General features: G+C 41.3%; 4 protein-coding genes and 1 pseudogene across 4 annotated transcripts in view; all 5 read left to right on the plus strand.

Annotated features, from left to right (window-relative positions):
- Positions 1-1,550: 1,550 nt before the first annotated feature.
- LOC125444227 (vomeronasal type-2 receptor 26-like) lies at positions 1,551-10,891 on the plus strand. Its single transcript, XM_048516660.1, has 5 exons — positions 1,551-1,898; positions 5,165-6,013; positions 6,833-7,060; positions 8,469-8,595; positions 9,969-10,891. Exons 1-5 carry the CDS (start codon positions 1,551-1,553, stop codon positions 10,889-10,891), a joined length of 2,475 nt encoding a protein of 824 aa, XP_048372617.1.
- A 4,947-nt stretch (positions 10,892-15,838) lies between these two features.
- On the plus strand, positions 15,839-26,419 carry LOC125444228 (vomeronasal type-2 receptor 26-like). Its single transcript, XM_048516661.1, has 6 exons — positions 15,839-16,041; positions 18,182-18,457; positions 21,320-21,794; positions 23,837-24,064; positions 24,659-24,785; positions 25,521-26,419. The coding sequence occupies exons 1-6, from the start codon at positions 15,839-15,841 to the stop codon at positions 26,417-26,419; spliced, it is 2,208 nt and encodes a 735-aa protein (XP_048372618.1).
- Positions 26,420-31,203: 4,784 nt separating this feature from the next.
- On the plus strand, positions 31,204-41,631 carry LOC125444229 (annotated as a pseudogene).
- A 7,501-nt stretch (positions 41,632-49,132) lies between these two features.
- Positions 49,133-59,826, plus strand: LOC125444230 (vomeronasal type-2 receptor 26-like). The gene is made up of 6 exons (XM_048516662.1): positions 49,133-49,335; positions 52,584-52,875; positions 54,301-54,906; positions 56,526-56,753; positions 57,216-57,342; positions 58,928-59,826. The coding sequence occupies exons 1-6, from the start codon at positions 49,133-49,135 to the stop codon at positions 59,824-59,826; spliced, it is 2,355 nt and encodes a 784-aa protein (XP_048372619.1).
- A 4,028-nt stretch (positions 59,827-63,854) lies between these two features.
- Positions 63,855-70,515, plus strand: part of LOC125444231 (vomeronasal type-2 receptor 26-like) — a 9,183-nt gene continuing 2,522 nt past the window's right edge. Inside the window, exons 1-4 of the mRNA XM_048516664.1 lie at positions 63,855-64,057; positions 65,253-65,544; positions 67,009-67,848; positions 69,178-69,405. Coding sequence (XP_048372621.1) covers positions 63,855-64,057; positions 65,253-65,544; positions 67,009-67,848; positions 69,178-69,405 — 1,563 coding nt within the window. The remainder of the gene's footprint in view (positions 64,058-65,252; positions 65,545-67,008; positions 67,849-69,177; positions 69,406-70,515) is intronic.

Genomic DNA, 70,515 nt, shown 5'->3' on the forward strand with positions numbered 1-70,515 from the left:
TTATTTAGCAGTATGGTTATATTGGATATAAATAATTCTATTTAGTTGCCATTTGTATATGCATGCACCACTCCTCCTCTTAACATTGTGCCACACCATAATCATTTTGCCATTCCATTTTGCCATACCATAATCAAGGGACATGAAATAAGCTGTACTAAACAAAATAGACTTGTAGCCCCAAAACATGGTGAAATACAGAGCAGGTTTAAACAGTTTCACAAATAAAGTGGCCAGCTAGAATCATCTTAAACATAGCCTAGCAGCAATACCAGTCCTGAATCTGAAATAATAGAATGATCTGGAAGGCACTGTTTTTTTAATTATAAGAATGGTTCCAGAAAGGTAAGATGTGAATAATATCCTCCCAGTAGTAGATAGCTACAATGCACCATGTTGGTTCTTGAACTTTGTTCTTTTTGAGGACTGTTCTGGTCCTTTCTTTGATCTTTATGAACCACCCTGTTTTCTGAATTCAGGGATGATTGCTTCTCAAGGCCTACAGTTGTTTTGATCCACCATTCTCAGAAGCTAGGAAACTGACCACTGCAGGAACTAGAAAAAAAGCCAGTGCCCATACACAGCTGCTATAACATGGCTTCCTGCCTGCAGAGCACTACAATACAATACAATACAATACAATAGACCTTTATTGGCATAAAATACAAAAGCGTGAGTATAGACCATCACTAAATTTAAAAGAGTTGTACATGGTGTCTATGAGTAGTTTTACATTCTAAAATCACACTTCATTTATAAAAATAACGTAGATTAAAAAAATTTGTCCATTCCATTGTACACGGGATTGTGAACAGGTATAGCAAAACTACACTTAAAAGACAGGATTAAGATATTCGTTATTCATAGCCTATTTACTAAAAAGGTATAGCCTTCCCCAAGATCTATAAATTGTATATACTAATTAATACTATAAATTACTATAATACTATAAATTACTAATACTATCAATTACTAATACCTGCAGAGCACTAGTGATACAGGAGCATAGGAATGCTACAAAAAGCCAATGTGGTATAGTGAGTAAAAGCAGGTCATCTCTAATGAACAGGTGTTTCCCCCCACTTCTACACCTGAAGTCTGCTGGGTGACCTTGGACTAGTCACACTCTCAGAACTCTCTAAGCTCCATCTATCCCACAAAGGTGGATTCCACACGGCATACGTGTAGCATGTCACAGTCACGATAAAGGAACCCGTTTTCTTTCTTTCCATTCAAATGTGTGCCCTTCAGCTGTTCAGGCAGTGATTGGAGCCCATGGAAGCAATCCGGGTTTCTTTCGCATCTTCACCCTGAGACACTTCTCTTCTTTTTTCCCCCCCTGCAATTCATGCGTAGCTGTGAAGGGGATAGGAGGCAGGATATAATTGAAAGAGATAAAGGGGTTTTAACAATGTTACTCATTCTTACTTCAAATATGAACCATATTCAAGTATAACATATGCTGACGAGCCTCGAACAATAATGGTTACACAAAAGGTTTCTTGAATTTTCATAATGTAATAGCAATAAAAAAAATATATGCCTTAGTGATGTACATTTTACCCCCAAAAAATGATGTGATGGAAACTATAAATCTTCACTACAGGCCGATTCCTCAGAACTATCAGCACATCCTGGCTTTGGCATTTGCTGTCAAGGAGATCAACGAAAATCCACAGATCTTGCCAAATCTCACTCTGGGGTTTCACATCTATGACAGCTATCTGAATCCAAGACTGACATATCGTGCAGCTCTGCAACATATTTCCCCAAGGGACAGATTTGTCCCCAACTACGCATGTGATCTTCAGGATAATGTGCAAGCAGTTCTTGAAGACATTAATTCAGATAATTCACAATTTGTCCACAATCTTTTGAGCATCTACAAGATCCCACAGGTATGGAGTCAGTGTGGGATACATAGGTTTGCCGATTATTTACCTGCACTATTGTTAACCAGATGCTGATTTCTTTTTACATGATCATGATCTGATTTAACCTGTTTTGTTTGACAAAAGAAGATGGTAAAACAACCTCTTCACACATTCTTTCCTGCCTTTAGTATCCATTGTTAGTATTCATTGCTGAAGTAGTTCTGGGTGTATGTTCTGGATAGAATTCTATTTTTAAAAACATATCTTTAATTCATGATCAAAATTACTTTACAGGCAGTATGCAGTTCATTTGACAGTATACACATTTCGGGAGTGAGCAAACTCTCTGGATGGTTCACGCCTACGGTTTGAATCATGTAACATTGCTGAGCAACCATTCCATGTTCATTAATGTCAGTTTGGGGAGAAAACACAGTCTTGGAACCTTATATCACAGAAAGAGCATCACGTTCCACGATGCACTTCCATATCATTAAACAAAGCCATCTACCACAACTTTTTGAATGAGGGAATATTTCCTTTGGGCGAACTCTTTGAATGAGGAATAGCTCTTGAACTCGCCTCCTGCCTGGAGTGGGCTTTATAAGTAAGGCGTTGCTGGCATCGCATGTTATGTATACACACCTCTGTAAAGCCAGCGGCATGCTTTTCCTAGTCTTTGCTGGCTGGGACACAAAGTGTCTGATAAGATGTCCCTTTTGTTTTCATTTCTCCTCTTCATGAATCACTGGAGGTACCACATTGCCAAAGTTTTGGCAATGACTTCTGCCCCATCACTTTTTTTGTCTTGTTGTCGGGTTGATGGTCTTAATCAGCGTGCTTCATTAAGGCCCTTTCCGCACACGCAAAATAATGCGTTTTCAAATCACTTTCACAACTGTTTGCAAGTGGATTTTGCTATTCCGCACAGCTTCAAAAAGCACTGAAAGCAGTTTGAAAGTGCATTATTCTGCATGTGCGGAATGAGCCTAAGTGAAGAAACCATGGATACTGGCATGATTCCAGTTCCTCCTTGCCCCTCATGCCCACCTTAATGAAGCAGAGCTGACCTACTACAGCTGTGGTTAATCAGGAGAGCTGCATTTCACCTTAGAATTGCATTCTAGATTTTTTTAAAAGCCCAGTAAGCCTTTCCCTCCTCTTGGTAGAGGTGGTGCCATGATGATGATGATGCAGCCAGATGTGCCCAGATTGCTTTTCCAGAGAAATCCTTTCTAGCATCTAGGGGGATTTTGCAATCTTGTTTTTTTTTGCAATATTGTTCAGGAGCTAGCCATATTTGAACAAAGGATGGCAACAGATTGGAATCAGAAAGATCCAACCTTCTTAAAAACATGCTGGACACTGCCCATTCTATGATGCAAGGGCCTGTGGAGCTTATATTGCTTTATGCTGATAGTGCAGCTTTGTTGCCCCCCTCGCAAGTGGATTTAAAATGCTTACTGAATTGAGTACTGCATGACGAATAGATTGGAAATGTACTATGAGAAATCAAAAGTCCTTATCTTTTCAAAAGCCTGGAAAAAATTGGGGAATAAACCACAATAGAATAGAACAGATCCAACCTTTTAAGTAGCTAGACCTAAATTTCCAATATTGCACATCTTGGACCTCTCACAGTAAGTCAGGAATAAATACAGCCAAAACTAGTGCCTTGGCCATTACATTTGTTACTTCTCTTTAAATACCTGGAAACTACATATCTAGCGCACTGCATTAAAAAGGGTTCTCAGTGCTAAAGATTGCTCAAGGAAGTAGTTCTGGATGTATGGATAGAGGATTTGGGGTAGAATTCCTATTTTTTAAGCATATCTTGGTAATTCATGATCCAAAATTACTTTTACGGAGCAGTATATACAGTTCCATTTTGACAGAATACACACACATTTCCTTGGAGTGAGCAAACTCTCTGGATGTGGTTCATTCCTACGGTTTGAATCATGTAACATTGCTGAGCAACCATTCCATGTTCATTAATGTCAGTTTGGGGAGAAAGCACAGTCTTGGAACCTTATATCACAGAAAGAGCATCACGTCCCATGATGCACTTCCATATCATTAAACAAAGCCATCTACCACAACTTTAATGAGCAATATTTCGAATTTTAATGAGGAATAGTTTGAACTCCTCTTGCCTGGAGTGGCTTATATGTTGCTGGCACGATGTATGTATGCACCTGAGCCTTTGGGGGAGGGCGGTATATAAATATGATAAATAAATAAATAGATGCCCAATTGCTTTATGGAATTCTGCTATGGATTGGTGCTTTCACCCATTCCCTGGAACAAAATCAATCCAAACTCCTGCAGAAAATTTTGCTGGATGCCAAGATGTGTAACATATGCAACCCAGTCATAATTAGCTGCGCAGAAAGGGCCTCTGTGGCAATCTAAGGCATGGCTTACAACTTTTAGATGCTGGCTGAGAATACACTATAATTCCAACTTCCTTAACATCATTTATCAAATGCTGTCAGAATGCAATGTTTCAAATTGGCTTCATGCTACTAAGAAAAAAATAAATAAATCCCTTGGCATATCTAAGGGATAAAAGTATATCTCTTGTCATATCCACAGAACAAAAATTATCACTTTTTATTCTCTCAGCATCCGAGGGCATCCAAAAAAATGTAGACTTTTTGAGATCAAAGCACAACATTTTAATAGTACAGACAATGAGACTGTATAATAGTACAGACCTTTGAGACTGGGGATTCTATTTAATACAGGTCACACCCACCACATATCTTTACCATCCAAAATCCAAACAAACATAGAGCTTTTTCTTTGGCCAGATTTCTTTTGGCCAGATTTCTTTGGCCAGTGTTATGCCATCTGAAAGTCTCTATGGAAGATATTAAAATGTAGCATATTCAGATAGGCATTGCCCTTGTAAGGTGGTCTTTATTTAAACTACCCATCATGCTCTACTTTATTGTCCCTTTTATTTGGATATCCGAACCAGGTATCAAAGCCCTATTTTAGTAAATAGGACAGAACTTTCTGATTCTTCAATGTTATTCCTTTTCTTGAATAATTCCAAACTTGAAATGAGCAAGAAAGTAGCAAAGTTTTTGCAAGGTGCTATTAAGCTGCACCAAGATCAGATAAATTGTTTACTTATTCTATCTGTAATTTGTAATTGTGACTCACTCTTAACTTTGTTTATCGTTTGATCACGATTGTTTTGTATGTTTTATAAACCAATAACAGTTTTCTGTTGATACCAGAACACATATAAGCACCTCTTTACAAAAAAAAATCTTTAGATCTTGTATGGCCATGCTCCTGTGATGATGGATTACAGACAGCTCCCATTGTTGTATAATATGGTCCCGAATGAAACCCAGCAGTTCCTGGGGATTCTTCAATTGCTTCTGCATTTCAACTGGAAGTGGATTGGATTCTTTACTATGATTGGTGTGAATTTAGAGTGGTTTATGCAGAGGATGTTTCCAATCTATTCCCAGCATGGCATCTGCTTTGCCTTCATGTATACAAAGCCCAACATAGAAGGCAATGATTATATGAAAGGCTATCTGAAAAGCTTTTCAAAACTGTATGAAAAAATGATGGGAAGTAGTGCCAACGTAATTATCTTCAAAGGAGAAGATCGCAGTATGATAGTTTTGAGAGGTTTGATAAAATTAGCACAAACTGAATGCATGATGCCAAAACCAAAAGGTAAAGTCTGGATTGTAACAGCTCACATGGAATTAAAAACCTATGGCACGATAAAGAACTGGGATGTGCAAATCTTCCATGGCATGATATCTGTTGCAATTCACTCCAATGAACTTCAGGGATTCCAAGAATTTTTTAAGAGCAGAAAGCCATCCAGCACGGAGGGAGATGCGTTTCTCAAGGACTTCTGGTCATACACATTTCATTGTGCCTTCCCAAATTCAGTTCTGGGCAATGTGCATCAGGCTAATTGCACAGGAGATGAGACCCTGAAGGACCTTCCTGCATTTGAAATGAGCATGACTGGTCACAGCTATAGCATCTACAATTCAGTCTATGCTGTTGCTTATGCTTTACATGCTATGCATTCTTCAAAAATTCAAACAAAGATGCAAGGAGAGAGAGAGAAATTGAAAAACCAGCAACCCTGGCAGGTAGCTCATCCCTTTTGTAATCTGGAAATCAACATTGTCACAGGTTGAGAGTATTTTCAACATAAGTATTACCTCATTCACACCTGAATAAACCTTATGCAGGAGATGTGCAATTCATTCCTATGCCACTGGCAAGTGACGTAGGTGCCATTTCTGTGATAGTTATAACTCTGTGAATATGACAGACAATCTAGATGTTACAGCAGATACTGTTCACTATAAGGGTCCAATATTTGTGGTTTTTTCTGCATTAGAAAAGATGCAGGAGAAACTATAAGAACCCACCAGACCATGGCCTCACGATCCAGAAAACCTACCACAACCAGTCTCGCCCCTATCATTTTATTTCATTGTCACCTCTTCTTGATTATAACATTTGTGGGTGCAAAATCATTAAATTCTGGGCAGAATGGTTTTGTTAAGCATTCTTTAATTTTATTTGTCTTAAATAATAATGGAATATGTAAATATTTTTTATTTTTCTTAAATATTTCTTTCTGTTCTCTTGCCACCATGTGAATGAAGAAATCACTTGAAATTCGCTGTTCATGGCCATATTAAAAGGAGATAAGATCTATAATTAACGACTTAATTTTCCTCAATGCTGTCTGACAAAATGTTCCTTCTCTTATAAAAAATTCAAGCCTGTTCACTATGAAGGTGTAAATTTGTGTATTCAGATTGAAAAATAATGAAAGGCATAGCCCATTAAAAAGTCCAGTGAACCAATCAGACTTGTTAGTGAAGTTAGACATAGGAAGTGATGGTAGTCGTTTTTTTTTTTTAAGCGGCAGGCTTCTGTTTCATTTCTCAATGTAGCTCCAACACTTTCTGAGACATGTCTCATTCAACAACAGCGCTGGAGACCAGATTTCCTTTGATCACAATGGAGAATTGATAGCAGGACTTGATATTATCAACTGGGTAACATTTCCAAACCAATCTTTTGTTAGAGTAAAAACTGGAAAGATCCCTCCCCAGCCTCTTTCAAAGAAAGGACTTCAGATAGACGACAAATCCGTGGTTTGGCAAACCCATTTTAACCAGGTAGGACTGGAAAGCTGCTTTTTTTAAAGGAAATAGGTAACTGTGGGATGGAGCTGCTTGTGTTCAGGGAGGATCTATCATCAATGTTCAGAAACTAGCAACAGCTCATTGTATGCTGTGAGCTCTCTTTATCTGTTTGTGTGTGTGGGTGCTTGGTAAAGCTGAACAGAAGGTGTGTGTGTGTGGGGGGGCTTTCTGCACGGGCCATTTACAGCGCCCTGGGGATGGCAAAAACGCCATCCCCAGGGAGCTGTTCGCACAGGCGGCGCTGCGAAAACGCAGCAGCGCTGATGTGGCTCCCCTCCCCCTCCCCCAGGGCGGCATCAGGCCGCCTCTCAAAACCTCCCTCCTTGAGGTTTTTGGAAAACAGCGCATTCCCAGCAGCGCGGTACGAACGGCACCACCGGGAATGCGCTGTTTTCTCTGTCTCTCTCCCACTCACCTCATCGCCTTCGTCGCCCTGCTGGCCTCCTAAGACCCTCCCTCACTGTCCTCTGACCCCTGGAGGTCGGAGGGCAGCGTGGGTGGGTCTTAGGAGGCCAGCAGGGCGATGAAGGTGACAAGGTGAGTGGGAGAGGGACAGGGAAGAGGCGGCTCCGTGCGGAGCTGCCTCTCTTGCGCCGGCCTCACCAAATTCCTGCCGGTGCAGGGGCGCCCAAATGGCCCGTGCGGAAAGGGCCGGGGAGAACCTGAAAAACTTTGTTAGTATTTTTTATGTTTTTTTCCACCTGCCAGAAAAAAGCAGCAATAAAAAGCCACTGAAAAGGCAGATTTTGAAAAATTCTGGTTTCTGTCAGCATTTTTGAGGGCTCATTCGATTGACCATCTTTTTTTAAAGAAAGCAACAACTCTTTCCTCATTTCCTCCCATTCTCCATCCCTAACTTAACTGCAGCCTAGTTGAGCCCCACATTGAGTTGCATGTGCTACCTCCAAACTCTATGCAGTGTTTGGAGACAGTATTTGCATCTGAATGTTGGGCTCCATTGGGTTGTTTGCAGTGTTGAACTGCATGCTCAGGCTCCCGATCCATATGGATTTCAGACTTAGCCCCCACAGTTGATCACTGCCCTGAGCCTGGATGGTACAGGGTTCAACTATGTGCCTCTGAATTCTACATGGGTTTTGAAGGCAACAGACAGCCTGAGTTCAGCTATCTGCTGCCTGCCTCCTCCCAGACCCATGTTAAGATCGGACACAGCCAGATTGTTTAGGTTCAGGTTTAATAACCAGAAAAATTCTGAAGAAACCCCACCCCCCCAAAAAAACCCAATATAGAACATCACTTTTATCTGAGGTTTTGAAAATATCCCAGGTCTGTTATACCCAAACTTTAAAAATGTAGAGAACAAAAAATGGAGCACACCCCCATTTTAAGTCAAGATAAATACTCTGTTCTTTTGGTTTAGGTACAACCTAAGTCCTTATGCAGTGACATTTGTGATCCTGGATATAAGATGACAACAAGGGAAGGGGAGCCATTCTGCTGTTATGATTGCAGCCCATGTCCAAAAGGAACAATCTCTGTTCATCAAGGTAAGAGATGTACAGTACAGAGTTATCAAATGGGTTGACTGTCCCAGGCTGATTCCACATGGGCCAAAAACAGCAGTGAGAAAACGGTGTGAAAACAGTATAAACCCTTTTACACCGTTTTAAACCCTTTTACACCATTTTCACACCATTTTCACACTGCTGTTTTTGGCCCATGCGGAATCAGGCCTACAGGAACGTTCCTGTAAGACAAAGCAATTTGTAAAACAGAGGCCCCTTCCGCACACACAAAATAATTCGTTTTCAAATTACTTTCACAATTGTTTGCAAGTGGATTTTGCTTCAAAGAGCACTGAAAGCAGTTTGAAAATGCATTATTCTGCATGTGCGGAATGAGCCAGAAAGTACTTTGATAGTTACAGTACTTACTGAGCTAGAAACATTTCTCCCCTGGACAAAACAAACGGATGGAAGCCTTTCTTTTGCCCACCCCAGCTCTGGTTTGGGAGTTCCATCAACTGTACCTGGATAAGTTTGGACCTGGATATGGGGGTGATACTTCTTAGGGGGGGATGTGAAGACCCTGTTAAGAGCTATTAGCATTTCAGCTCTTCCCCCTGTTCTTACCATGAGACTCTGGAGTGGGCCAGGAGTAGGTGCCAACATGAGACCCCTTGGGTTGTTTTCTTTGGCTTTAAACACAAAGTAACTTTCTCATCCTTTGCGCTGATCAGCATGTGGCCTTATCTTTGGCTTGGCCTTGGAGGTTCTGAACTCCTTGGAAACACTTTCTGAAATTTCATCCTGCTAGGATCCCAAGGTTGGGGATCAGAGGGATGTTTCTGCAAAAGATATTAACTACAAAATGCTGTAGTGGAACTCAGTTGCAGCTTGCCTGGATCCTGTTTATAATATCCTGTCAATAAACTGATTTCTAAACTCAAGAGTCTGGTTATTGAAGGGGCTGACAGATCCTGACAGTAGCCAGGATTAGATGGAAGGTTAGAAAGAAATTCCCATACTCGCTTCATACTTTAACATCATTTGAAGGGTTGAAGGTAGAATATTGACACACCCATGAGGCATCACTACCTTCTGGTGTAAATGGCAGGAATATGTCATGTGTGCTGACAGTCACAGAAAACTGAAATGAAAATATACATACAAAAAGTGTTTGTAGTCCATTTTAGAACCCATTTGACAAAGTGCATTTTTTAAATTCTTAACAATATGTCTTAGCATTTGAAATCGACCTGGAGTCTGCTTGATGTTCATCCAACCATTCAACATCAGTAATGCAAGAGGAAGTATTTTAGCCTGTTTGTATAATACATGAAGGGAGTTATGAAAGTTAGGTCAGAAGCAAATGAACAGTACAGACATTTTGCTTGACTTAAAACACCTTTTTCTTTCAGATATGGTTGATTGTTCCGAATGCTCAGCTGACCATTTTCCAAGCAAGAACCAGAATTATTGCATTCCCAAGAGAGTGAGCTTCTTGTCTTATCAAGAATCCCTGGGAGCTGGTTTTCTTTTTGTTGCTCTGATCCTTTCTTTCATTACAGTCCTGGTAGTTGGAATATTTATTAAGCACCACCACACCCCAATAGTGAAAGCCAACAACCGCAACCTGACATACGCTCTTCTGAGCTCACTTCTACTCTGCTTCCTCTGTGCCCTGCTATTCATTGGCAAACCTGAGAAGGTGGCATGTCTCCTCCGCCAAACAGCATTTGGCATCATTTTCTCCATTGCAGTTTCTTCTGTATTAGCAAAAACAATCACAGTGGTTGCCGCTTTCATGGCCACCGATCCTAGAAGCCGGATGAGGAAATGGGTGGGGAAAAGACTGTCCCTTTCTATTGTTCTTTCTTGCTCTTTGATTCAAGTAGGCATTTGTATCATTTGGCTAGTAATTTCTCCCCCTTTCCCAGATGTTGACATGCATTCAATGACAGAAGAAGTTGTATTAGAATGTAATGATGCCTCTCCTACTATGTTTTATTGTGTCTTGGGCTATATGGGCCTCCTGGCTAGCGTGAGCTTCCTGGTGGCTTTCTTTGCTCGGAAACTACCTGACAGTTTCAATGAAGCCAAGTTCATCACATTCAGCATGCTGATCTTTTGCACCGTTTGGTTGTCCTTTGTTCCAGCCTACCTGAGTATCAAAGGGAAATACGTGGTGGCTGTTGAGATCTTCTCTATCTTAGCCTCCAGTGCTGGCTTACTGGGTTGTATTTTTTTCCCCAAATGCTACATTATTGTAGTTAGGTCTAAGCTGAATAGCAGAGTACAGCTTAGAAGGAAAAAAATCAGTGAAGTAGTTGTAGTCACCTAAATGGATGATCTAAATTGTCATTTCATAATAATGAAATCATTTCACAGAAGTGTAAAATTGACAACTGTTACTGGCACAATTAAATAACTTTTCAAATCTTTTATTTTAATGAGACCAAGCAGAGAGGTCAGAATGTGTTTCTGCTACCGGTGGTTTAAAGGCATGGACAGGATAATTTATACACATAGTTCCTTCAGTATATTGTCGAAGGCTTTCACAGCCGGAATCACTTGGGTGCTGTGTGGTTTCCGGGCTGTATGGCCGTGTTCTAGCAGCATTCTCTCCTGATGTTTCGCCTGCATCTGTGGCTGGAATCTTCAGAGGATCCTCTGAAGATGCCAGCCACAGATGCAGGCGGAACGTCAGGAGAGAATGCTGCTAGAACACGGCCATACAGCCCGGAAACCACACAGCACCCAAGTTCCTTCAGTGTTCCTCAAACAACAGAAAGATAACATGGAAAAATGAGTGGAAAGGATATACCCCTACCAGAAACTGAAGTGTTAATCAAAAATATAAATTTTGTTGGTTTCAAATTGCTTTCACTAAAGTAAGGCACTTAAATCTTTCTTTCAAAAAAAGATGATTTCCATTTCTTTAATACTCAGTAGAAAAACTGCAACACATTTCTGCTTTTAACGGTTTAACTGTACAATCCAGAGATTTCTCTCTGGATACAGCACTGTTTTCTGCCAGTGGATTTACCCTTCTTGGGGCACTTAGCCCAGCAGAAGGGCAAATCTGCTGGCATCCAGCCATTGTGGAATATTAGGACACACGGCAGTGGCACCCAGCTCTATGCTGGTGCTTTTCTGCCACCCCGACCTTTATCAGCAGGGTGGAGACAGGGTGAGGGTGCTCCAGTGGAGGAGGGATCAGATATGCACCATAATTTTCGCAGCATATATCCGCTTTCCATTATGAGGAATTCTAAGGCTTCCCGGGCTTGAGGAAAGCCCTTTGGAAAGGGAAGGTTTGTGCTGGAGTGGTGCCATCCCCAGCTGCCAAGCTATCCTGGATTTGGGTGAAATGCACCGTTGTGGAAATCTTTAGACACATTTCCTTCACCTCCACCCCCCATGATTTTTGAGTTTATTCAAAATGAATTTCAAAAATGCTTGATCAGTGAGTTTAACAGAATAGGTTACTTTTCTGCATAGTCTCGTTGGTGAAATATTGTTGTAAGGGATCATGAATAATATTCTCTCTGAGCTGGGATTATTTCTATAAAGTGGATGAAAAAACATCATGATAGTCATTTTTTTTAAAAAAAATGTTCAAGTGGGGCTATACAATTCTTATGATTCCATTCATAACCTGCGGTCATTGTTATGCATTCTTTATGAAAATAAAATGTAATGGATCATTAATTATGAGGACTTTGAATGAAATGGCTGGTCTGTTCTTTGTATTGTAGGAATGACTGGCACTAAAAGATTAAAAGAAAATATTTTTTCCTGTCTCTTTTTCTCTGTCACATACACACACAAACACACGTGCAAACACTGGTCAAAAAAATAGGAAAGGAACAGTTCACAGTTCACTGGAACAGCAATGGTGAAAATATGTCTAACGTCCTCTTTCAAATAAATAAGATAATTTTTCCTGGTGCTAGTTTAGATTTGCTGGGTTTTCCAAGAAAAATAACCATCCTGAAGACCTGTTCTCTAGGGATGTGCAGCCAGAAATGTACTAATCCAGATTTGATCCTAAGATACCTATTCATAAAGCTACACATTTTGCAACAGTAAACATACTTTTAGTCTGGTGGTTGTACTTTCACCTTACTTGATTGCATCCACCAGAATATTTCTTCAAATGGAAATATTTCTATTGGCAGACCATGTTTACTCCCCTTTTCTAGAAGCACTTGGGGAACATTGCCTTGTCAATGGAGAGCCAGGTGGCCCAGGTGGCCCATGTTACCCAGGTTGCGTTCTTTCATCTTTGCCAGGCACGGCGGTTGGCTCCCTATCTCTCCCAGACCGACCTGGCCACTGTGATCCATGCGACAGTCACCTCGCGGTTAGATTACTGTAACTCGCTTTACGCGGGCCTTCCCTTGCGATTGATCCAGAAGTTGTAGCTGGTCCAGAATGCAGCGGCACGGCTTTTGACAGGTGGTGATTACTCAGACCATATCACCCCTGTGGTACGCCGTCTGCACTGGCTCCCAGTGGAGTTCCGGATCGTCTTCAAGGTGCTGGTAATAACCTTTAAGGCCTTACGTGGCATGGGGCCCTCATATCTACGGGACCGCATCACCCCTTATGTCCCACATAGGCCACTGCGCTCGGCAGTGGCAGAATTGCTGGTGACCCCTAGCCCCGCGACGATGCGGCTGGCCTCGACCCCAGGCCAGGGCCTTTACGGCTCTGGCCCCAGCCTGGTGGAATACCTTACCTCCATCAGTCCGGGCCCTGCGGGATCTTGGCGAGTTCCGCAGGGCCTGTAAGACAGTATTATTCCACCGGGCCTTTGGAGAGGCTGGCCGCTGCTCCCATTGCCCCCCCACTGAAACTCTGCCGAATTTCCATCTTTGTCATCTTGGTTGGGCCTGCTGTGACTCCATCTGGGCCCACCTGTTCCCTCCCTTTCTTCTTTCATCTTTTCCTTGCTTTTAGCCTTAGGAACGGGCACCTGTTTGAACTGTTTTATACTGTTTGAATGGCTTGGATTATTTAAATTATATGTAACTGCTGCCGGAGTTTTAATGTTTAAGTTATGTTGTTGAGTTGCTGTTAATAACAGCCATGTTGTTGAGCCGCCTCGAGCCCTCCGGGGAAGAGGTGGCCTATAAATCTAAAATATAAATAAAATAAATAAATAAAACATTTTGGGTTACAGCAGAAGGAGGGGGGCAAGAAGGATGAATTCTGCAGACCCATAGTCCTTCCATCTTGTGAACAATTTTACTGTATATATTTGTTTTCAGCCCATTCTGTTCCCTATGCGGCCCTGTGCTTAGAAACAGGCCAGCATCGGCTGGAAACTCTGGCCTGGTGCCGTACATTCAAGTTTTGGGCCAGGATTTGTTTTAATCGAGATGAACTGGACTATACATCCCAGGGACGCTCCATCCTCCACACAACCCAGTGGTGGGTTAAAATCGAAGCCAAACTTAATTAGTTGGGCATTTCCTTGGAGGGCGTGCTAATGCTAACAGAGCAGGAGGTCTATGGAGCTATCAAGAAGAGACTTTTTGACAGAGAGTTTCAACAGATGCTAGAGGAAGCTAATAAAACCTGTTCCCTGATCTCTCTGGGAATACCTATGGATAGACTAATTGCAGCCCAGTACCTTTATCTCCTGGTTGAGGCCCGGTGGCATAGAGCAATCACCTTAGCTAGGTGTAATGCCCTGCCTTCTTCCTTTAGCCTTGGACGCCACCTTGGAATCCCACATAAAGAAAGGAAATGCCCGTGTGGCATGGGTTCTGTGGAAACAGTATCTCATATGCTGTTGGATTGTCCTTTTTATGAGATAGGTAGGAAGAAGCACATAATCCCCTTCCTGCATGGAAGTGAAGGCATTACAGATAAACAGAAGGTTATATATCTTTTAAACAGCCACAACTACGAGCTGTTGGAAGCGGTGGCTAAATTTTTAAATGGTGTTATTTTAACTCGTCAGAAATTGTAAAGTTGTAAAGGCTGTTATTATCTTGCTAAGCTAATCTTAAACAATTTATATGCCATTAAAGGTATTCCAAATCGAATCGAATATTTGTTTTCAGCAAAAGAGAAGAAGAGAGTGAATGAGCAGATATGTTCCTAATTTGGATGTTGATTAACAAGCACAGTTAGACCATCTTCCCCCAAAACATGATTGGCCCAAATCGGGAGGATTTTTTTTTAAAGTGTACAGTGCTCCTTTGTATGCAAATCATTGTATTGTATCATTTACTTGGGATGCCATTTTCATTCTGAATGCACATGGTTCTTTGTTGAAATTCTCTCAGGCTCATTCCGCACACACAGAATAATGCACTTTCAAGCTGCTTTCAGGGCTCTTTGAAGCTGTGCGGAATGGCAAAAACAGTTGTGAAAGCAGCTTGAAAGTGCATTATTTTGCGTGTGCGGAATGAGCCTCAGACTCTATGGCTTGTTAGGCACTTTGGAGCCACAAGGAACCCAATTGCACCAGTAAATTGCTCCTCCACTACTGTGCTTACCCCTTGCATTGATGGAATGAGCACTCATGCTGGAACAGGGGGGTGCAAGCTATCTCCAAAGGGAATACTTCCCCCCCCTTAGATTGGGCTGTAAGTTTTCTATTTTTTACTATCATTGTTACCATCTGAAACAAACTTGTTTCTTCATTGAATCCTGGATTTTATTTCTTTTTTCTCAAAATTGTTCAGAGTAGCATATGTGGTCTTTCCTGATAGTGGTTGTGTGAATTTTGACTTGGTGAAGTTAGTATTTCATTGTGAAAAGTTCATTGGCATACAGATCTCTATGACTATCTTTGAAAATAATAGTGTTTGGACATTAAAAAATCACTTGTCCATTAGGAATTCCACTGACAGATAAGAAGTTGGGCTCCCTGTAATTACCAAAAGGACTGTAATTAACTCTATGACTTCCTGAATTTTCCTGCAGATAACAAGCAGCAGCCAGGAACAGAAGTGGTTAGAACTACACTGGCAGGAGGCATATCCTCCTGTTTGTTACAGAACTGGAGACAGCAAGTAGTCTGCTGGGGTGATTTATGCCACATTATATTGAAACTCTTGACTTCAGGTGAATTGGTGTTCACCTGTTCCCTATTCATGACAATGTAATCATAGGAAGTTATCCTCTTCTTGTAATCAAAGGTGGCACACATTGAACAATAGAAAGTGCTAGCACTACAGCACCATTATATGCGTGTTACTGCTATAGATGCAAACTGGGGAGCTGATTATCAGAGATAAAGTTTGAACTTAAGATGCTGATATTAGTAATGGTGGTGTTACTGATCTTTGGTCGTGTTGTGGGCAAGGGTCGTGTTATTCCGTGTGCTGCTGTGGATAGCTTACCCATTCTTCATAAGTATCTTCAGCCAGGAGACCTCAACATTGGTGCCCTTGTATCTCAGACAAGTTTTGCCACCAGTCCAAAAGACTTCAAGTGCCAACCTGCTGGGATACTATCTGAAGACTTTGTGTACGTAATTAACGATTTATTTTTTTTAAAAAAAGAATATGACAAGTTTATATTTTCTGACTGAATAATCAAACATGTTCCCCCCAAATTTTGCTGTTTCCATTTCCAGAGATTGTATCAGACCAAGATCTTAATCACTATGACATATAGAGACATCTCAAGGTGGGAGGGATGTCAAAGTCAACCCCAGGATTTTCTCTAATGGAAGAGGTTGCTCGGGATTGTAGGAAAACTGAGGATTTGGTCAATGTGATAGTGTGGTATCCAAGCATGTGGTGATCATGGTGCTATTTCATCAAGACACCTAACATGATGGAATCAATTAAAATACATACCTTCCTTGGCATGTACAGGTAACCCTATGCTGCTAAGAACATAAACATTTAACACTGCACTTAATAAGTCAAAATCATCAGTCACAAAGCTTGGTCCATCTATTAATGCTCCATTTCTTAATATTGTTATGTTGAAAGAGGTCAAGCTGGATATATATTTACTAAATAATTCTGTTTAGTCATCATTTGTGTATGCCATCAGCATCAACCTTGATTAGGTATATACAAAAACTCTAGTGGTTTATAAAAGATTTATCATTTACATACCCTGTTTCCCTGAATATAAGACATCCCCAGAAAATAAGACGTAGTAGAGGTTTTGCTGAAGTGCGAAATATAAGGCATCCCCCGAAAGTAAGACGTAGCAAAGTTTTTGTTTGGAAGCATGCCTGAAGAACAGAATACAGAAATATAAGACATCCCCTGAAAATAAGACATAGCACATCTTTGGGAGCAAAAATTAATATAAGACACTGTCTTATATTCGGGGAAACACAGTAGCAATGTTGTAGTCAAGAAAAAAACACAAAGAGAATAGTACCAAATATAGTGCATTAGGAATAAACTTCAATCACTTGCCAGAAAAGTTTAGCTACTTTTTCCAGCACCACAACATCTGAATTATTTAACAGGAGCCCCACAGTACAGCTGTCAGGGTCTCTTGCAGTTTTGCCTAAAACCAGGCAATGATGAGAATTTCTAATATTCACATATCTTGGACAGTCAAGTATAATATGCGTAAGAGTCTCCATTTGATTCTTGAAGTGTGGACTGTTGAACCTGTTCTTGGAAAGGGATACATAAATACCCTTAGTCACCACCGATGGTAAAGTGATGCATCTAGCCCTTGTAGTAATCCATCTTTGTTGGGGTTCAGTCAATAGCCCAAGATATTTACTTCTTCACCCATGTTCAGGTATTATTCCAAAAGGAAGGAGTGAGCAGATTCATTAGCTTGCCCCAATAAGAGATGGTATTCTTGATCTAAGAGTCTGCTTTTTAAGGTTTGAGATATCTCACTAAGTGACAACATACGTAGATCTTCAAGTGATAAACCCATAGTGTTTTTAGATTCTATCTGGAGGGCATTTGTATTTACATACATCACAACCAGTTGAATCCAGCCGTGAAAGCCTTCGACAATACATACATCACTATCTTTGTATTTTTTAATCTAACGTGGAATATATGGGTGCAGTGAGAAGGAGCACACTGGTATGGAGTGGCATCTTTCAAACCTTGTAGATGGTTTCTGGTACCTCAGGGCAGAGAGATGAAGCTTGGCACCTCTTTGCACTTAGTGATTGTTGCAGGCTGTGAGAAAGAAGGCTAAAAGAGGCACAAGCAAACTTGGGAGCCAGAGGGGAACTTCCCCCTTCTCCCAAATCTCCAATCCATAGCAGAGGCCATTCTCAAAAGTATAAGGTCTTTTGAATAAGTAGTGATATAGACCAATGACTTAATGATCTGAACTAGTAAACAAACCAAGGTGAACCCTTACATGCTTATCTTGTGTGAAAGGATATTTAAATCTGATACTGGAGATGGGAGGCACAATATAATTGAAGGAGATTATACATTTCTGAATCCTGGGGCAATAACAATGTTGTCAGTCATGGTTACTAGAAATATGAACCATCATTCAGGTATTACATGCACAGCTAAGCCTTGAATAATAATTGCCACACAAATGTCGGCTGGAGGTTTCACAATACAATAGTAATCAAAAAGTTTTATGGCTTAGTGATGTTAATTTTGCAAACAAAGAATATGTGCATGATGAAAACTTTAAATCTTTGTTGTAGGTTGATTCCTCAGAACTACCAGCATATTCTGGCTTTGGCATTTGCTGTCAAGGAGATCAACGAAAATCCACAGATCTTGCCAAATCTCACCCTGGGGTTTCACATTTATGACAGCTACCTGAATCCAAGATTGACACACCGTGCTGCTCTACAACATATTTCCCCAAGGAACAGATTTATCCCCAACTATAGGTGTGATATCCAGGACAATGTAGAAGCAATCCTTGAGGACATTAATACAGAAAATTCAGAACTTGTCCATGATCTTTTGAGGATGTACAGGATCCCACAGGTAGACAAATGGTCTGGGATAAATAATTTTGCCAGTTATTTACCTGCACCATTACAGATCAGATGCTGATTTATTGCTACATTATCATGGTCTGATTTAATCTGTTTTGTTTGACAACAGAATGTGGTATAAGCATTCCTTTACAGATTCTTCTCTTCCTTTCTACCCCTTCATGTTAGTATTCATCTCTGAAGTAGTTCTAGATGAATGTTCTGAAAAAAATTCTATTTTTTTAAAGTATCCCTTAAATTCATTATCAAAATTACTTTACATACTGTATGCAGTTCATACGACATTTCTGGAGTGGGTAAACATTTCTGGAGTGGGATGGATTATTTCTACTCTCATAGCATATCATGATTTGAATCATGTAACATTGCTGAATAACAGTTCAATTGTGCATTAATGTCAGCCTTTTTCTAATGATTAGAAAGTACATTTTGGGAACAAAACACAGTCCTTTATTGGCACATTACTACAGATATCTCTGAAATAGCATAACATCCAAGGATGAATTTTCCATATACCTTCGTGATCGTCTCACCCCATATGTCCCGGGTAGGCCTCTGCGGTCAGCAGAGGCAAATTTACTGGTGGCCCCTGGCCCCTCCATGATGCGGCTGGCCTCTACTCGGGCCAGGGCTTTTACGGCCCTGGCCCCTGCCTGGTGGAACACCCTTCCATCAGAGGTGCGGGCCCTGTGGGATCTTGGTGAATTCCGCAGGGCCTGTAAAACAGTTCTGTTCCACCGGGCTTTTGGTGAGGCCAGCCACCGATTCCCCCTCTAGGATGCCCTTGTGTTGCGTGCCATGATTGGTACGCCTGATACCATCTAATCAGTACTGTCCCCTCTTGGCCTTGGGATCGGGCGCCACATATATTATTGCTGCTGCTGTGTTTTATGGTTTTAGATTTGTAAATTGTTTTAAATTACCTAAGTTTTATGTGCAAAATGTCGTTTTTAGCCTGCTGTGTTTAATGTTATTATGTATTGTCGTTGCAGGCCTCCTGTACACCGCCCAGAGCCCTTCGGGGATGGGCGGTTTAAAATCCAATGAATGAATGAATGAATGAATGAATGAATGAATGAATGAATGAATGAATGAATGAATGAATGAATGAATATCATTAAATCAAGCCAGAATCGCAATGAGGAATAGTTTGAGTTCCTCTTGCCTTCAAACCCTGGAGGACAGGAAGTTGGAGCTATACATATTTTGGTGCTGTCTGTGTATGCATTCACATGCAGTATTTGCATGTTTTGTCTATATTCCTCTGGTTGATAGAGCAAGTAGGCAGCAAGAAGCTGTTAATGGACCTAGGCGCTGGAGGTGCTACTTTGCTTTCTCCCTGAAAAAGCCATTTGCTTCTCAATAGTATTGCTACAGGGTGGGGACATTTTTACTGACTTGTACATTCAGGTATGCTTTGCACAAAGGATCCCACCAGGTGGTCAGATTTATAGCATCAACTTTGACCTTCTACAAATGTGGCAAAGTTATCCTAAGTTTAATGGTTACATGGAAATAGATGTGAGTTTAGCTGGTTAGTTTGATGTTGAGAGAAATAGTTTTTCATTAACCTGCTTCAACAAAACCATCTCTATTTTTGCCAGTAATTTCACAAATAAGTTTATTTTACAAAGTAATATATTAAAGTAATATGAACTGGTTCTTAAATTGCTGTATATTAACACTGGTTTTGGCAAGCTCAGCCAATGACTAGATACACATCTTAATTTTTTAAATATCATATATCATCCAGTTCTGGTCGCCGCATCTCAAAAAGGATATTGAGGAGATAGAAAAAGTGCAGAGAAGGGCAACAAGGATGATTGAGGGACTGAAGCACCTTCCCTATGAGGAGAGGCTGCAGCGTTTGGGACTCTTTAGTTTGGAGAGGAGGCGGCTGAGGGGGGATATGATTGAAGTCTACAAAATTATGCATGGGGTAGAAAAATGCCACAGAGAGAAATGTTTCTCTCTTTCTCACAATACTAGAACCAGGGGGCATTCATTGAAAATGCTGGGGGGAAGAATTAGGACTAATAAAAGGAAACACTTCTTCACGCAACGTGTGATTGGTGTTTGGAATATGCTGCCACAGGAGGTGGTGATGGCCACTAACCTGGATAGCTTTAAAAGGGGCTTGGACAGATTTGTGGAGGAGAAGTTAATTTATGGCTACCAATCTTGATCCTCTTTGATCTGAGATTGCAAATGCCTTAACAGACCAGGTGATCGGGAGCAACAACCACAGAAGGCCATTGCGTTCACATCCTACATGTGAGCTCCCAAAGGCACCTGGTGGGCCACTGCGAGTAGCAGAGAGCTGGACTAGATGGACTTTGGTCTGATCCAGCTGGCTTGTTCTTATGTTCTTAGGTTCTCTTTAATTATGTTTTTATGGTCCTTATAAGAAACCATAAAATAAACCGCTGCATGAAAATACACCTCTTTCATTTTTAAAATCTATCTTTAGATCTTATATGGTCCTGCTCCAGTGATGATGGATAAAAACCAACTCCCATCCTTCTATACGATGGTCCCTAGTAAAATACAGCAGTTCCTGGGGATTCTCCAATTACTTCTCCATTTCAACTGGACATGGATTGGGTTTTTTACTTTGATTGGTGAGAATTTAGAATGGTTCGTACAGAGGATGTTTCCAGTCTTTTCCCAATATGGCATTTGTTTTGCCTTCATGTATTCACCACCCAACGTGAAAGGCAACAATTATATGACAAAATCTATTAAAGACTTTCTAGAAGTGTATGAAAAAATGATGAATAGCACTGCCAATGTAATAATCTTTGAAGGACAAGCTCGTGATATTTTATTTTTCAGATGTATTATAGTATTCATGCAAACTGTGTACATGATGCCAAAACCAAAAGGTAAAGTCTGGATTGTAACAGCTCACGCGGAACTAATAGCTTATGGCAAGGGAAAATGTGGGGATGTCCAAATCTTCCATGGCATGATATCAGTTGCCATTCACTCCAATGAACTTCAGGGATTCCAAGAATTTTTTATGAGCAGAAAGCCATCCAATGTGGAGGGAGATGTGTTTCTCAGGGACTTCTGGTCATCCACATTCAGTTGTGCATTCCCAAATTCAGTTCTGGGCACTGTGAATCAAGTTAACTGCACTGGAGATGAGACTCTGAAGGATCTTCCTGCATCTGAAATGAGTATGACTGGCCACAGCTACAGCATCTATAATGCGGTGTATGCTGTTGCATATGCTTTGCATGCTATGCAGTTTTCAAAAGACATCCAAGGAGAGAGAAGGAAGCTTCCAAATCAGCAGCCCTGGCAGGTACCTCATCTCTTTTGTAATCTGGAGATCAACATTGTCACAAACTAAGGCCCTTTCCGCACTGCGGAAAGGGCGCCCCTGCACCGGCAGGAATTCTGCCAGTGGAGGGGTGGGGGCCATTTGCACGGAAGCATGCGAGCGGCCCCCGCAGAGGCCGGCATGGGAGAGGCAGCTCCGCACAGAACCGTCTCTTCCCCGTCCCTCTCCCACTCACCTCGTCACCTTCGTCACCCTGCTGGACTCCTAAGACCCGCCCACGCTGCCCTCCGACCTCCAGGGGTCGGAGGACAGCGAGGGAGGGTCTCAGCAGTCCAGTAGAGTGACGCAGGATGACGAGGTGTGTGGGAGAGGGATGGGGAAAACAGCATGTTCCTGGCGGTGCCATTCGCACCGCACCCGTGGGAACGCGCTGTTTTCCAAAAACCTCCCTCCAGGAGGGAGGTTTTTGGAGGCGGCCTGACACCGCCCTGGGGGTGGAGGAGGGGAGCCAGGTCGGCGCTGCTGCATTTTAGCAGCGCCGCCTGTGCGAACAGCTCCCTGGGGCGTCGTATACGGCACGTGCGCAAAGGGGCTGAGAGTATTTCCAATGCAAATGTTCCCTCACCTACACTAAAGTTCCAGAAGGGTCCAATACTAACAGGTTTTCTATTTTGAAAAGGGTCACTAGGCATTTTGCTGTGATATTTCAGATGGTGTTAGGCTTTTTAGAATGTGGTTTTATTGTGATTTTAACATTATTGAATTTTGTATGGTTTTTATTGTAACCTGCTCAGAGACCATGATAACAAGCAGAGAATCAGTGCCAGTGTGTGTGTGGGGGGTGGGTGGGTGGGTGGGTGTGTGTGTGTGGGTGTGGGTGTGTGGGTGTGTGTACACATACATAAGCCTTTATTGGCATAAACAGAAAAAGTTACATAAATCAAGAACAATTGCATGGAGTGTGTGTGTATACATAAATTAATACAATGGGTACTGAGTGATGACCATGTATACAATCATCGGTTTGGCTGATTGAAACATCTGGTTGCAGTGAACAAATCAGCTACTATTATTTTGAAACGTATTGCTTTTTGTTTATTATGTTGTTTGAGGCTATTATATTTTTTTAACAAGAAGGGTTGCACAAAATTAAATTTTCTTTTAAAAATGTTCAAATGACCTCTAAATTCATTATCCATGTGTTTGTGGGAGAAAGAAAATATTCATTTCTATTCCAGGCTCAGCTCAGCTTATAATCATATTCAAATGAAAAGCACATGCAATGGACTCTCATTTACAAACAAGGGTGCAGTTCTATCTTGTGCTTTTGTATAATCAGTAGAACCAGTTGTTTCCTGCCATCCAATAGTTGCTGAAACAGAGCTACCATACAAGCCTTTGAAAACATTATAAGCAACGAAGCCATCTTGGCAGAACGTGTTGTATAAGGTGGTTTCAATCACATTGTACTGGATGAAACTACCATCCAGAACACATCAGTACTTTCAAATATCTTCTGATACTGCACTTTTCCCCATAAAAGCTTTGGAAAATTGCTGAGACCTCTTCCCCTTACTAAAATTATACTGATATACCCATTGTTCATTCTCTCTTCGAATCTTTGTCTATTATCAGTTATTTCTGTTTGCAAAATTTGTTGGTGAATCATCTTGCAAGTCTTTAAATTAAGTGCAGAATAACTGCATAAAATAGGTTTATTTATTGGATGCCATCAAAGTAATCCTTCATGTACTCTTGTCATCATGCATAACTTGGAATTCATTGCTCACGCCATATTCAAATGAGATGAGACATAGTTAATGTCTTAATTTCCTTTAATGCCTTCTGACAAATGTCCTAATCCAATCAAAATACAAGCCTGATCACCAAGAATATGTAAATCAGTGTACTCAGATTGAAAAATAATGGTATACACAGCCCTTTAAAAAGTTCACAGAACCAATCATACTCGCTGGTGTATGTAGACACAAGAAGTGGTGGCGGTAGTCAGAGTTATTTTTGTTTGTTTTAGTTGCAGACTTCTGTTTCATTTTTCATTGTAGCTCCATCATTTTCTTGGATGCATCTCATTTAACAACAGCGCTGGAGACCAGATTTCCTTTGACAGCAACAGAGAATTGATAGCAGGATTAGATATTATCAGCTGGTTAACATTTCCCAACCAATCTGTTGTTAGAATGAAAGTTGGTAAGATCCCTCCCAGGGAACTTTCAGGACTAAGACTTCAGATAGATGAAGAATCCATGGTTTGGCACCCCCAATTTAAACAGGTAGGACTAGAACATAGCCCTTGTAGGAAATATGCTATGATGAAATGAAGAAGTGTGAGTGTTCAGGAAGGTTCCCCCATTATTCTTTGGAAACCAACAGTAGTTGAGAGGTCTCTTTATCCTTAGGAATATCAAGCTAGGGGTGGGGAATCTGAAAAGAAAACAATCAATTTTTCTCACTATGTTTGGGAAGCAAGGGGGTCATCCTCCAAATAAAGCAGCAATACTGAGGAGCTCAAAAAAAGTGGATCCTGCAGTTTGGAGGCCATGTCAAGAGTTCAACTCTGAGCCACCTTCCTTCACATGTGTCCTGGAGGGAGCATGGGGGCCTAGGTTCACCACTCTTCTGCCTAAGGATTTCTAGAACCACACTGAGTTTGGAGGCAGGCAGATTTTTTAAAAAAATTCAGGCTCCATAACCAGAAAAATATTTAAAAAACCAACAATAGAAAAGTCAATATGAAATATCTTTTTTAAAAAAATAAATAAATCTGGGTCTATTTAACCAAAATCAGAAAAATTCAGAAAAAGGAAAATGTACACTCCAATTTCAAGCCATTGTTCCAAGATAAAGACTGTGTTTATTTGGTTTAGGTACAACCGCTGTCATTATGTAGTGAGAATTGCAATCCTGGGTATAGGATGACAAAGAGAGAAGGGGAGCCATTTTGCTGTTATGGTTGTATCCAATGTCCGGAAGGAACAATCTCTGATCATCATGGTAAGAGATGTACAGTATAGAGTCATCAGATGGGTTGGCTCTATTTTTATATGAATGTGACTGCAAGATGTAAAATATAGAAAGGGCTCATAATTAGGTGTTAAATAACAAAGAAACCGAAAGCTGGCAGAAAAAATCATTGGTCCATATCAATCCCAGCACACATTCCTGTTGCTTAATAACTTAACATTGTTTCAAGGTAGAATATCCATTGACCTTGGGAGGAAAAATTTAAAACCTGTTTGAGTCAGAAAGTGGTCGTTAAACTGTTTGACAATATTTCTTACAATGTGCAGTCAGCTTTGAATCAGATTGACATTCATCCACCATTAGATATTAGTTATGCAAGAGAAAATATTTTAGCATGCAAGGGAAGAGGAGTGAGGGAGGGGAGAGAGTGAGAGGTGGCATGCAAGGGGGGGAGGGAATGGGCCCGGCATATCAACATGGCCCACCCACCCTAGCGGAGGGAGAGGGAAGGGAGCGAGGGGGAGGGGTATCATGCAAAGGAAGAGGAGTGAGGGAGGTTGACAATAACAATAATAGAAAAGGTTGTTAGGTGATCAACAGGAGTGTGCAGTTGTTGATAAAGCTGTTGCCAAAAACGTTTCTACGTCGGCATTTTTGTTAAAAATTTTAATTGAGTTACATTCCTACTAATGTTAGTTCAACAGCAAATGAATAAAATGGGCAGTTTACGTAACTTAAAACACTGTCTCCTCCCTGTTTTTGAAGACATGCCGGACTGCTCCCGGTGCTCAGTTGATCATTTTCCGAACAAGAACCAGAATTATTGCATTCCCAAGAGGGTGAGCTTTTTGTCTTATCAAGAACCTTTGGGAGCTGGTTTCCTTTTGGTCTCTCTGTCCCTATCTTTGATCACAGTCTTTGTACTTGGAATATTTATAAAGCACCACAACACCCCCATAGTAAAAGCAAACAATCGGAGCCTGTCATACACTCTTCTCAACTCGCTTCTGTTCTGCTTCCTGTGTGCCTTGTTATTCATCGGCAAACCTGGGAAGATAATGTGTCTCCTTCGTCAAACTGCTTTTGGCATCATTTTCTCCACTGCAGTTGCTTCTGTATTAGCAAAAACGATCACGGTGATTCTGGCTTTCATGGCCATCAAACCTGGCAGCCGGATGAGGAAATGGGTGGGGAGAAGACTGTCCCTTTCCATTGTCCTTTTCTGTTCTGTTATTCAAGTAGGCATTTGTATCATTTGGCTACTAAATTCTCCCCCTTTCCCAGGTGTTGACATGCATTCAATGGTGGAAGAAGTTGTATTGGAATGTAATGATGCCTCTCCTACTATGTTTTATTGTGTCTTGGGCTATATGGGCCTCCTGGCTAGCGTGAGCTTCCAGGTGGCTTTCTTTGCTCGGAAACTACCTGACAGTTTCAATGAAGCCAAGTTGATCACTTTCAGCATGCTGATCTTTTGCACCGTTTGGTTATCTTTTGTTCCCGCCTACCTTAGTAGTAAAGGGAAATATGTAGTGGCTGTTGAGATCTTCTCTATCTTAGCTTCCAGTGCTGGCTTACTGGGCTGTATCTTTTTCCCCAAATGCTACATTATTGTAGTTAAATCTAAGCTGAATACAAGAGTACATCTTAGAAGGAAAAATTGAGAAGTTGTTGTAGCCACCTAAGTGCAGTTCAATGTAGCTAAATGTAAAGTGATGCACATAGGGGCTAAAAATCCAAACTTCACATACACGCTACAGGGGTCAGTGCTATCAGTCACAGACCAGGAAAGGGATTTGGGCGTCTTAGTTGATAGTTCCATGGGAATGTCAACTCAATGCATGGCAGCTGTGAAAAAGGCAAACTCTATGCTGGGGATAATTAGGAAAGGAGTTGATAATAAAACTGCAAGGATTGTCATGCCCTTATATAAAGCAGTGGTGCAACCGCACTTGGAGTACTGTGTTCAGTTCTGGTCGCCACATCTCAAAAAGGATATCGAAGAGATAGAAAAAGTGCAGAGAAGGGCAACGAGGATGATTGAAGGATTGGAGCACCTTCCTTATGCAGCGTTTGGGACTCTTTAGTTTGGAGAGGAGACGGCTGAGCGGGGATATGATTGAAGTCTATAAAATTATGCATGGGGTAGAAAATGTTGACAGAGAGACATTTTTCTCTCTTTCTCACAATACTAGAACCAGGGGGCATTCATTGAAAATGCTGGGGGGAAGAATTAGGACTAATAAAAGGAAACACTTCTTCACGCAACGTGTGATTGGTATTTGGAATATGCTGCCACAGGAGGTGGTGATGGCCACTCACCTGGATAGCTTTAAAAAGGGCTTGGACAGATTTATGGAGGAGAAGTCAATCTATGGCTACCAATCTTGATCCTCCTTGATCTCAGATTGCAAATGCCTTAGCAGACCAGGTGCTCAGGAGCAGCAGCAGCAGCAGCAGAAGGCCATTGCTTTCACCTCCTGCATGTGAGCTCCCAAAGGCACCTGGTGGGTCACTGCGAGTAGCAGAATGCTGGACTAGATGGACTCTGGTCTGATCCAGCAGGCTAGTTCTTATGTTCTTATGTTCTTAAGTGGATGAGCTAAATAAATGAAATCATTTCACACAAGGGTAAAACTGACTACTACGACACTATTGTTAATAACTTTTCAAAGCTTCTTTCATTTTAATGAGACTAAGTAGAGAGGTTAAAATATGTTTCTGCATCTGCTTGTTTAAAGGCACGCACAGGATAATTCATACACACAGTCCCTTCACTCTTCTTTAAACAACATAAAAAATAACATGGAAAAATCAATGAAAACACTGTATCCCCATCAGTAACTGAAGAATGTAAAAGTTTTTTTTAAGTGTCAATCAAGGATATAAATATTGCTAGTTTCACATTGCTTTCACTACTGTTAAGGCACTTACCTTTATTTTTTTTAAAAAGAAGATTCCCCTTTCTTCCATAGTAGAGAAATTGCAACACATTTCTGCTCCCAATGGTTTAACAGCACAATCCAGAGGGGCCGAATCTCAATCGGAATGTGGCACAATCTCATGCCAGTGGATTTACCTGGGGCACTTAGCCCAGCAGAGGAGTAAATCTACCGGCACCCAGCCACTGTGGAATATTCAGACACAAATCTCTGGCACCAAGCTCTCTGCTAGTGCTTTCCCCCCACCTCCAGCTAGGGTGGCATGGTGAGGAAAGGGTGAGGGTGTTCCAGGGTGTTACGGCCTTAACAGGAGTAAGGGTTTTATTAAAGGGATTCTCCACCAGCTGCTAAAAGTGTAAACAGCACACATAGGATTTTAAAAGTAGCAAAGGGGAATGAACTCACATTGGCAGCGAGAGGGGCTGAGAGGAGATCTTTTAGGCTGTGTAATACGGAGAAGGAATTTTAGCAATGGATATTCCACAGAGAAGCAAGAGTCCAAATTGAGTTTAAATGTTTATATAAATTTGTTTAAAAATACACACACCCAGTAAGACACAAGGGCACATACATTCAAGTTCCTGAGATATAGAAAGGTGTTAAAAATATAGATTGGAGATAGAAATGGAGGGGGGTTTCCAGGGCAATACATTACCTAACGATTCTTAGAAGGGTAGACGTAGAAGGCAGGGATTCCATGCCAGCACAGGAACCCAATGGAGGACGAATTCATGTCTCAACAGAGACAAGAACATGTGGCAAATGAGCCATATGTTGCAGGTAAACTGAACTTTTATACCCTTTTGCCCAGGTGGGGCGGGAACAAGTAAGTTTTAAGTTTCCTTTTTCTAAATTCTCTGGAATTTCCCATGCTGTGTTTGGGGGTGCTGAGGTAATCAGTCAGCTCTTCTATTGTTCTACACCTTGGGACAATGGGAGTCAATTGCTCTTAATGGCTTTATGCAAAGTAACTCTTACAGTCTCTGCCTTCAGCATTCAGATTTGAATGAGGCTGATTGATTCAGGATGGGATAAGTGGTTTTAGGAGGGTCATTACAAAGGGAAGGAAATGCAAAGAAGCAACCCTTTGTTGCTAACTTGGTTTCCAGAAGAGATAGGAAGTGCAGAATCTGATACTGAGGTGGCTTTCCATATTCTTTGTCTTTAACAGTCTCTTTGCAAGGTGAGGTAATCAAGCATTCTTGTGACTCAAATGAGACCTCCAGGTTATGCAGGAGTAACTCATCCATTGATTAGATTTTGTAAAGCAGACCTGTGACCTTTGGACATGCTGCTACCTGCATAGAGAAGTGCTTTTGGCAACTGGCTTTTGCCAATATGATTTTAAAGCAGAAATATATATAAGTAATATTCTGGGGGTCCTTTGGGTCATTACAAGGGACTGAACCAACCTTAATTTGTTTCCACCACCCATTTTGCTCCACTATGTCAGCAGAGCAGGGTTGGGATATATGCCACAATTTTTGCAGTAGATGTCCAATTTCCCCTATGGAGGAATTTCAAGGTAGGGTTCTCTCTTTGGCCCCTTTCGCACATGCAGAGTAATGCACTTTCAATCCACATTCAGTGCACTTTGAAGCTGGATTTTACTGTGTGGAATAGCAAAATCCACTTGCAAATAATTGTAAAAGTGGGTTGAAAGTGGGTTATTCTGCATGTGCGGAAGGGGCCTTTGTCAGTTTTTGAGCTTCCTGTGCTTGAGGAAACCCCTTTTGGAGGGGTCAGGGTGATGCGGGAGTGATGCTGTCCCCTGCAGACAAGCCATTCTGGATTTGGCTGTGAAATCCACAGCTACGAAAATTTTTTAGACATATTTCCTTCACCTTTCCCTGATGAATTTTGAGTGTATACAAAATGAATTTCAAAAATGCTTGATCAGTGAGTTTGACAGAATAGGTCACTTTTTTGCATAGTCTCGTTGGTGAAATATTGCTGTAGAGGATTGTGAATAATATCCTCTCCTAGCTGGGTTTATTTCTAACAGGGAGATGAAAGACAATCATGATTGTCATTTTTAAAAAAAAAAATGTTCAGGTGGAGCTATATTACTTTCATGATTACATTCATAACCCGCCGTGATTCTTATGCATACTAAATTAAAATAAAATGCAATGGATCATTAATTATGAGGACTTTGAATTAAATGCCTTGTCTGTTTATTGTATTATAGGAACGGCTGGCACTAAGAGATTGAAACAAAATATTTTTTCCTGTCTCTTTCTTTCTGTCACATACACACACAAGAACACGTGCAAACACTGGTCAAAAAAATAGGAAAGGAACAGTTCACAGTTCACTGGAACAGCCAAGGTTAAAATATGTTTAACATCCTTCCTCAAATAAATCAGATCATTTTTCCTGCTGCAGCCAGAAATTTATTAATCCAGATTTGATCCTAAGACACCTATTCATAAACATTGCAATGACCTTGGGCCATTTTTGCACGGCCAAATAACAGCACACTAGGGATAGAAAAAATGTCGTTGAGCAAGGTTTTTGAAAAGCGGCGTCTTCACCGCCAGCATGTAGTGAACCACACCGCCATGATGGTGCCACTTTTGGCCCCTCCAGTGTCTGCAAGGGACTTATCTTGCATTCCTCTGTAGCTCCGGGCAGCTGGAACAACACGCCCACGCTGCCTTGTGACACCCAAGGGTCAGAGGGCAGCATGGGGGTGTTTTTCCAGCCACTTGGAGCTTCAGAGGAATGCAAGTTAAGTTCCTTGCGGACACCCTGGGTGGCTCCATGTGGAGCCACCCCTGCGGGCAGCAGCGGCGTTGGGACTGCCCGCATGGGACCATGTGAATGGTCCCAATGCTCCACCAGCTTCATCAAAGCCGGTGGGAAGCCGTTGCCTCTGGCCGTGCAGAAACAGCTTAAGCTACATGTGTGTTGTTGTTTTTTACATTTTGCAGCAGTCATCATATTTTCAGTCTGGTGGTTGTAATAGCCCCTCACTTGTTTGGATCCACCAGTATGTTTCTTCAAATTGAAGGATTTCTATTGTCAGACCATGTTTTCCTCTCCTTTTTAAAAATAAATTGGGGGGCATTTTGGGTCACAGCAGAAGGAGGCAGCAAGAAGGATGAATTCGACAGATCAAAGTCTTTCTGTCTTGTGAACAATTTACTGTCTATATTTGTTTTCAGCGGAAGAGAGGAAGAGAGTGACTGAGCAGATATGTTCCTAATCTGGATGTTGGTCAACAAGCATAGGCCGTTTCCGCATGGCAGCGGAAACGGCTGGGTTGGCGCTTCTCGCGCCGACCCGAAGACGCTGGGACCGTCCGCACGGACGGTCCCGGGAAGAGGCGGGCAGCCAGCAGCGCCGAGGCGCCGGCGCCTGCGACTTCCGGCTTTATCCCTGGGCCTCCGGCGCGTCGCGGAGGCCTGGGGACATCGCCCCTGACTGGCCTGCGCCTGCTCGAGCAGGCGCGAAGGTGTCAGGGAGGCCAGGGACAAGCGTGAGTGCCGGTGGAGTCGAGAATGAAGCCGCTGCCGTCACTGCAGCGCTTCACTGCGGCGTGCTTTCAAAAGAGAGCGCAGGGAAGCTCTGGGGAAACTTGCCGCTCCAGGCCGGGCGGCGGCGCTGAGGGACGGGCGCGGCGGGCGCTTTGCAAAGCCGCGCCTCTTTCGTGGTGAGTCGGCGGCCTGGAGACGGTGTTTTTACCGTCTCCAGGCCGTCATTTTCTGCCCGTGCGGAAACGGCCATAGTTAGACCATCTTTCCCCAAAACACAATTAGCCCAAATCAGGAGGTTGTTTTTTTTTTTAAAGAAATGTGTATAGTGTTCCTTTGCAAATCATTGTATCGTGTCATTTTTGGGGGATGCCATTTTCATTCTGAATGTACATGGTTCTTCTATGACATTCTCTAGGACTCTGTGGCTAGTCGAGCACTGTAGAGCCACGTGAAAACCAACCGCCGTATTAAATTGCCCCTCCAACAGTGCATTTGCCCCTTACATTGGTAAAATGGGCACTCATCCTGGCACAGGGATAGACCAGCTCCAGAAGTGTGTATTCGCCTCTCCCCTTCAAGGGGCCTGTAAAGGTTATATTTGTTTCTTTGTCGAATCTTGGATTTTGTTCCTCTAGGGCCCCTTCCGCACATGCAAAATAATGCATTTTCAAACCACTTTCACAACTGTTTGCAAGTGGATTTTAGCATTCCGCACTGAAAGCAGTTTGAAAGTGCATTATTCTGCATGTGCGGAACGAGCCAAAGTTATTCAGAGTAGCATATGTGGACTCTCCAAATGCTCTCTTAATAGTTGCTATTTACATTATGACTTCGTGGGTAGTACTTCATTGTGAAAAGTTCATTGGCATACACAACTGTATGGCTTTCTTTGAAAATAATAGTGTTTAGAAGTTTTTAAAAAATCACTTGTCCATTAGGAATTCCACTGACAGATAAGAAGTTGGGCCCTCCGTAATTACCAAAAGAACTGTAATTAATTCAGTGACTTTCTGAATTTTCCTGCACAAAATCAGCAGCATCCAGGAACAGAACTACAGTGGCAGGTGGCATATCCCCTTATTTGTTTCAGAACTGGAGACAGCAAGAAGTCTGCTGGGGTGATTTATGCCACATTGTATTCAAACTCTTGACTTGGTGTTCACCTGTTCCCTATCAAGACAGTGTAATCATAGAAAGTTATCATCTTCTTGTAACCAAAGGTGGCACACAGTGAACAATAGAAAGTGCTAGCACTACTGCACCATTATATGTGTGTTACTGCTACAGATACAAACTGGGGAGCTGATTATCAGAGATCACGTTTGCACTTAAGATGCTGATATTAGTGATGTTGGTGTTCCTGGTTTTTGGTCGTGTTGTGGGCAAGGTTCATGTTGTTCAGTGTGCTGCTGTGGATAGCTTACCCATTCTTCATAAGTATCTTCAGTCAGGAAATCTCATCATCAGTGCCCTTGTATCTCAGTCAATTTTTGCAACCAGTCCAAAGGACTTCAAGTGCCAACCTGCTGGGATACTATCTGAACTATTTGTGTATGTAATTGAAGATTTCGTTCTTTTTTTTTAAAGGGAGGATATGCCCAGTTTGTACTTTCCACTTGAAAAAACAAATAGGCTTCCTTCACATTTAGCAGTTTCCATTCCCCAAAATTGTGTCAGACCCAGATCTGTAATCTCAAGGTGGGATGGAGGTCAAAGTCAAACCCAGGATTTTCTCTAATTGAAGAGGTTCTTCATGATCACAGGGGAACTGAAGATTTGGTCAATGTGATGGTTTGGTATCCGAGTATGTGGTGATCATGGTGCTATTTCATCAAGATTCCTTGCATGATGAAATCAATTAAAATACATAACTTCCTTGGCATGTTCATGGAACTCTGTGGTGCTTAGAACATGAACACTCAGTGTTACATTCAACTAATCCAAATCATCAGTCAGTCACAAATCTTGGTCAATTATTAATGCTCCCTTTGTTAATACTGTTATGTTGAAAGAGCTCAAGCTGGATGTATGTTTACTAAATAATTCTATTTAGTTAGCATTTGTATATGCATACATCACTATCTCCGTATTTTGTAAACTTATGTCTTATCTGGGAAACAATCTTATGAGAGGCTGGGTGCACCCCTTGGTACAGGGTGGCATCTTTCAGCACCTAGTGATTATTGCAGGCTGTGAGAAAGAAGATTAACAGAGGCACAAGCAGACTTTTGGGCCAGAGGGGAACTGCCTCCTCCACAAAATCTGCCATCAATACCTAGCAAAGGCCACCCTCAAAAGTATGACGTCTTTTGAATGAGCAGTGATTTTGACCAATGACTTAATTATCTGCACTAGTACATAAACCAAAGGGAACCCTTACTTGCTCATCTTGTGTGAAAGTATATTTAAATCCTAACTTGTCCATGACCTTTTGAAGATGTACAGGATCCCACAGGTAGGCAAATGGTCTGGGATACATCATTTTCCCAGTTATTTACATGCACCATTACAGAACAGATGCTGATTTATTGCTACATTATCATGGTTTGATTTAATCTGTTTTGTTTGACAACAGAATGTGGTATACGCATTCCTTTACAGATTCTTCTCTTCCTTTCCACCCCTTCATGTTGGTATTCATCTCTGAAGTAGTTCTAGGTGTATGTTCTGAAGGCAATTCTATTTTTTCAAAGCATGCATTAAATTCATTATCAAAATTACTTTATGTACTATATGCAGTTCATACGACATTTCTGGAGTGGGTAAACCACTCTGGATGGATTATTTTTACTCTCATAGCATATCATGATTGGAATCATGTAACATTGCTGAATAACAGTTCAATTGTGCATTAATATCAGCCATTTTCTAGGGATGAGAAAGTACAGTTTGGGAACAAAACACAGTCCTTTCTTGGCACATTACTACAGATATCTCAGAAATAGCATAACATCCAAGGATGAGGTTTCCATATCATTAAATCAAGCCTTGAAGCAGAAGTGGAATGAGAAACAGTTTGATCTCCTCTTGCCTAAAAAGGCTAGAGGACAGGAAGTAGGAGCTATATATTTTTGGCACTGTCTATGCGTGCACAAAATTTGCAATTAATGCCTAGCAGAGGCTCCCCTCAAAAGTATTAAGTCTTTTGAATGAGCAGTGATTTGGACCAATGACTTAACTATCTGAACTAGTACATAAACCAAGGGTACCCTTACTTGCTTATCTTGTGTGAAAGCATACTTAAATCTGATGCTAGGGATGAGAGGCAGGATGTAATTGAAGGAGATTATACATTTCTGGAATCTGGGGCAATAACAACGTTGTCAGTCATGCTTACTCCAAATATGAACCAAGTTTGGGAATTACATACATAGCTAGGACATGAATAATAATTGACACACAAATGTTGTCTGGTGATGTCCCAATGGAACATCAATCAAAAAGGTTTTATGGTTTAGCGATTGTAATTTCACTAAAAAAGATTATGTGCATGATGCAAACAATAAATCTTTATTTTAGGACAATTCCTCAGAACTACCAACATATACTGGCTTTGGCATTTGCTGTCAAGGAGATCAACAAAAATCCACAGATCTTGCCAAATCTCACCCTGGGGTTTTATATCTATGACAGCTACATGAATCCAAGATTGACGTATCGTGCTGCTCTGCAACATATTTCCCCAAGGAACAGATTTGTCCCCAACTATAGGTATGATATGCAGGACAAGGTAGAAGCGATTCTTGAGGACATTAATACAGAAAATTCAGAACTTGTCCATGATCTTTTGAAGATGTACAGGATCCCACAGGTAGGCAAATGGTCTGGGATACATAATTTTGCCAATTATTTACCTGCACCATTACAGAACAGAGGCTGATTTCTTTTTACATTCTCGTGGTCTGATTTAATCGGTTTTGTTTGACAACAGAATGTGGTATAAGCATTCCTTTACAGGCTCTTCCGTCTTTCTTCTACCCCTTCATGTTGGTATTCATTTCTGAAGTAGTTCTAGGTGTACGTTCTGAAGGCAATTCTATTTTTTTAAAAGCATGCATTAAATTCATCAAAATTACTTTACCTACACTATGCAGTTTATACGATATTTCTGGAGTGGTTAAACCACTCTGGATGGTTTATGTCTACCCACAAAGCATATGCTGATTTAAATCATGTGACATTGCTGAATAACAGTTCAATTGTGCATTAATGTCAGCCATTTTCTAGGGATGAGAAAGAAAGTTTGGGAACAAAACACAGTCCTTTCTTGGCACATTACTACAGATATCTCAGAAATCCAAGGATGAGCTTCCCATATCATTAAATCAAACACTGAAGCAGAAGGGCAGTGAGGAATAGTTTGTGCTCCTCTTGCCTACAAACGTTAGAGGACAGGAAATAGGAACTGTATATTTTTGGCACTGTCTATGCATGCACATGCACTATTTACATGTTTTTTCTAGCTTTCTCTTGTTGATAGAGAAAGTAGGCAGCAAGACGCTGCCAATGGACCTTGGTGCTGCAGGAGCTGCTTTGCTTTCTCTCTCTGAAAAAGCCACTAGCTTTTCAACAGTATTGCTACTGGTGGGGTGATTTTTGCTGACTTGTACATTCAGACATCCTTTACAATAAGGAGCCAATCAAGTGGTCAGATTTTTAGCACCCACTTGGACCCCCTCCTCCCAAAGTGGCAATGTACTCCTTAGTTTAATGGGTACATGGAAATAGATGTAAGTTTAGCCCTGCTCATTAGATGTTACGTGAAATGGTTTTTCATTAACTGGCTTCAAGAAAAGCATCTCATTTTTTGCCAGTAATGTCACAAATAAATTTAGTTGACAAAGTAATATATTAAGGTAATCTGAACTGTTTGAACATACAGTTTTATATATTATCACTGGTTTTGGGCAAGCTCAGCTAATGACTAGATACTCATAATAATTTCTTAAATATCACATCATGCCCTCCTTTATTTCTTATTTATATTTTTTCATATTGTATGGTCCCTATAAGAAACCATGTAATATACCACTGTATGCATATGCACCTCTTTCATTTTTAAAATCTATCTTCAGATCTTATATGGTCCTGCTCCAGTGATGATGGATAACAGCCAACTCCCATCCTTCTATACTATGGTCCCTAATGAAACACAACAGTACCTGGGGATTCTCCAATTACTTCTGCATTTCAACTGGACATGGATCGGGTTTTTTACTATGAATAGTGAGATTTTAGAATGGTTCAGGCAGAGGATGTTTCCTGTCTTTTCCCAGCATGGCATCTGTTTTGCCTTCATGTATTCAAAGCCAGACACAGAACACAATAGTTATATGACAGACTTTTTGAAAAGCTTTTCAGCACTGTATGTAAAAATGTTGAGGAGCACTGCTAATGTCATCATCGTTGGAGGACAAGCTCGTAATTTTATATTTTTCAGATGTACTATGCTATCCATGCAAACTGAGTACATGCTGCCAAAACTAAAAGGTGACGTGTGGATCGTTGCAGCCCACGCAGAACTGAAAGCCTATGGCCATGGAAAATGTGGGGATATGCAAATCTTCCACGGCATGATATCAGTTGCAACTCACTCCAATGAACTTCAGGGATTCCAAGAATTTTTCAAGAGCAGAAAGCCATCCAGGGCGGAGGGAGATGTGTTTCTCAGGGACTTCTGGTCATACACATTTCATTGTGCATTCCCAAATTCAGTTCTGGGCTACGTGCATCAGACTAACTGCACTGGAGATGAGACCCTGAAGGACCTTCCTGCATCTGAAATGAGCATGACTGGCCACAGCTACAGCATCTATAATGCGGTCTATGCTGTTGCATGTGCTTTGCATGCTTTACATTCTATAAAAGTCAGACATGGAGAGAGAAGGAAGCTTCCAAATCAGCAACCCTGGCAGGTAGCTCATCTCTTTGGTAATCTGCAAATCAATGCTGTCACAAGCTGAGAGTATTTGCAACACAACTGTTCCCTTGCCTACACTAAAGTACCATTTTGCTGTGAGATTTGAAATTTGTGTTATTGTGATTTTATCACTGTTAAATTGGGCATGGTTTTTATTGTAACCTGCCCTGAGACCATGATAAAAAGCAGAGAATAAGTGCCAATAAATCAATATATAAATACATGAACAAATAAATACAGTGGGTATCCAGTGATGACCACGTATACAATCATGTGTTTGGTTGTGTGAAACTTCTCTTTGCAATGAATAAATCAGCCTCTACTATTTTGAAATGTGTTGCTATTTGTTTGTTTGTTTGAGGCTATGTTCTAACAAGGAAAGTTGCAAGAGATTAAATTTTCATTAAATCATAAGAACATAAGAACAAGCCAGCTGGATCAGACCAAAGTCCATCTAGTCCAGCTCTCTGCTGCTTTCAGTGGCCCACCAGGTGCCTTTGGGAGCTCACATGCAGGATGTGAAAGCAATGGCCTTCTGCTTGCTCGCATCACCTGGTCTGTTAAGGCAATTTGCAATCTCAGATCAAAGAGGATCAAGATTGGTAGCCATAAATCGACTTCTCCTCCCTATAAATCTGTCCAAGCCTTTAAAGCTATCCAGGTTAGTGGCCATCACCACCTCCTGTGGCAGCATATTCCAAACACCAATCACACGTTGCGTGAAGAAGTGTTTCCTTTTATTAGTCCTAATTCTTCCCCCCAGCATTTTCAATGAATGCCCCCTGTTCAAATGTCCTCCAAATTCATTATTTGTTTATTTGTGGGAGAAAGAAGATACCCATTTTTATTCCAAGCTCAGATCAGCTTATAATCACATTTAAAAGAAAAGCAGATGCAATGGACTCTCATGATAAAAAATGGTGCAATTCTAACTGGTTCTGATGTTGCTTCTGCTTTGCATGATTTTGCATTCTTCAAAAGTTCAAGCGAAGATGCAAGGAAAGAGAAGGAAGCTTCAAAATCAGAAACCCTGGCAAGTAGCGTGTCTACTCTATAATCTGGAGGACAACATTGTCACATTCTGAAAGTATTTTCTATGCAATTGTTTCCTTATTTAAACTAAAGTTCCATAAAAGTAATCCTTTATGTAACCTTGTCATCATATGAAATATGGAATCACTTGGATTTTGCTGCTCATGCCATAGTCAAATGAAATGAGACTTGTAATTAATGTCCTAATTTCCTTCAGTGTTTTCTGATCAAATGTCCTAATCCAATAGAAATATATGCCTGATCACTAGGATTATGTAAATCGGTGTGTTCAGATCGAAAAATAATGATTTAAAAATTGCATTAAAAAGTTCACTGAAACAATCATAATCACTGGTGAATGTAGACATAGGAAGTGGTGGTCATTGTTATTTGGGTTTTTTGTTGTAGTTGCAGACTTCTATTTCATTTTCCAATGTAGCTCCATCGCATTCTTGGATGCATCAAATTTAACAACAGCGCTGGAGACCAGATTTCGTTTGACCACAACAGAGAATTGATAACAGGATTTGATATTATCAACTGGGTAACATTTCCTAACCAATCTGTTGTTAGAGTGAAAGTGGGCACGATCCCTCCGCCAGCACATTCAGCACAAAATCTTCAGATAAATGAAAAATCCTTGATTTGGCACCCCCGATTTAACCAGGTAGGACCAGTAAACAGCCTCTTTAGCAAGCATGGCACTGTTGAAAGAAAGTGTATGTGTGTTCTGGAAGGTTCTTTCATAATTCTTTAGAAACTGAGGCCATTTCCACATGGCCAAGGCAGCAGATCTCCACCAGGTTAAAGCATGGGTGTGTCTTTGTAGCCGTCCCGAGCTGCACACAGAAGACGAGATAAGGTTCTTGGTTGGCACACTGTGCTACCAAGCGGGCTAAAAGGCAAGTGGCTTTCATGCCTGTGCGGGTTCTACACCACGCCAGCAGATAATCTCGTCTCCAACAGTAGTAAATAGCTCCCCAGGGGATTACAGCGGGTTTTGTCAGTCCCTAGGGCTTGTGTATTCCACTTGTGTGGAAAGGGCCTAACAGTAGGTGTGAGCTCTCTTTATCCTTAGGAATTTCAAGCTAGCAGTGTAAATTTGGTAATACTGAAAAGTAGTAGAAGAACTGGAAAAGTTTGGACTTATATCTCCTCTTGCTCTCCTGTAGAAGACATAAAGGGGCTTATGATCTCCTTTCCCTTTCCCTCTCACAACAAACACACTGTGAGGTGGGTGGGGCTGAGAGAGCTCAGAAGTACGGTGACTTGCCCAAGATCACCCAGATGGCAAGTTTTGGAGTGAACAGGCTAATCTGAATTCCCCAGATAAGCCTCCACAGCTCAAGCGGCAGAGCGGGGAATCAAACCCAGTTCCTCCAGATTAGAATGCACCTGATCTTAACCACTGCACCACTGCATCACTAAAGAATAAAGCAATTTGTTTAGTATTTGAGGGGGGCAGGTGGACATCCCCCAAATAAGGCATCAATACAAAGGAGTCAAAAAAGTGGATCCTGAAGTTTGGAGGCTGGGCCAAAAGGACATCTCTGAGCCACCTGCCTTCAAACTTCATATGAGTCTGGAGGGAGCATGGGGAGCCCAGGTTCAGCTCTATACTGCCTGAGGTCACATGCTGCCAGAACCACACTGAGTTTTGAAGCTGGAAGATGTTTTCTGTTCAGCTCAATGACCAGAAAAACAAATTGAAAAAAATCCAGAAAAGCTAATATAAAATATAATTTTCCCCATTTTATTTTAATTCTGGGTCTATTAAACCAAAACCAGAAAAATTCAGAAAAAGAATAAAAAGAAAAAGAGTGTCCTCCCCATTTTCAAGCCATTGTTCCAAGATAAATACTATGTTGATTTGGTTTAGGTACAACCTCTGTCATTATGTAGTGAGAATTGCAATCCTGGGTATAGGATGACAAAGCGAGAAGGGGAGCCATTCTGCTGTTATGATTGTCTCCGATGTCCAGAAGGGAGAATCGCTGATCATCCCGGTAAGAGCTGTACAGTACAGTGTCATTAGATGGGTTGGTTTTACCTTTATACGAATGCGCCTACAAGATATGGAAGATGTAAATATATAGCAAGGACTCAGGATTAGATGCTAAGTTACAAAGAAAATAAAAGCTGGCAGCAAACATTATAGCCCCTTATCAATTACAACACACATTCCTGTGCTTGCTTCATATTTGAATAGTGTTTCAAGATTGAATATCCACTCATCCAGCGAGGCACTGTTGCCTTCTGATGTAGATGTCAGAAAAATTTACAGTGTGCTGACAGTCACCTAAAAAAAGAAATGAAAATGTGTAAACAAAAAAGTTTCCAATAACATTTAAAATGCATTTCAGTCAAAAAGTGGTTGCTAAACCATTTGACAACACTTCTTCCAATTTGCAGTCAGTTTTGAATCTGATTGACGTTCATACACCATAAGACATTAGTTATGCAAGAGGACGTGTTTTCGCATGTTTGTTCAATTTTTGCATTTAGTTACATTTTCACTAAAGTTAGTTTGCAAGTAAATGAACAATATGGAAAGTTCACTTGACTTAAAACACTGTCTCCTTCCTGCTTTTGCAGAGACATGCCGGACTGTTTTCAGTGCTCAGTTGATCATTTTCCAAACAAGAACCAGAATTTTTGCATTCCGAAGAGGGTAAGCTTCTTGTCTTATCAAGAACCTTTGGGAGCTGGTTTCCTTTTTGTCCTCTTCTGTCCCTATCTTTGATCACAGTCTTTGTACTTGGAATATTTATAAAGCACCACAGCACTCCCATAGTAAAAGCAAACAATTGTAGCCTGACATACACTCTTCTCAACTCACTTCTACTCTGCTTCCTATGTGCCCTGCTATTCATCGGCAAACCTGGAAAGGTAATGTGTTGCCTTCGCCAAACTGCTTTTGGTATCATTTTCTCCATTGCAGTTTCTTCTGTGTTAGCAAAAACGATCACGGTGATTGTGGCTTTCATGGCCACCAACCCTGGCAGCCGGATGAGGAAATGGGTGGGGGGAAAAGACTGTCCATTACCATTGTCCTTTCCTGTTCCTTTATTCAAGTCGGTATTTGTACCATTTGGCTGCTAAATTTTCCCCCATTCCCAGATGTTGACATGCATTCAATGGTGGAAGAAGTTGTATTGGAATGTAATGATGCCTCTCCTATTATGTTTTATTGTGTCTTGGGCTATATGGGCCTCCTGGCTAGCGTGAGCTTCTTGGTGGCTTTCATTGCTAGGAAGCTACCCGACAGTTTCAATGAAGCTAAGTTCATCACTTTCAGCATGCTGATCTTTTGCACTGTTTGGTTATCCTTTGTTCCAGCCTACCTGAGTATCAAAGGGAAATACATGGTGGCTGTGGAGATCTTCTCTATCTTAGCCTCCAGTGCTGGCTTACTGGGCTGTATCTTTTTCCCCAAATGCTACATTATTGTACTTAGAACTGAGCTGAATAACAAAGAACATCTAATAAGAAAGAAATAGAGAATGTGTTTTATCCATCTAAGGTTATGACATACATTGTAATTTCATAGCAATAGAATTATTCCATAAGTGTGTAAAAAAACTGTTTTGCTTTCTCATAACTTTCATTTCAATAAGACGAAGTGGGGAGTTCAGGATGCACTTCTGCTTCCAGTGGTTTAAATGCATGGATATGGAAATTTATACATATAGTTCTTCTTGAAACAAAAGACAGCTGTTAACAAGTAGAAACCTGTGATGAAGCTGTATTTATGGCTGTGAACATCAAGACTAGCAACAAACAGTTCTTCAAGTACATCAAAAGCAGGAAGCCAGCTATGGAAGCGGTAGGCCCATTAGATGATGAAGGAACAAAAGGTGTGCTAAAGATGACAGGGAGATTGCAGAGAAGCTGAATGAATTCTTTGCATCTGTCTTCACCCAAGAGGAGGTGAGGAAAATTCCTGCACCTGAACCACGCTTCTTGGGAGGTGAATCTGGAGGAACTAGCTTAAGATAGTGGTGGCAGACAAGGAAGAAGTTCTGGCAGCCATTGATAAACTTAAATGCTACCAAATCCCCTGGCCCAGATTGCATTCATCCAAGAGTTCTTAAAAAAGCCTCAAGCTAATGAAATTACCAGGATGTTCTCACATTAATATGCAACTTATCCCTGAAATCAGGCTCCATCCCTGAAGACTGGAAGATGGCCAATGTCACACCAATCTGTAAGAAAGGGTCTAGGGGGGGACCCAGGAAATTGTTGGTACAGTCAGTTTGACATCTGTTCCTGGTAAATTAGTAGAATCTATCATTAAAGATAAAATTATTAAACATGTAGAAAGCAAGACCTGCTGAGGTAAGAGTCAGCATGGCTTTGTGTAGAGGCAAGTCCTGTCTTACAAACTTACTAGAGTTCTTTTGAGGGTGTGTAAACAGACATGTGGATAAGGGGGAACCAGTGGACATTGTCTACTTGGATTTCCAAAAGGATTTTGACAAAGTTCCTCACCAGAGACTGTTGAGAAAACTCAGCAATGAAGGAATAAGAGGGGAAGTCCTCCTATGGATTAAAAACTGGTTGAGGAACAGGAAACAAAGGGTGGGTATAAATGGGAAGTTCTCACAATGGAGAGATGTAGGAGTGGTGTCCCCCAAGGATCCGCTTTCTTTGGGACCAATGCTCTTTAACCTATTCATAAAATGACCTGGAAGTAGGGTGGGTAGTGTGGCGGTGGCCAAGTTTGCAGATGATACCAAATTATGTAGGGTGGTAAGAACCAACAAAGGATTGCTTAAGAGCTCCAAGCAGACCTTTGATAAATTAGGGTGAGTGGGCTAAGAAATGGCAAATGCAGTTCAATGTAGCAAAATGTAAAAGTGATGCACATAGGGGCAAAAAAAATCCAAACTTCACATACATGCTACAGGGATCCATGCTATCAGTCACAGACCAGGAAAGGGATTTTAGGCTGCCTTAGTGGATAGTTCCATGGGAATGTCAACTCAATGCATGGCAGCTGTGAAAAAAGGCAAAACTCTCTATGCTGGGGATAATTAGGGAAAGGAGTTGATAATAAAACTGCAAGGGATTGTCTTGCTCCTTATATAAAGCAGTGGTGCGAATCCGCGACTTGGAGTACTGTGGTTCAGTTCTGGTCGCCACATCTCAAAAAGGATATCTAAGAGATAGAAAAAGTGCAGAGAAGGGCAACGAGGATGATTGAAAGATTGGAGCACCTTCCTTATGAGGAGAGGCTGCAGCCGCTTTGGGACTCCTCTTTAGTTTGGAGAGGAGACGTCTGAGGGGGGATATGATTGAAGTCTATAAAATTATGCATGGGGTAGAGAATGTTGACAGAGAGAATTTTTTCTCTCTTTCTCACAATACTAGAACCAGGGGGCATTCATTGAAAATGCTGGGGGGAAGAATTAGGACTAATAAAAGGAAACACTTCTTCATGCAACGTGTGATTGGTGTTTGGAATATGCTGCCACAGCAGGTGGTGATGGCCACTAACCTGGATAGCTTTAAAAGGGGCTTGGACAGATTTATGGAGGAGAAGTCAATCTATGGCTACCAATCTTGATCCTCCTTGATCTCAGATTGCAAATGCCTTAGCAGACCAGGTGCTTAGGAGCAGCAGCAGCAGCAGCAGCAGGCCATTGCTTTCACATCCTGCATGTGAGCTCCCAAAGGCACCTGGTGGGCCACTGCGAGTAGCAGAATGCTGGACTAGATGGACTCTGGTCTGATCCAGCAGGCTAGTTCTTATGTTCTTATGTTCTTATCCCCTTCATTAACTGAATTTTATAAAGGATTCTTAAAAGTTCTTTCTCAAGGATATACGTATTGCTACTTCTATATGGCTTAGACTAATCATAAGTCATCTTTCTAAAATCACAATTCTTTAACCTTTCTTGGAATTTATTTCTGTTTCTGGTGGTTTAAATACAGTTACGAAAATCTATAGGCATAATTCCCTCATCTTCTTCTGTCATGAATTATGAATTTATACAAAAAGAATTCAAAAATTGTTTGATCTGTGAGTTTGGCAGAATATTTGACTTGTTCTCCTTTGAGAAATATTGTAAAGTGGGGCCAGGGCTGTAAAAGAGGCCAGCCTGATCTTTTTCGAACCGGAGATTTCCAGCAGGTGCTCCTCCGAAGAATGGAGGACCCTAGTGGGGCAGTACGGGGAGATGCAGTCCCTCAGATATGTAGGCCCAATGCCACTAATGACCAATACTTGGAAGATGACCCGGAACTCGATGGGCAGCCAGTGTAGATATAGGACTGGAGTAATCCGGTTCTGAAACAATGTTCCCATCAGTAACCTGGCTGCTGCATGTTGCACGAGTTTCAGTTTTACAGCCCTGGCCCCCAACTGGTGGAACAGGCTCCCTAGTGAGACCAGGGCCCTGCGGGACCTTCAAAGTTTGCGCAGGGCCTGCAAAACAGACCTGTTCCACCAGGCTTTTGGCCAGCATGGATGACCATCAGACCCTCATGTCATCTAGGCCGCCCGTAGGCGGAGTTGGGGTTAGGGTTGGGAGGGTAAAGTCGCCGTACTGGCTGTTTTAACTGTGAAATGTAAATGATTGTTTTATGTGTTTTATTGTATTAATAAATGTAATAAATAAATAAATAAATAAATAAATAAATAAATACCAAATTAAAGTCTAACATAACGGAATATTAATTATGATGACTTTGAATTTAATGGTTGTTCTGTTTCTTGATTTATAAGAATGGATGGCACTGAAAATAAAACTAAATAATTTAAAACTGTCTTTCTCTGTCACATGCACACACACAAAAACACAAACAAACATTGGTCAAGAAGCAAAGGAAAAGCACAGCTCACAGGTCACTGGAAGAGCAATGCTGAGCAAATGTTCAACATTCTCATTCAAACCAATCAGATAATTTTCATGGTGTTGATTTAGATTTATTGGGTTGTCTTAGCAGTGGCGCAGCAGTGGCGTAGGAGGTTAAGATCTCATGTATCTAATCTGGATGAACCGGGTTAGATTCTCCACTTTGCTGCCTGAACTGTGGAGGCTTATCTGGGGAATTAACCTGTACACTCCCACACTGACGATTGCCAGCTGGGTGTCCTTGGGCTAGTCACAGCTTCTCGGAGCTCTCTCAGCCCCACCTACCTCACAGGGTGTTTGTTGTGAGGGGGAAGGGCAAGGAGATTGTAAGGCCCTTTGAGTCTCCTACGGGAGAGAAAGGGGGGATATAAATCCAAACTCCTCCTCCTCCTCCTCCTCCTCCTCCTCCTTTTCTTCTTCTTCTTCTTCTTCTTCTTCTTCTTCTTCTTCTTCTTCTTCTTCTTCTTCTTCTTCTTCTTCTTCTTCTTCTTCTTCTTCTTCTTCTTCAACAAAAACTTCCCTGAAAACTTGTTACCTAGGGATGCTAAGCCAGAAGTCTCCTAATCCATATCTGATCCCAATAAACCTATTTATAAAAACTGTAATGATGTTGAAGCTTACCTATACCATTTTTGATATTTTGAAACAATCAAAAGACTTTCAGTCTGGTACCTATACTACCTCACTTGTTTTTTTAGATGGAAGGATATCGATTGGCAGGCCACGTTTTCCTCTCCTCTCCCAGAAAAAGTTTTCAGGGGCATTTTGTGTCACAGCAGAAAGAGGTGTACTATAAGATTAAACTCTGCAAACTTAAGCCTTTCCAACCGGAAAAATGTTGTCATGGATCCAGCTCACTCAGTGAATGTGTTATTCTTTCAGCAGAAGAGGCATCAAAGGAAGAGAGTGACTCAGCAGATCCATTCCTAATCTGGACATTGGCTAACAAGCACAAGTAACCCATCTTCCTCCCAAACATAATAAGCCTAAATTGGGAGTTGAAAAAAAATTGTGTACGGCGTTCCTCTAATGGCAAATTCTTGTATAGTCCCATTTACTTTGCAAAGCCATTCCAATTCTGAGGCCCTTTCCACACAGCAAATGTATAACAGGTTGCAGTCAGGATAAAGTAACCCGTTTTCCTGTTTTCATGTTCACATCCATGCAGGCAGCATTTGGAGCCCACAGAAAAAAATGCAGGTTGCTGTTGCACCTTTGCACAGAGGCACGTCTATCTTTTTAAACCTCCCACTGATGTGTAGCTACGCAGGAATGCACAAATGAACTCCCACAGTCATGCTGACATCTTAAGATACCACAACAGGACCATTTGTACCTGTTTAGCTATGCAGATATAAGCTGGGAAATTTTTAAAAAGTAAAGTGCAGCCGAATACTGCCTAGCCATTCGCTCTCAAGCAGCTGCAACCCGGGATTTTTCAAAAGACTTGTGGATAGTGGCCAAGGTTCTGATCCTGAGAGATCAGGAAGGGGGTTGTTTTCGCCTGAGTGGATTAGTGGTATAGTTTATAGAAGTGGTCATACCATTTGGAAGGAGAGATAGATGGTGAAGGGGCCATAGAGGTTTTTTCAATATCATTAATTAGGCACCAAAAATGCTTGGAGTCATTAGAAGAAGAAGAAGAAGAAGAAGAAGAAGAAGAAGAAGAAGAAGAAGAAGAAGAAGAAGAAGAAGAAGGAGGAGGAGGAGGAGGAGGAGGAGGAGGAGGAGGAGGAGGAGGAGGAGGAGGAGGAGGAGGAGGGGAAGAAGGAGAAGGAGAAGGAGAAGGAGAAGGAGAAGGAGAAGGAGAAAAGAAGAAGAAGAAGAAGAAGAAGGAGAAGGAGAAGAGGAGGAGGAGGAGGAGGAGGAGTTGGAGGAGGAGTTTGGATTTATATCCCCCCTTTCTTTCCTGTAGGAGACTCAAAGGGGCTTACAATCTCCTTGCCCTTCGCCACTCACAACAAACACCCTGTGAGGTGGGTGGGGCTGAGAGAGCTCCAAGAAGCTGTGACAAGCCCAAGGTCACCCAGCTGGCGTGCGTGGGAGTGTACAGGCTAATCTGAATTCCCCAGATAAGCCTCCACAGCTCAGGCAGCAGAGCGGAGAATCAAACCCTGTTCCTCCAGATTAGATACACGAGCTCTTAACCTCCTACGCCACTGCTGCTCCTTAGAGATGGAAGCTGGTAGCAGTTGGTTCCATTTAAGTAAGATAGCATTCTGGTGTTTTATTTGAATAGTTTGGTGTTAATCTGAACGTAACTCAGCAAGTTGGTCGAAGTTAGATTGCAGACTAGAGGAGCAATAAGAAGCGTATAGGGTTCGAATCTGTTTGTCATGCACTCTTTGTCGAACCAAGGAGTGGCGTTACCATGCTTACTATGCAAAAGAGGGGAAATGCTTTGAAGAATGTCAACTATATGTTGTATAATCATCTCATAATATAAGAGTCCTTGGGTTGGAGATTTAGTGTTAGTAATCATGTTTTTTTGCAAATAGAAAGAACAGAAGACGTCAATGAGGAATTGTTAAGTGTGCTAGGGCAATCCAACCAAATTGTTTTTGCAAAGGGTGATGCACATCAAAACCATCCATTTCTGCAGGCCTGATAGCAAAGAAGAAAGATAATGGCAGATGATCACTAATAAAATAGTCATCAACAATAAAGGAGTGTATAGATGAAAGCAATGGTGGGATTCAGCAGGTTCGCACCAGTTCGGTAGTAGTGGTACCTAATTTTTTGTTGAATTTGGAGAACTGGTTGTTAAAAGTGGCTTTCAGAGCCCCGGAGCAGCCAGGCACCTTGCCCTCTGGCTGCTCTGAGGTGCTAAAAGCCCCGTTGCCCCCTCTCCAAGGGGAGTAAGGGGGCTTTCGGAGCAGCGGTGGCAAGGCCCCGTTGCTTCCCTCTACTTCCACAAGAAGTTCCTCCACAGCAGGTAAGTGGGATGGGGGCACACAGCAGCGGGGGGGGGGGGAGGACGAACTGGTTATTAAATTATTAGAATTCCACCACTGGATGAAAAAAGGTAAGGAGAAATCAAAATATAATCAATAACACCACAAAATATAATCAATAACACACCAATAACACACACAGGAGCAGCAGTGGCGTAGGAGGTTAAGAGCTCGTGTATCTAATCTGGAGGAACCGGGTTTGATTCCCCGCTCTGCCACCGGAGCTGTGGAGGCTTATCTGGGGAATTCAGATTAGCCTGTACACTCCCACACACGCCAGCTGGGTGACCTTGGGCTAGCCACAGCTTCTCGGAGCTCTCTCAGCCACGCCCACCTCACAGGGTGTTTGTTGTGAGGGGGGAAGGGCAAGGAGATTGTAAGCCCCTTTGAATCTCCTGCAGGAGAGAAAGGGGGGATATAAATCCAAAACTCTTCTTCTTCTTCTTCATCCCAAGGGTGATACAAAGGTAGAGTCACCCACTCTGTCAAAGGATTTTAAACCATTCAGCCAAAGTTTATTAAACTGTGTAGCAAATTTGATCAGACTAATGCCTGCAGCATTCAGTCCCAGATCTTTCAATTGGGGTAAAGAAGGGGTGAGTAGTGAGTAAAAGTATGTTAAGACTTTTCTAATGCCCTCCGCCTAATAGTGGCTGTGTGCATTATGACTTGGTGAAAGTATTTCAATGTGAAAAGTTCATTGGCATACACAACTGTATTACTATATTTGAAAATAATAGTATTTAGAAATTAAAATATCACTTGTTTATTACAATTCCCCTGACAGGTAAGAAGTTGGGCCCCCGTAATTACCAACAGAACTGTAATTAATTCTGTGACTTTCTGAATTTTCCTGCAGAAAACCAGCAACAGCCAGGAACAGAAGTAATTAGAACTGCAGTGGCAGGCATATCCTCCTGTTTGTTTCAGAACTGGAGACAGCGAGTAGTCCACCGTGGTGATTTATGCCACATTATATTCTCTTGACTTCAGGCGAATTGTGTTCACCTGTTCCCTATTCAGGACAATGTAATCATAGAAAGTTATCCTCTTCTTGTAACCAAAGATGGCACACACTGAACACTAGAAAGTGCTAACACACATTGTATGTGTGTTACTGCTATAGATGCAAACTGGGGAGCCTATTATCAGACAGAAAGTTTGCACTTAGGATGCTGATATTAGTGATGGTGGTGTTACTGGTATTTGGTCAGGTTGTGGGCAAGGGGCGTGTTATTCAGTGTGCTGCTGTGGATAGCTACCCCGTTCTTCATAAGTATATTCAGCCAGGAGATCTCATCGTCAGTGCTATTGTATCTCAGGCAATCTTTGCCACAAGTCCAAAACACTTCAAGTGCCAACCTGCTGGGATACTATCTGAACAATATGCGTACGTAATTGAAGGTTTCATAATTTTTTTTAAAGGGAGGATGTGCCCAGTTTATACTTTCTCAATAATCAACTAGGTTTCCATCACATTCTCAATAATCAAAAAAGTTTCCGTCACATTTTGCTGTTTCCATTCCCAGAAATTGTGTCAGACCCAGATCTGTATCACCATTACATGTAGAGACATCACAAGGTGTGTGTGGGGGGGGGGGGAGATCAAAGTCAAACCTAGGATTTTCTCTAAAGAAGTGTTCGTGATCCTAGGCAAACTGAGGATTTGGTTAATGTTAGTTTGGTATCCAAATACGTGTTGCTCATGGTGCTAATTCATCAAGAATGATGAAATCAATTAAAATGCATACCTTCCTTGGCTTGTACAGGTAACTCTGTGGTGCTTAGAACATGATCATTTAATGCTACACTTAATAAATCAACGTCATTAGTCGCAAACATTGGTCGATCTACTAATGCTCTATTTGTTAATATTGTTATGTTGAAAGTGCTCAAGCTGGATATAAAGGTAAAGTTTCCCCTTCAGTCGTGTCCGACCCTGGGGTACCACTGTAAGCAGTGATTTCATAGGCAAGCCGTTTTTGTGGGGTAGTTTGCCATTGCTTTCCCTGGCTATTCTTCACCACCTAGTTATATGCTAGGTACTCATTTACCGACCAAGGAATGGATGGATGGCTGAGTTGACCATGAGCCAGCTGCCAGGATATCTGACCCACAGGGGGCTCGAACTCCTGACTGTGTGAGTGGCAGTGCAAGCACTTAACCACTACGTCACATGGCTCCTCAAGCTGGATATACCAGTATGTTTACTAAATAATTCTATTTAGTTGTCATTTGCATATACATACATCACTATCTCCTTATTTTTTAACTTATATCTTTTCTGGATAATAATCTTATGAGAGGCTGGGTGAAGTGTGAAGGAGCACCCTTGGTATGAAGTGGCATCTTCCAAACCTTGTAAAAGCTTTGTGGCACCTCAGGGCAGAGAGATGAAGCTTGGCATGTCTCTGCACTTCATGATTGTTGCAGGCTGTGGGAAAGAAGGTTAACAGAGGGACAAGAAACCTTGGAGCCAGAGGGGAACTGCCCCCCCCCCCAAATCTACACTCAATGCCTAGCAGAGGCCACTCTCAAAAGTATATGGTCTTTTGAATGAGCAGTAATTTGGACCAATGACTTAGTTATCTGAACTAGTAAATAAACCAAGGGGAACCCTTACATGCTTATCTTGTTTGAAAGCATATTTATATCTGATGCTGGGGGTAGGAAGCAGGATGTAATAGAAGGAGGTGACACATTAATCTGTAGCAATAGCAATGTTGTCAGTCATGCTTACTCCAAATATGAGCCATTTTCAAGTATTCATTTCATTATACCTTTATTGCCATATTAAAGGATTATCGCAAGAGTATAGACGTATGAAAGTCATGTTTAAAAAAAGTTTTTTTTAAAAAGTTCATAAAGTTTTAAAAAGTTTGAAAAAGAACATAAATGTTTAAAATATTTTCTAAATATATGGCTACTGCTTAAGTAATTTGTGAGCTGCAGTCACTTAGCAAAAAGCAAGTAGCCTGAAAATTGGATTCAGTGATCCTTGTGGTTAGCAGAGGATGAATCAGGGATATCCGTAGATTGTTATGAAGGTTGCATTCCAAGAGTAGGTGGGATATAATATCTGGGGATTTGAATCCGCAATGACCTAGTCTTTATTGTTTAGGTATTCGGAGATATCTTCCAGGGGTGACAGCTGATGGAAAACTATTAAAACATGCTAGCATAAAAGCTCAATGTTGTTTGATAGATGACAGAGTGGAAACATATTTAGCTCTAAATCTGTAGTTTGACTGTATTCTGAGAAAGTGGGGAGAGCATATAGCTGCCTTTGTTGGATAGAAGAAGTGATGCTCATGGTCTCTTAGTTTGTCATGAATTAGTTTGAAGATATATAGTTCATTGTTAATACTTATACTATGGTATCCAGATCAATCCCTATGGCTCTGATTTAGTCCACAATAACTTTGGACCAGTAAAATTGGAACTGATCTTTAAGAAGATTTAAATTGAGGTCACCGGCAAGAGTCCTAAAGTGTAGCTTGAGCCAGTATTTTATAGAACCAAACCAAGCTTCAGTCTATAGAGAGAGTCTGGCTTCGAGGCACACTGTTTGGGGTTCCCAGTATCCTTCTCAGGAAGTGTAATTGAATTTGTTTTATATCTGAGTGGAAATCTCCAATCCATAATGGAATCTCATGAAGAACTTGAGGCAATAATTTTGCCTGAAAGATTTTTAGAGCAGCTGTTACTGACTGGTTTCCCTTTCCATAGTAAAATTCAATTATACCAGACATTGTGCGTTTGGCTGATGAGATCACACAGGATCTGTATAGTGATCATGTAAGGTTGTATTGGGAGTTGACCGCTAGATATTTTAAGGTTTTATATGATCAATCGCAATGTTGTTAATTTTCCAGGTAAGCTGGTGCCAACGTTTTGAAAAGACAAGCGTATTTGATTTTCCATTATTAAGTTTTAGTTAATTATTAAGTTTATTAAGTTAATTATTATTTTATTATTAAGCTAAGTTAATTACTAAAATATTAATAATAAAAATTATTAAAAATTAAAAATTAAAAATGATTAAGTATTGACTTAATTATTAAGTTTTAGTTCGCAATACTAAAAAAGCTTTCAAGCTTTCAGGTATCTTTGATGACCAATTGAGATAAAATGGCAGCGTTATCAGCATATAGTAAGAGTGGAATAGGGCACTCCCCTAGTTGAGGTGGGTGTCCATCAACTTTACTAAGATGGTCTTGGAGATCGTTTATATAAAGATTAAACAGCTGGGAGGCCAGTACGCAACCCTGTTTAACCCCTCTAGCAGTTAATATTTTATTGGATAGGAAACCAGTTTGGTCCAATTTCACTTGATAGGGAGTGGCAGTGTATAATTTGCATATAAGCATAAGTAAATGCGGCTTCATCTGGAGGTGTGTTAACTTTGATTAAAGAATGTTTCTGGAAATGGCGTCAAATGCATTGCTTAGGTCCAAAATAACAATGTACAGTTTCATGTATTACATACATAGCTAAGCCATGAATAATAATAGCCACATAAATGTTGTCTGGTGATGTCCCAATGCAACATCAATCAAAAAGGCTTTATGGCTTTGCAACGTTAATTTTACATACAAAGAATATGTGCAAGATTCAAACTATAAACCTTTATTGTAGGTTGATTCCTCAGAACTACCAGCATATACTGGCTTTGGAATTTGCTGTCAAGGAGATCAACGAAAATCCACAGATCTTGCCAAATCTCACCCTGGGGTTTTACATTTATGAAAGCTATATGAATCCAAGATTGACATATCGTGCTGCTCTACAACATATTTCCCCAAGGAACAGATTTGTCCCCAACTATAGGTGTGATATGCAGGACAATGTAGAAGCAATTCTTGAGGACATTGAGACAGAGAATGCAGAATTTATTCATGATCTTTTGCAGATGTACAGGATCCCACAGGTAGGAAAATGGTTATTTTGCTAGTTATTTACCAGCACCATTATAAATTAGATGCTGATTTCTTTTTAAATTATCATGGTCTGATTTAATATATTTTGTTTGACAACAGAATGTGGTATAAGCACTACAGATTTATCTTGGCCCTTCTACCCCTTCATGTTAGCATTCATCTCTGAGAATAGTTCTAGATATATGTTCTGAAGAAATTCTATTTTTTTAAAGCATGTATTAAATTCATTATCAAAATGACTTTACATGCTGTATGCAGTTCATACAACATTTCTGGATTGATTAAACCACTCTGGATGGTTTATTTCTACTCACATAGGAAATCCTGATTTGAATCATATAACATTACTGAATAACAGTTCAATTGGTCATTAATGTCAGCCATTTTCGGGATGAGAAAGTATGGTTTGGGAACAAGACACAGTCTATTGTTAGCACATTACTACGGACATCTCAGAAATATCATAACATCCAAGGATGAGCTTCCCATATCATTAAATCAAACCCTGAAGCAAAAAGGCAATGAAGAATAGTTTGAGCTCCTCTTGCCTTCAAACCCTAGAGGACAGGAATTAGAAGCTATATATTTTTGGCATGGTGTATGTGTGTCCATGTTATTTCTAGCACTGCTAATGGACCTTGGTGCTGGAGGTTCTACTTTGCTTTCTCTCTCCCTGAAAAAGTCATTAGCTTCTCAACATTATTGCTACTGGGAGGGGACATTTTTGCTGCTTTGTACATTTAGGTATGTTTTACACAAAGGAGTCCACCAGGGGCTCAGATTCATGCCACCAACTTTGACTCCCTCCCAAATTGGCTCCTCAGTTGTTTACATGGAAATAGATGTGAGTTTAGCCTGGTTTGCTTCATGTTGAGGGAAATGGTTGTTCATTTACTGGCTTCAAGAAAACCCATCTTCGTTTTTGCTAGTAATGTCACAAATAAATTGATTTTATACATTAATACATTGAGATAATGTGAACTGGTCCTTACAGTTTTATATATTATCACTGGTTTTTGGCAAGCTCAGCCAATGACTAGGTGCTCATCATAATTTTTAAAATATAACATTGTGTTCTCTCTTATTTATGTTCTGTCATATTTTTATGATCCATATAAGAAAACATGAAATAAACCACCACATGGACATACACCTCTTTCATTTTTTAAATCAATCTTTAGATCTTATATGGTCCTGCTCCAGTGATGATGGATAACAGCCAACTCCCATCCTTCTATACTATGGTCCCTAATGAAACACAACAATACCTGGGGATTCTCCAATTACTTCTGCATTTCAACTGGACATGGATTGGGTTTTTTACTATGATTGGTGAGAATTTAGAATGGTTTATGCAGAGGATGTTTCCTGTCTTTTCCCAGCATGGCATCTGTTTTGCCTTTGTGTATTCACAGCTCAATGTGAAAGGCAATGATTATATGACAAAATCTCTGAAAGTTTTTTCAGAACTCTATGAAAAAATGATGACTAGCACTGCCAATGTAATAATCCTTGGAGGGCAATCTTGTAATATTATACATTTCAGATGTCTTATATTATTCATGCAAACTGTGTACTTGATGCCAAAACGAAAAGGTAAAGTTTGGATTGTAACAGCTCACGCAGATCTGAAAGCCTACGGCGAGGGAAAATGTGGGGATGTGCAAATCTTCCATGGCATGATATCTGTTGCAATTCACTCCAATGAACTTCAGAGGTTCCAAGAATTTTTCAAGAGCAGAAAGCCATCCAGTGCGGAGGGAGATGTTTTTCTCAGGGACTTCTGGTCACACACTTTTCATTGTGCATTCCCAAATTCGGTTCTGGGCACTGTGAATCAGGTTAACTGCACTGGAGATGAGACCCTGAAGGACCTTCCTGCATCTGAAATGAGCATGACTGGCCACAGCTACAGCATCTACAATGCGGTCTATGCTGTTGCATATGCTTTGAATGCTATGCATTCTTCAAAAGACATACAAGGAGAGAGAAGGAAGCTTTCAAGTCAGCAGCCCTGGCAGGTAGCTCATCCCTTTTGTAATCTGGAGATCAGCGCTGTCACAAGCTAAGAGTATTTGCAATGCAAAGGTTCCCTCACCTACACTAAAGTTCCAGGAGGGTCCAATGCGCAAAAGTTTTCTATTTTATTATGGGGCATTGGGGCATTCTGCTATGACATTTTAAATTGTCTTAAGGGCTTTTAGAATGTGGTTTTTTAATCACTGTTGATTTTATCACTGGTAAAGTTTGTGCGGTATTTATTGTAACTTGCCCCGAGACCATGGTGAAAAGCAGAGAATAAGTGCTAGTAAATAGTAGACTATATAAATACATGAACAAATAAATATATAATAAATGCAGTGGAAACACAGTTATGACCACGCATACAATAATCTGTTTGGTTGTTTGAAACATGTTTGCAATTTCAAAAATCAGTTTTTAGTATTTTGAAATGTATTGCTTTTTGTTTCAGGCTATTATATGCTCTAACAAGGATGGTTGAACTACTTTGATTAAGTAATGTTCAAATGTCCTCTAAATTCATTATCCATTTATTTCTATTCCAGGCTCAGATCAGCTTATAATCACATTCAAATGAAAAGCACTTGCAATGGACGCTCATTACAAACAATTATGCAGTTCTAACTGGTGCTGATATGTAGCCAGCAGAACCATTTTCTCCCTTCCATTCAATAATTGGTGAAAAAGAGGTGCCATAAAAGCCTTTGGAAGAATTAGAAACAATGAAACCATCTTAGCAGATCATGTTGCATAAGGTGTTTGCAATCATGTTGTACTGGATGGAACTGCCATCCAGAACACATTGGTACTTTCAAAGATATGCTGAAACTGCACTTTTTCCCAACAGAGCTTTGGCAATCTCACCCTTACAGAAATATTGCTAATATCTAAAAGAAGCCTCTAAGTGAAACCCACATAGATTCTCTCATATATCCACTGTTTATTCTCCAGGGGCGGAATGAGGGCAAACTGCACCCAGGGCATGTGCACTCCATGCGCCCAAGCTACGGCACCACCCAACCCAACCCTGCCCCGCCCCCAACCACCCCTGAAACACCCCCAGAAATTCCCCACCATTCCCCTGCCACAGCACGCACCTTGGGCCTCGTGCCCTCCTGTCCTGTTGGTGCTATGCCACTGTCATTCTCTCTTCCACCATTTGTCTATTATCAACTATTTCTGATCACAAGATTCATAGGTGCATCACTCTGAAACTCATTAAATTCTGTGCAGAATAACTGTGTAAAACATTTTTATTTATTGGATGACATCAAAGTAATCTATAACGTACTCTTGTCATCATGCGTAATTTTCAAACACTTGGAATTCATTGCTCATGCCATATTCAAATGAGATGAGACAAAGTTAATGTTTTAATTTCCTTTAATGCCTTCTGACGAAATGTCCTAATCCAATCAAAATACATGCCTGATCACCAAGAATATGCAAATCAACATACTCAGATTGAAAAATAATGACATACACAGCCCTTTAAAAAGTCCACAGAACCAATCATACTCACTGGTGAATGTAGACACAGGAAGTTGTGGTGGTGATCATAGTTATTTGTGGGTTTTTTTGTTTTAGTTGCAGACTTCTGTTTCATTTTTCAATGTAGCTCCATCATTTTCTTGGATGCATCTCATTTAACAACAGCGCTGGAGACCAGATTTCCTTTGACGGCAACAGAGAATTGATAGTAGGATTTGATATTATCAGCTGGTTAACATTTCCCAACCAATCTGTTGTTAGACTGAAAGTTGGTAAGATCCCTTCCCAGGAACTGTCAGGACAAAGACTTCAGATAGATGAAGAATTCATGGTTTGGCACCCTCGATTCAACCAGGTAGGACCAGAACACAGCCTTTTTAGGAAATTTGCTATGGTGGAAAGAAAAAGTGTGTGTGTTCAGAAAGGTTCTCCCATCACTCTTCAGAAACAAACAATAGGCATGAGCTCTCTTTAGCCATAGGAATTTAAGCTAGGGGTCTGGAAACTGAAAAGAAATTTTGGGGGGTCAGGGGGGTCGTGCGAACGGCCCCAGAGTTTGCATCATGGGGGCCTGGGTTAAGTTCTCTGCTGCCCGAGGCTTTCCAGACCCACAGTGAGTTAGGAGGCAGGCAGATTTTTTTGCATTCAGGCTCAATACCCAGATTAAAAACAACATCAGAAAAGCAAATATGAAATATTTTCCCTGTTTTTTTAAAGTGTGTCTGTTTAACCAAAACCAGAAAAATTCAGAAAAAAATATGTAAACCCAATTTTCAAGCTATTATTCCATGATAAACACGCTATTGATTTGATTTAGGTACAACCTTTGTCATTGTGCAGTAAGAATTGCAATCCTGGGTATAGGATGACAAAGCGAAAAAGGGAGCCATTCTGCTGTTATGATTGTCTCCAATGTCCAGAAGGGACAATCTCTGATCATCACGGTAAGAGATGTACAGTGCAGAGTCATCGGATGGGTTGGTTGTATCCTAAGAGGGATGTGCCTGCAAAATATTCAAGAAGTAAAATATAGAAAGGGTTTAGGATTAGATGTTACGTTACAAAGAAACTGAAAGCTGGCAGCAAACATCATAGGCCCATGTCAGTTCCAGCACACATTCCTGTACTTACTTCATATTTTTATACTGTTTCATGATAGAATATCCACTCATCCTGACAGGCATTGTTGCCTTCTGGTGTAGATGTTAGAAAAATGTACAATGTACTGATAGTCACAGAAAACCCAAATGAAAAATATAGAATAGAATCTTTATTGGCCAAGTGTGATTGGACACACAAGGAATTTGTCTCCGGTGCATATGCTCTCAGTGTACATAAAAGAAAATACATTTGTCAAGAATCATAAGGTACAACACTTAATGATTGTCATATAGGTCTAGTAAGCAATCAAAAAACAATCAGTAGTACTAAAAACATAAAATGTAAAGTCATAAAATAAATGAAATGAAGTGTCAGCACAATCATAAGTGGAAGGAGATGGGTAATAGGAATGATGAAAAAAGTAGTGCAGTAATTATATAATAAATATATAATAAATAGTTTGACATTATCGAGGGAATTATTTGTTTAGCAGAGTGATGGCATTCGGGAAAAAACTGTTCTTATGTCTAGTTGTCTTGGTGTGCAGTGCTCTGTAGCGACGTTTAGAGGGTAAGAGTTGAAACAGTTTATGTCCAGGATGCGAGGGGTCAGTAACTATTTTCACCGCCCTTTTTTTGACCCGTGCAGTATACAGGTCCTCAATGGAAGGCAGGTTAGCAGCAATTGTTTTTTCTGCAGTTCTGATTATTCTCTGAAGTCTGTGTCGATCTTGTTGGGTTGCAGAACCAAACCACACAGTTATAGAGGTACAGATGACAGACTCAATGATTCCTCTGTAGAACTGTATCAGCAGCTCCTTGGGCAATTTGAGCTTCCTGAGTTGGCGCAGAAAGAACATTCTTTGTTGTGCTTTTTTGATGACATTTTTGATGTTAGGTGACCATTTTAGGTCATGAGATATGATGGAGCCTAGAAATTTAAAGGTCTCTACTGTTGATACTGTGTTGTCTAGTATTGTGAGAAGAGGTAGGATGGGAGGATTTCTCCTGAAATCTACCACCATTTCTACGGTTTTAAGTGTGTTCAGTTCTAGATTGTTCCAGTGGCACCACGAGGCTAGTTGTTCAACCTCCCGTCTGTATGCGGTTTCATCGTTGTCTCGAATGAGACCAATCACTGTTGTATCATATGTATACAAAAAAAAAGTTTCAAATAAAATTTAAAATCCATTTCAGTAAGAAATTGGTTGTTAAATTGTTTAACAATGTTTCTTACAATTTGCAGTCAGCTTTTAATCTGATTGACGTTCATCCACCATTAGACATTGGTTATGCAAGAGGAAGTGTTTCAGCATGTTTGTTAAATTTTTAAATTGAGTTACATTTCTAATAAAGTTAGTTCGCAAGCAAATGAACAATATGGGAAGTTTACTTGACTTAAAACACTGTCTCCTCCCTGCTTTTGCAGACATGCCGGACTGTTTTCAGTGCTCAGTTGATCATTTTCCAAACAAGAACCAGAATTATTGCATTCCCAAGAGGGTGAGCTTCTTGTCTTATCAAGAACCTTTGGGAGCTGGTTTCCTTTTGGTCTCTCTGTCCCTGTCTTTGATCACAGTCTTGGTACTTGGAATATTTATAAAGCACCACAACACCCCCATAGTGAAAGCAAACAACCGGAGCCTGACATACACTCTTCTCAACTCGCTTCTACTCTGCTTCCTGTGTGCCTTGTTATTCATTGGCAAACCTGGAAAGATAATGTGTCTCCTTCGCCAAACTGCTTTTGGCATCATTTTCTCCATTGCAGTTGCTTCCGTGTTAGCAAAAACGATCACAGTGATTGTGGCTTTCATGGCCACCAACCCTGGCAGCTGGATGAGGAAATGGGTGGGGAAAAGACTGTCCATTTCCATTGTCCTTTCCTGTTCCTTTATTCAAGTCGGTATTTGTACCATTTGGCTACTTAATTCCCCCCCTTTCCCAGGTGTTGACATGCTTTCAATGGTGGAAGAAGTTGTATTGGAATGTAATGATGCCTCTCCTACTATGTTTTATTGTGTCTTGGGCTATATGGGCCTCCTGGCTAGCGTGAGCTTCCAGGTGGCTTTCTTTGCTCGGAAGCTACCTGACAGTTTCAATGAAGCCAAGTTCATCACTTTCAGCATGCTGATCTTTTGCACCGTTTGGTTATCCTTTGTTCCAGCCTACCTGAGTATCAAAGGGAAATACATGGTGGCTGTGGAGATCTTCTCTATCTTAGCCTCCGGTGCTGCCTTACTGGTCTGTATCTTTTCCCCCAAATGCTACATTATTGTAGTTAGATCTAAGCTGAATAGCAGAGTACAGCTTAGAAGGAAAAATTAGCGAAGTAGTTGTTGACACCTAAGTGGATGAGCTAAATCGTCATTTCATAATAATGAAATCATTTCACAGAAGTTTAAAACTGACAACTGCCATAACACTATTGTTAAGTAACTTTTCAAAGCTTTTTTTTCATTTTAATGAGATGAAGTAGAGGGGTTAAAATATGTTTCTGCATCTGGTTGTTTGAAGGCATGCACAGAATAATTTATACACATAGTTCCTTCACTCTTCTTTAAAGAACAAAAATAACATGAAAAAAATCAGTGAAAACGCTGTATCCCCATCAGTAACTGAAGTATGTGAGGCCGTTTCCGCATGGGCCAAAAACGGCGGCCTGGGGGAGGTAAAAACGCCGCCCCCAGGCCGCCGTTCGCACAGGCGGCGCTGCTGAAACGCAGCAGCGCTGACCTGGCTGCCCTTCCCCTCCCTCAGGGCGGCGTCAGGCCGCCCTAAAAAACAACCCTTTAAAGGGTTGTTTTTGAGGGAACAGCGTCTTCCTGGCGGCGCGGTGCGAACAGCACCACCGGGAACATGCTGTTTCCCTTCCCTTTCCCACTCACCTTGTCCCCGTCGTCGGCCTGCTGGCCTCCGAAGCCCCTCCCTCACTGTCCTCCAACCCCTGGAGGTCGGAGGGCAGCGTGGGCGGGGCTTCGGAGGCCAGCAGGCCGACGACGGGGAGAAGGTGAGTGGGACGGGAAAGGGAGCAGAGGCGGCTCCATGCGGAGCCACCTGTCGTCCACCGGTCTCTCCTGAGGCCGCCCGCACGCTTGCATGCGAACGGCCTCCACCCCCACGCCGGCAGAATTCTTGCCAGCGTGGGGGCGCCTGGGGGGCCGTGCGGAAATGGCCTGAAAGTTTTTTTAAGTGTCAATCAGGTATGTAAATATTGCTAGTTTCACATTGCTTTCACTAATATTAAGGCACTTACCTTTATTTTTTAAAAAAAGAAGATTCCCCTTTCTTCGATAGTAAAGAAATTGGACACTGTGGAACATTTGGACACACAGCTCTGGCACCCAGCTCTCTGCTAGTCCTTTCATGCCACCCCAGCTGTGTCAGCAGGGTGGAGACAGGGTGAGGGTGTTCCACGGATGGAGCCAACTTTAGTTTGCTCCATTATTCCAGTAGTGTACGGGTCAGATAAACGCCACAATTTTTGCAGCATATGATTGCTTGCCCCTATGGAGGAATTTCAAGGCAAGGTTTTCCATTTTTCCTTGTGGGCTTCCCATTCTTGAAAAAAACAGTTTTTTGGGGGGCAGGGTGGTGCTGGAATGATGTTGTCCCCAACTGCCAAGCCCTCCTGGATTTGGCTGTGAAATGCACAGTTATGAAAACCTTCAGACACATTTAAGAACATAACATAAGAACATAAGAACTAGCCTGCCGGATCAGACCAGAGTCCATCTAGTCCAGCACTCTGCTACTCGCAGTGGCCCACCAGGTTCCTTTGGGAGCTCACCATGAATTTCCTTTACCTTCCCCCAAAGAATTTTTGCGTTTATACAAATTTAATTTCAAAAATTCTTGATCAGTGAGTTTGACAGAATAGATAACTTTTTTGCATAGTCTCATTGATGTTGTAAGTGACCGTGAATAATATCATCTCCTGGCTGAGATTATTTCTATATGGAGGATGAAAGACAATCATGATGGTCATCTTTATTTTAAAAAAATGTTCAGCTGGGGCTGTATAATTTTCAGGATTATATACATAGCCTGTAGTCATTGTTATGCATACTATATCACAATGAAATGTAATGCATCATTAATTATGAGGACTTTGAATTAAATGTCTGGGTTGTTTCTTGTATTAGAGGAATGACTGGCACTAAAAAGATTAAAACAAAATTATTTTCAACTGTCTTTCTTTCTCTCACATACTCACATACACACAAAAACACAAGTGCAAACACTGGTCAAGAAGCAAAGGAAAGGCACAGTTCACAGTTCACTGATTTAGTTCACAGTTCACAGTTCACTGATGGTGAAAATATGTTTAACGTCCTCTTTCAAATAAATAAGAGATTTTTTCCCTGGTGCTAGTTTAGATTTGCAGGGTTTTCCAAGAAAAATAACCCTCCCAAAGACCTGTTCTCTAGGGATGTGCAGCCAGAAATGTACTAATCCAGATCTGATCCTAAAACACCTATTCATAAAAATTGTAATGACCTCGAATCTAAACTACAAATTCCTTTTTTTAAACCTTTTGCGACAGTCAACATATTTTCAGTCTGGGGGTTCTACTATCATCCCACTTGATTGGATCCGCCAGAATATTTCCCCAAATGGAAGGATTTCGATTGGTAGAGCATGGTCTCCTCCCCTTTTCTAGAAACAGTTGGGGGTATTTTGTGTCACAGCAGAAGGAGGAAGCAAGAAGGAGGAATTCTGGAGACTAAAGTGCTTCCGTCTTGTGAACAATTTACCATAGATATTTGTTTTCAGCGGAAGAGAAGAAGAGAGTGACTGAGTAAATACATTCCTAATTTGCATGTTAGTCAATAAGCACAGTTAGACCAACTTCCCCAAACACACGATTAGCCCAAATCAGGAGGGTTTTTTCCTAAAAAATGTGTACAGTGTTCCTTTGAAAACAATTATACTGTGTCACATACTTGGGATGCCATTTTCATTCTAAATGCACATGGTTCTTCTATGACACTCTCTCAGGCTGTTTCCGCACGAATGCGGAAGCAGCCAGGTTGGCATACTTGACGCCGACCCGACGACGCTAAAACCGTCCGCACGGACGGTCCTAGAAAGAGCCGGGCAGCCAGCGCCACAGAGTGCTGGCACCCGGCCGACCCGGCGTGTCCCCGGGCCTCCGGCACATCGCTGAGGCTTGGGGGCATGCCCCTCTGGCCCTGCGCGCCTGCTCCAGTGGCGCAGGGCAGGGGGGCATGTCCCCAGGCCTCAGCGACACGCCGGAGGCCCGGGGGCAAGGTAAGTGCCGGGAGCAAGGAGGGGGGAGGCATCTCGAAGTCGATGCCATTCGCTCGGCAGCGGCTTTGAGGTGGCGTTTCCCCAACAAGAGCGCTTCCGAGCGCTCTGGGGAAACGGCGGCTTCGCGGCGCGGGGGAAAGCGAGGGCGGCACGGCTGCCATGCAGCTGCGCCCCCTGTGTGAATGGTGGCCTGGGGACAGCATTTTTGCCATCCCCAGGCCGCCATTATCTGCCCATGCGGAAACGGCCTCAGACTCTGTGACTAGTCAGTTACTGCAGAGCCACATGGCACCCAACTGCCCCATAAATTGACCCTCCACCGGTGCACTTGCCGCTTGCATTGGTGAAATGGGAACTCAAGCTGACACGGGGATGTGTCAGCTCAAGAGGGTGATTTGCTCCCCCCCCCCCTGGATTGGGCTGTTAGTGTTCTATTGCTGATCATCATTGTTACTATGTGAAACAAACTTGCTTCTTTGTTGAATCCTGGATTTTATTGCTCTTCGCTGAAAGATTTTCAGAGTGGCATGTTTGGACTTTCCGAATGTCCCCCTAATAGTGGCTGTGTGCATTATGACTTGGTGAAGTTAGTACTTCATTGTGAAAAGTTCATTGGCATTCACAACTGTGTGACTTTCTTTGACAATAATCATGTTTAAATCACTTGTCCGTTAGGAATTCGACTGACAGATAAGAAGTTGGGCCCCCTGTAATTACCCAAAGGACTGTAATTAATTCAGTGACGGCCTGAATTTCCCTGCAGCAGCCAGGAAAATAAGTGTTCAGAACTACAGTGTCATGTGGCATGTACTGCTCTTTGTTTCAGAACTGGAGACAGCAAGAAGTCTGCTGGGGTGACTTATATTTAAACTCTTGACTTCAGGCAAATTGGTGTTCACCCATTCCCTATTTAGGACAATGTAACCATAGAAAGTTATCCTCTTCTTTTAACCAAAGGTGGCACACATTGAACAATAGAAAGTGCTAGCACCACAGCAACAGTATAGGTGTGTTACTGCTATAGAGAGAAACTGGGGAGCCTATTATCAGAAAAAATTGCACTTAGGATGCTGATATTAGTGATGGTGGTGTTACTGGTTTTTGGACGTGTTGTGGGCAAGGTGCGTGTTATTCAGTGTGCTGGTGTGGACAGCTTACCCATTCTTCTTAAGTATCTTCAGCCAGGAAATCTCGTCATCAGTGCCCTTGTATCTCAGACCATTTTTCCCACCAGTCCACAAGACTTCAAGTGCCAACCTCGTGGGATACTATCGGAAGAATTTACGTATGTAATTGAACATTTCTTTTTTAAAAAATAGAATATTCCCAGTTTATATTTCCTACCTGAATAATCATACAGTTTTCCGTCACATTTTGTTGTTCCCATTTCCAGAGATTGTGTCAGACCCAGATCTGCATCACCATTACATATAGAGACATCTCAAGGTGGGAGGGAGGTCCAAGTCAAAGCCAGTATTTTCTCTAAAGAAAGAAGTTGCTCATGATCCTAGGCAAACTGCGGATTTGGTTAATGTGATAGTTTGGTATCCAAATATGTGGTGATCATGGTGCTATTTTATCAAGATACCTAGCATGATGAAATCAATTAAAATGCATACCTTCCTTGGCTCTGTGGTGCTTAGCACATGATCATTTAATGCTACACTTAATAAATCAAAATCATAAGTCACAAACTTTGATCCATCTATTAATGCTCAATGTGTTAATATTGTTATATTGAAAGAGATCAAGCTAGATATATGTTTATTAAATAATACTATAGTTGTAATTTGTATATACATAAATCATTATCTCCGTATTTTCTAAACTTATGTCTAATCGGGCAAATAGTCTTATGAGAGACTGGGTGCAGTGCGAAGGATCACCCTTGGTATGGCGTGGCATCTTTCAAACCTTGTAGCAGCTTTCTGGCACCTAAGGACAGAGAGATGAAGCTTGGCACCTCTCTGCATCTAGTGATAGTTGTTGGCTGTGAGAAAGAAGGTTAACAAAGGCACAAGCAAACTTTAGAGCCAGAGGGGACTACCCCCCCTTCCCACAAAATGAAATCAATCTTTAGCAGAGGCTACCCTCAAAAGTATAAGGTCGTTTGAATGAGCAGTGATTTGGACCAATGACTTAGTTATCTGAACTAGTGAATAAACCAAGGGGAAACCTCACATGCTTATCTTGTGTGAAACATATTTAAATTTGAGGCTGGGGATGAGAGACAGGTGTAATTGAAGGAGATACATTTCTGGAGTCTGGGGCAATAACAATGTTGCCAGTCATGGTTACTAGAAATATGAACCATCATTCAGATATTACATAAATAGCTAAGTCTTGAATAATTATTGCCACACAAATGTTGTCTGGTGATGTTTCAATGCAACATCAATCAAAAAGGTTTTATGGTTTAGCGATTGTAATTTCACTAAAAAAATTATGTGCATGATGCAAACAATAAATCTTTATTTTAGGACAATTCCTCAGAACTACCAACATATACTGGCTTTGGCATTTGCTGTCAAGGAGATCAACGAAAATCCACAGATCTTGCCAAATCTCACCCTGGGGTTTTATATTTATGAAAGCCATATGAATCCAAGATTGACATATCGTGCTGCTCTACAGCATATTTCCTCAAGGAACAGATTTGTCCCCAACTATAGGTGTGATATGCAGGACAAGGTAGAAGCAGTTCTTGAGGACATTCATACAGAAAATTCAGAACTTGTCCATGAACTTTTGAATATGTACAGGATCCCGCAGGTAGGCATTTGGTCTGGGATACATAATTTTGCCAGTTATTTGCCTGTACCATTACAAATTAGATGCTGATTTCTTTTTACATTCTCATGGTCTGATTTAATCTGTTTTGTTTGACAACAGAATGTGGTATAAGCATTCCTTTACAGATATTTCTCGACCTTTCTACCTCTTCATGTTAGTATTAATCTCTGGTTGAATCCCCACTACCGTCTTAGCCAGGTTTCAGAACACAATCAACCTCATGTTAGTATTAATCTCTGCAGTAGTTCTAGGTGTATGTTCTGAAGGGAATTTTTTAAAAAACCAAGCATTAAACTCATTATCAAAATTACTTTACATACTCTATGCAGTCCATACTGCATACAATATTTCTAGAGTGGTTAAACTCTCTGGCTGGTTTATTTCTACTCACAAAGCATATTCTGATTTCAATTATGTAACATTGCTGAATAACAGTTCAATAGTGCATTAATATCAGCCATTTCCTACAGATGGGAAAGCACAGTTTGGGAACAAAATTAAGGCCATTTCCGCATGGAGGCGGAAGCAGCTGGGTCGGCGACGCTGGGACCGTCCGCATGGATGGTGCCCAGAAAGACCGGGATGACGGCGCCACAGAGCTCTGTTGCCCGGTCAACCCGGCATGTCCCCGTGCCTCTGGAACGTTGCCGAGGCCTGAGGACACGCCCCCCCCCGACCCTGCGCGCCTGCTCCAGCATCGCAGGGCCGGAGGCGTGTCCCCAGGCCTCAACGACGTGCCAGGGGCCTGGGGACAAGTTAAGTGCAGGGAGGGATTGCGGGGGAGGCTCTTTGAAGCCACTGCCATTCGCACGGCAGCGGCTTCAAGCCAGCGTTCCTGGGAAAGTGCGCTTCCCAGCGCACTCCGGAAACGCCGGCTTCGTGCCGGTCGGGTGAATGACGGCCAGGGGGTGGCGTTTTTGCCGTCCCCAGGCCGCCATATTCCTCCCATGCGGAAATGGCCACAGCAGTTTTGCTGCTTTGTACATTCAGGTATTATTTACACAAAGGATCTGACCAGGTGGACAGATTTAGAACAGCCACGTTGACTCCCTCCCAAAGTGGCCATGTGCTCCTCAGCTTAATGGTTACATGGAGATAGATGTGAGTTTAGCCTGGTTCCTTTGATGTTGAGAGAAATGGTTGTTTATTTGCTGGCCTCAAGAAAAGCATCTCTATTTTTCCCTGTAATGTCACAAATACATTTATTTTACAAAGTAATATATTAAGGTAATCTGAACTGGTTATTAGTTTTATATATTATCACTGGTTATTGCAAGCCCTGCCAATGGCCAGAAACTCACCATAATTCTTTTTAAATATCTCATTCTGTTCTCTCTTATTTCTTATTTATATTTTTTTCATATTTTATGGCCCTTATAAGAAACCATGAAATATACCAATGCATGCACATGCACCTCTTTCATTTCTTAAATGTATCTTCAGATCTTATATGGTCCTGCTCCAGTGATGATGGATAACAGCCAACTCCCATCCTTCTATACGATGGTCCCTAATGAAACACAACAGTACCTGGGGATTCTCCAGTTACTTCTGCATTTCAACTGGATATGGATTGGGTTTTTTACTATGAATGGTGAGATTTTAGAATGGTTCAGGCAGAGGATGTTTCCTGTCTTTTCCCAGCATGGCATCTGTTTTACCTTCATGTACTCAAAGCCAGACACAGAACAAAATAGTTATATGACAGACTTTTTGAAAAGCTTTTCAGAACTGTATGTAAAAATGTTGAGGAGCACTGCTAATGTCATCATCTTTGGAGGACAAGCTCGTAATTTTATATTTTTCAGATGTACTATACTATTCATGCAAACTAAGTGCATGCTGCCAAAACCAAAAGGAAAAGTATGGATTGCAACAGCTCATGCAGAACTGAAAGCCGATGGCATGGGAAAATGTGGGGACGTTCAAATCTTCCATGGCATGATAACTGTTGCAATTTACTCCAATGAACTTCAGGGATTCCAAGAATTTTTCAAGAGCAGAAAGCCATCCAGTGCGGAGGGAGATGTGTTTCTCAGGGACTTTTGGTCACACACATTTCATTGTGCATTCCCAAATTCAGTTCTGGGCTACGTGCATCAGACTAATTGCACTGGAGATGAGACCCTGAAGGACCTTCCTGCATCTGAAATGAGCATGACTGGCCACAGCTACAGCATCTATAATGCGGTCTATGCTGTTGCATATGCTTTGCATGCTTTACAATCTTCAAAAGTCAGACATGGAGAGAGAAGGAAGCTTCAAAGTCAGCAACCCTGGCAGGTAGCTCATCCCTTTGGTAATCTAGAGATCAACATTGTCAGAGGCTGAAAGTTTTTGAAGCACAAATGTTCCCTCACCTACACTAAAGTTCCAGAAGGATCTAATACACATAGGGTCATTGGGGCATTCTGCTGTGAGATTTTAGATTGTCTTTGGGCTTTTTGAATGTGGTTTTATTGTGATTTTGTTATTGTTGAGTTTTTTGTGGTTTTTATGGTAACCTGCCCTGCCACCATGATAAAAAGCAGTGAATACATGCCAATAAATAAATTCATGAACAAATAAATACATCAATAAATAAACACAGTGGGTGCCCAGTGATGGCCACGTATATAATAATTTTTGGGTTGTTTGAAACATCTGTTTGCAATGAACAAATCAGCTACTATTATTTCGATATGTATTATTTTTTGTTTGTTTGTTTGAGCCTATGTTCTAACAAAGAAGATTACACAAGATTAAATTTTCAATAAATAATGTTCAAATGTATTCTAAATTCATTATCCATTTATTTGTGGGAGAAAGGATATACTTGTTTCATTCAAATGAAAAGCAGATGCAATGAACCCTCCTTACAAACAATGGTGAAGTTCAAGCTAGTACTGATATCACTTATGCTTTGCATGCCATGCATTCTTCAAAAGTTCAAGCAAAGATGCAAGGAAATAGAAGGAAACTTCAAAATCAGCAACCCTGGCAGGTAGCGCATCCCCTTTGTAATCTGGAGGTCAACATTGTCACGTGCTGAGACTATTTTCCACACAAATGTTCCCTTATTTACACTAAAGTTCCATAAAAGTAATCTTTTCTTTCATCATGTGCAATGTGGAATCACTTGGAATTTGTTGCTCGTGCCAGTCAAATTAAGTTAGATTTATAATTAATGCCTTAATTTCCTCCAGTGTTTTCTGACAAAATATCCTAATACAATACAAATACATGCAAGTACATGCCTGATCACTAGAAAGATGTCAATTGGCATTCTCAGACTGAAAAAATAATGATATACACATTTATATATATATAAATTATTTGTTTGTTTGTTTGTTTGTTTGTTTGTTTAATTCCATTTTTATCTTGCCAGTCCACCAAAGGGTTTGAAGGTGCCTTACAAAATAATTAAAACATAATGCAATAATTAAAAACAATACAAAAATATTTTAAAAATAAATATTAACATATAAATATGAAAATATAAATATTAAAATTAATAATTAAAAATTTCACTGAACAAATCATAATCACTGGTGTATGTAGACATAGGAAGTGGTGGCCTCTGATATTTGGGTTTTTTGTAGTTTCAGACTTCTGTTTCATTTTTCAATGTAGCTTCATCACTTTCTTGGATGCATCTCATTTAACAACAGTGCTGGAGACCAGATTTCCTTTGACCACAACAGAGAATTGATAGCAGAATTTGATATTATCAGCTGGTTAACATTTCCAAACCAATCTGTTGTTAGAGTGAAAGTTGGCAAGATCTCTCCCAAGGCACATTCAGCACAAAATCTTCAGATAGATGGAGAAGCCATGGTTTGGCCCACCCGATTTAATCAGGTAGGATCCTTTTAAGCAAATATGGCATAATGGAATGGAAGAGTATCTGTGTTCAGGAATGTTATCTCATTATTCTTTGGAAATTAACAGTAGGTGCGAGCTCTCTTTATTATTATTATTATTATTATTATTATTATTATTATTATTATTATTATTATTATTATTATTATTATTATTATTATTATTTATTCAATTTCTATACCGCCCGATCCCCAAAGGGCTCCGGGCGGTGAACAACATAATATATAAACAATAAAAAGGAGCAAATCCGGTAAAATACAAACATAGGCTCCATCAATAAAACATCTTAAAATACATAAAAACAGCAGCTAACAATTAGCAAATTAAACAAGAGGCGTCCAGGCTCAATTTAAAAACCCACCCCAAGAAGGGGAGGACAGCAGGCCCCTCAATATGAGGAGCTCTGTTGTATCAGTGCCAAAGCAGGAGTAGTGGGGGGGCACCATATCAGTGGCTGGACACTCCAAAGGCCCGGTGGAACAACACAGTCTTACAGGCCCTGCGGAACTCACCAAGGTCCCGCAGGGCCCGGACAGTTGGTGGGAGGGTGTTCCACCAGGCCGGGGCCAGCGCTGTGAAAGTCCTGGCCCGTGTGGAGGCCAGCCGCATCATTGAGGGGCCGGGGACCACCAGCAAATTGGCCTCTGCTGAACGCAGAGGCCGAGTAGGGACATATGGGGTGATGCGGTCCCGAAGGTACGAGGGTCCCAGACCGCGTAATGCCTTGAAGGTCAGAATCCACACCTTGAAGATGATTCGGAATTCAAACGGGAGCCAATGCAGCTGGCGCAACACAGGCTGGATATGATCTCTAAAGGCGCCTCCTGTGAGCAGGCGCGCAGCTGCATTTTGGACCAGCTTTAGTTTCCGAATCAAACGCAAGGGAAGGCCCGCGTAGAGCGAGTTACAATAGTCTAGCCTGGAGGTGACCGTTGCATGGATCACAGTGGCTAGGTCCGTTTGGGAGAGGAAGGGGGCCAACCGCCGGGCCTGATGAATATGGAAAAACGCAGTCCGGGTTGCATGGGCCACCAGGGTCTCCATTGAAAGAGAAGAATCCAGATGGACCCCCAGGCTGCGAGCGGAGGA

This window comes from Sphaerodactylus townsendi, linkage group LG15 (genome assembly GCF_021028975.2).
Source record: "Sphaerodactylus townsendi isolate TG3544 linkage group LG15, MPM_Stown_v2.3, whole genome shotgun sequence".
Taxonomy (NCBI): domain Eukaryota; kingdom Metazoa; phylum Chordata; class Lepidosauria; order Squamata; family Sphaerodactylidae; genus Sphaerodactylus; species Sphaerodactylus townsendi.

Bases quoted from the DNA above. Each gene is read 5' to 3' on its own strand.
- LOC125444228 (XM_048516661.1), top strand. From the start codon at position 15,839: ATGGTGGTGTTACTGATCTTTGGTCGTGTTGTGGGCAAGGGTCGTGTT. The intron at 24,065-24,658 runs GTAGGACTAGAA...TATTTGGTTTAG, and splicing joins GGCACCCCCAATTTAAACAG to GTACAACCGCTGTCATTATG. The intron at 24,786-25,520 runs GTAAGAGATGTA...CTGTTTTTGAAG, and splicing joins AACAATCTCTGATCATCATG to ACATGCCGGACTGCTCCCGG.
- LOC125444227 (XM_048516660.1), top strand. From the start codon at position 1,551: ATGTACATTTTACCCCCAAAAAATGATGTGATGGAAACTATAAATCTT. The intron at 6,014-6,832 runs GTAGCTCATCCC...TTCTCAATGTAG, and splicing joins AAAACCAGCAACCCTGGCAG to CTCCAACACTTTCTGAGACA. The intron at 8,596-9,968 runs GTAAGAGATGTA...TTTTTCTTTCAG, and splicing joins AACAATCTCTGTTCATCAAG to ATATGGTTGATTGTTCCGAA.
- LOC125444230 (XM_048516662.1), top strand. From the start codon at position 49,133: ATGGTGGTGTTACTGGTATTTGGTCAGGTTGTGGGCAAGGGGCGTGTT. The intron at 49,336-52,583 runs GTACGTAATTGA...CCTTTATTGTAG, and splicing joins ATACTATCTGAACAATATGC to GTTGATTCCTCAGAACTACC. The intron at 56,754-57,215 runs GTAGGACCAGAA...GATTTGATTTAG, and splicing joins GGCACCCTCGATTCAACCAG to GTACAACCTTTGTCATTGTG.